At 36.4% G+C, this 72089-nt stretch overlaps 1 protein-coding gene across 1 annotated transcript; it reads right to left on the bottom strand.

Annotated features, from left to right (window-relative positions):
• Window positions 1–24184: 24184 nt before the first annotated feature.
• On the bottom strand, window positions 24185–50467 carry LOC101971980 (cytochrome P450 3A4-like). Its single transcript, XM_078023765.1, has 13 exons — window positions 50397–50467; window positions 48387–48480; window positions 47285–47337; window positions 45658–45757; window positions 43290–43403; window positions 42941–43029; window positions 42104–42252; window positions 33551–33678; window positions 31898–31964; window positions 28631–28791; window positions 27072–27298; window positions 25829–25991; window positions 24185–24405 (listed from the first exon to the last, which is right to left on the bottom strand). Exons 1-13 carry the CDS (start codon window positions 50465–50467, stop codon window positions 24310–24312), a joined length of 1512 nt encoding a protein of 503 aa, XP_077879891.1. The 3' UTR covers window positions 24185–24309.
• Window positions 50468–72089: the final 21622 nt, after the last annotated feature.

Genomic DNA, 72089 nt, shown 5'->3' with positions numbered 1-72089 from the left:
AAAAGAGGAAAATTTACAAGGGTATTTACCTACAACTCAAACTTCCAAAGACAGACTAATTAATGCACCCAGCCAAAACTTTTGATAGGCCCCCTAACTTGATCCCCAACCCAGAGAACAACAGAAAAAAATCATTGGCTTATAGAACAGCCAATCTGGGTTAGTCAGTGGCCTTTAACAGGGGAAAACTTGAAGTATCCCACATGTTAGTTCAGGAACAACTTCAGGCTGGCCACTTACAACCTATGTTCAGTCCTTAGAACATCTTTGTAATTAAGAAAAAAATCTGGAAACTGGAGATTATTACAAGATCTCAGGGCAATTAATTGTGTTACCAAGCCCACAGAGCCTTATAACCAGGGCTTCTCTCTCCTACAGCTATCCCTTTGGATTTCTTTTAATAGTAGTAGATTTAAAAGATTGTTTCTTTTGTATACCATTATGCCCAGATGACTGTGAAAGGTTTGTATTTAGTGTCCAAGCAATAAATTTTTAAAAACCAATTAAAAGATATTGCTTGAAAGTGTTGCCTCAGGGAATGTGTAACAGTCCTACCCTTTGTCAAAATTTTGTGGCATACACCACCACGCCTGTGAGGGAGAAATTTCCTGATGCTTATAGTATTTATTTTATGGATTATATACTTTGAGCTCATGTTAATTCAAATATACTCCTAAATTTCTTTGCCCAATTAGAGACCTCACTCACAGCAATGGGTTTGTGCATTGCACCTCAAAATGTACAGAGGATATCTCCTTTTCAATATCTAGTTCATGTGATTTAAAAGCATGCATTCCATCCTCAAAACATACAAATTAGAGTCAAGGAGTTGCACATTCTTAATGATTCTCAAAACTATTAGGTGATATAAATTGGATGAGTCCATCTTAAAAAGCTAACTCCTTCAGATTTAAGTCCTTTTTTTCAGATATTACAGGGAGAGCCTTCTCCAGCTTTTCATCAGCTCAGAGCAGAAGCAAGAATGGCTTTGAGGAAAGTTGAAATTGCTACTAAAATGCTCATCTTATTAGAATTAAACCACAAGGGCCTTCATATTTACTGATATTCACCATTACTTAATCTCCTACAGGTGCATATGGGAGTTATTGTATTGAGTGGATTCATTTAGGCTAGTCTTCTCAAAGGTCTTCAACTCCTTTTCATGATTTGGTTGCTCAATTAGTTATCAAGGGCAGAGTTTTACAGCTGATTGGATCAGAAATTAATATTATAATCATTCCATTTTCTGCTCAACAGAATGATTGGCTTTTTCAATCTTCTAATAATTGGCAAGTAGCTATTGCTAATTTTCCTGGTCACATAGAAAGTCATTATCCTTGTGATAAAATTATTCAATTTGCCTTTCTAACTACACTTAATTTTCCAAAGATTGTGCATGCATATTCAATAGATGGAGCACTAATGGTATTCACTGATGGCTCAAGCTCAGGGAAAGCAGGTTTTATAGTCATGCTCATACAGAGGTGATGCAAAACTTATCTTCTTCTGCCCAATGAGCAGAACTTCAAGCTCTCATTTGTGCTTTATGTCTTTTTTGTAATTGAGTCCATTAATATTTATCCTGACAGTTTATATGCAGTTTGATTTGCAAAAAATTTTGAAACTTCAACTATTGAGTATACACCATCACAAGAATTATTTAATTTGTTTTATACCCTTCAAAGGACAGTACAAATGCAAAAACACCCATGTTTTATAGGCCCCATAAGGCCCTACACTAATTTTACAGGGTCTTTAACATCATGTAATGATAAGACTGATAAATTGCTTGCTGTTTGTAAGCAAATACCTTTATATGACTGTGCACAAGCCTTGCACTCTTTGCATCATAAAAATGCTTCTAGCTTACATGAAAAAATTTAATATTACTAGAGAGCAACTTTGTCAAATTGTACATCACTGCCCCCAATGTGTTATACACACTCCATTTTTACAATCTGGGGTAAATACCCATGGACTAAAACCAAATCAGTTATGCCAAATTGATGTAACTCACATTCCTCAATTTAGTAAGCAATTTTATGTACATGTAATTGTAGATATTTATTCTAGATTTATCTTTGCCACAGCTCATGCAAAATAAAATACTTAGCATACTATTTCTCATTGCAATCTGCTTTTGAAGTATTAGGATGTTCTTTACAAATTTAAACATAATGCTCCAGCTTATGTTAACTCCTCTTTTCAACAATTTTGCCAAGAGTTTCATGCTGATCATAAAACAGGTATTCCTTACAATGCTCAAGGTCAAGTTACTGTAAATTGAGATTGTTTATCTTTTTATCTAAAATTACAAAAATAAAAAGGGGGTATAGGACTAAGCCCCCCCCCATAAAAAAAACCTCAATCATTCTCTGTTCAATTTTAATTTTTAAAACTGTGACTCAGAGTGTCACACTGCAGCTGAGTAACACATGTCTTCCACAGCAACAGGCCCTTTAGGCCAAGTTTGGTGGAAATATTTACAAACTGGTCAATGGAGAAGACCAGATCTAGTTATAATGTGGGGCAAAGGTCATGCTTGTATTTTCCCAGAAGGTGCTTTTCTTCCTATTTGTGTACTTGAATGTGCCATGAGGCATGGAAGACCTGGAACCAAGGTTCAGACGACTGAGGATTGACCCAGAAATGTCAGACCTGATTCTCCACCAAGAGAAACTCTTGAAGAAATAGTGGAAAGAAGATGGCTCAGAGAGACCCAATGGTGAAACTACCCTCATGGAAAGATCTGAGGGATCTGATGCTACAAGCTGATCAAATGATTCAGCAGCAAGGAAAAACTAAGTCTCCAACAATGATGCTTGCCACAACACTAGCTCTATTGAGCTAGGTTTCCAAGACCAGTTGAGTTTTTAACATTTATATAAATGGCATCACGTTGCATGCATCTACTGTCAATTGCTTTCTTTTGTGAACACTACAGCTTTGAGATTAATACATTTTAAGATTTTGAAATCCAATACATTTATTTTAATGGTTGGGATATGTAGTACCTCCCATGATATGAATGAACTGCAAAAAACTAAATCAATGGAAGTGTAACTGATGTGATTCTGCAAGCTGTATACCGGTTAAAAATGGGAGTTCATAACTCACTTGAATCAAAATATGAAATATGATATATCAAGAACTATGTAATGTTTTGAACAACCAACAATAAAAAAATAAAAATTAAAAAAAAGTGAAAAGATATGTATCGAACAGAACAAATATGTTACAAAGCATAATCTGAAAAGAAACTGTGTAAAGAATATAGAATAATTATTTTTCACTTAAATTATTTAAAAATTCTTTTTTCTTTTATTTTTAATTTGTTCCAATTAGTTAAACATGACAATAGAATGCATTTTGACACATTGTTCGCAAATGAAGCACAATATTTTCTTCCTCTGGTTGTACATGGCACAGACTCACACCAGTAAAATTCTTAAGCCTTAAAACAAAAAGACAAATGCTTCAGGTAATAGTGGGCAAACGACATGAATAGATATTTTTTCAAAATTGTGAATCTGAATTATCTTTCTTATGAACATAGATGAATACCTCATAGTGAATCTCCATATCATGTACACCCAAAAGCCTGGGATCCTAATTATAATAAGATATACTTTATGTTTTTATAAACATATCTTGCATAACTACAAAGAATCAATAAAAAGTGATTAACATTGCTTAGTATCAGTAGCCAACAGGAAAATACAAATAAAAACCGCATAAGATGCCATCTCACATCCACTACAATGTCTAAAATAAGAGATGGAAACATGAAGTGCTAGGAAATAAATGAAGTAATTGGAACTTTTATACATTTTTTGAAAGAATATTAAATGATACAGCTATTATGTAAAACACTGACAGAAGTACTTTGTAAGGCAGCAATTTCACTCCTGAGTATACACTCAGATAAAATTAAAATTAGGAAGAAAAATTAAAAAATTGAAAACTAGAGTTCACAAACAAGTTTCACACTAATGTTCATAATGGCATCAATCACAATAGCCAAAAAGTGTAAATAACACAAATGTCCATCAACTGATGAAAAGATAACTAAATTATATAGATATATTTATACATTGGAATATTATTTGGCCATAAACATGAAGTACAGATATATATTTCACTTGAAAATAAAATGCTAAATAATATCACTTTGCATCACAAAAGACCACATATTACATGTCTCCATTTTTATAAACCATACATCATATGCAAAGCTAAAGAGATAGAAAATAGAGTAGTGTTTGTTTAGGGTAAATGATTTTGGAAGCTGACAGTTAAAAGATAACGAGTTTTCTGAGTTTTGACAATGGCTGCATGTATCATTTAACATGCTAAAAATTATGGAATTTCACATTTTAAGGACTCAAAAGTGTGTAAATAATATCTTAATGAAGTTTTTATTTTAAAAGAAAAAAGAAATGGTAATCTACATACTAATAATAAGAAAAAAATGTTTGGAGGACATCTGAACCAGGATGTTCTTGGCTTTTTTCACAAATGGATCTTGTAGATTGTTGAGGGAATTGCCATTAACGCCAATGGATGTGCTAATGATCACATCCATGTTGTAGCTCCCCAAAATACTGAGTACAGAAAGAAATGTAAAATTTTAATCTGTATTGCTTTCCTCTCCTACTACACATGCTGGAAGAAGTGCGACCAGCACATTCACACACTGTCAGAAATATCTGTTGAACAAATGACTAGTCCATGCCCCTATCATATGCCATGAGGCAGCTGTTCCTGTGCCAGGGGAGTTAAAGACACTAGGGTAGTGAGCTCAAGGAATTCAGTCACAGAGAGACAGACACCCATAATCAGACAAATTACATCAGTGAGGGGAGTGTAGATGATAAAAGATGATTTAAGTACAGAGCTTCAACAGGACCAGGGTGTTTTAATTGACTCCCTCTAGGGAATCCAAGATAGGTGACCTTGACCTAGGTCCTGCCTAAGCCCAGTCTGTGCCCAGAGCTGATTCCTCTCCAGCACATTACATAACAGCAACATCCTGTTCTGAGAGGCAGAAACATGGTCCCCCCTTCTCTGCACCCACTGCTACTGCTCCTGAGAGGTCCTGCACTCTGGGATCTGAAGGGGACTGAAGGCAGAATCTTGCAAAAGGGAATGAGTAAGAATATCCTCAGTTAAAATATTTAAAATCTCCTCAGAACGTACTTGGATGATCTCACAACTTGGTGAAAATATTCTGTTCAGATTTTCCATTACAGTATCAGAGGTTGTGCATGTGTCAAAATAACCCATTTTATACAACAAATGATATGGTAGTTGTAATCCATATCCTTTCAGGACCCTATCTCTGTTGATATTGGAGGAAGAAGTGGTAGGAATATTTCATACTTTTCATTTTTCTGATATTCTCAGTGCAACCATGAAGAGATTTGTTGTTGCATACCCTGTATTGTATCTTTCTATCCCTGATCAATAGGTACCAGAAACTTGCCCCCAACCAACATTCCCTATGCTCTACCCCCAACTTCTGAGTGATTACATTCTTCATTGTAAAACATGTGTTTTGACTTACATAATATCCACATTGATGATGAAGCAGATAAACTAATTCTGTTTTCTATACACAGATGTCCCAGCTTCCCTGCCTTCTCCTGGGAGCCTCTCCTTCTTGGGTAACCCATTGTGGTTGTGACACCACACACTTGATTTTGTCTGGTCAGGGAGTAGCTCAACAATGGTAATTTCAGTTCCCTGGCAGGTTGATGGAAGGTCTTAAAACAGCTCAGAACCCCAGAGCTGGCCTGCTACTTACTCCTTCACAGTGACAGGCTCACCTTTCTTCACTTCCTGGCTCAGGTACTTCACCAATGCATCTCCATATTGATTAATGATGGGGAACATCTAAGCACAAACAGAACTCCACCCACAGTTAGAGGAGAATCAAGTCCTTGAGGCAGTGGTTTTCCCCGGATTATAAAGTATGAGATACTTATAATGAATCAAATAATTTCTCTTCTAGATATAAAGACAAAAGGTCATTTGAAATTTTTCATTAGTTCTTTTTATTTGTCCATAACAATAAGTTTCATTTTAACATAATTATAAACTGATGGAAAATAATTTTGCACTTCTCTAATTGCTTGGCTTGTTGTACATTTTTTCATATATTCATTGATCATTTGTATTTCTTCTTTTGAGAAGGGTCTGGTCAGTACTTTTGCCCATATATTGATTGGGTTTTTTGAGTTTTTGGTGTTAAGCTCATTGAGTTCTTTGTATATTGTGAATATTAACACCGTAAATGAAGTGCAGGGGCAAAGGTTTTATCCACTTCTGAAGGTTCTCTCTTCATGCTCTCAAGTATTTCTTCTGATGTGAAAGGATATTAGATTAAAGAAAAATATATGACAATTAAATTATTGTTGTCTATTAAATTAAATTATTAAGTTCTTACAAGTGCTTAAGATGCAAGAGACAGTATCAGTGGAGACTCAGCGCATGTTCTTTTTCCACTCAACAACATGGCCTCTATGAGCCATGCCAGTTAGGCAGGATAATGTGGCCAGCTCTGTAGATTTGACGACTTAATGAGAGAATATGAAAATAAAGGAAGAGGCAAAGCCTTCTCTCACTTCTTTGTAGCACACAAGAACTACAATAATACTTTTGGAACTGCTTCCATTAAGCATTATTAAGAACATGGCTGCTGAAATTAGCTGATTTCACCCTAGCAGATTATGAAGTACACAAGATCATGGGAACACAGTGGTTTAAAATGTATTGGAAGTCCATTCTTCAAAGTCAATTGAATGAGGTAGACAGAGAAATCCCTGTGTACACTTCTACTGAAAACTTCTAATTGACAGGGAAAAACAAGTGAAATTCCCAATATTTACACTTGCAGAGGAAGTTAAAATAAAAGAAAGCAGAGGTCAAATCATTTCCCAATCTGTTCATCTCTATCTCCTCTTTTCTTTCACATGTAGATAATAACCCCCAAATTTATATAAATGTTGCTTTTACTAAAGGGACAAACTTGAAAGGAGATTAAGCCATGTATGGTATACATTTTAGAAAAATCTGACTTAATGCCTCCTATTTTGTATTAAATGCTCCTAATAAAAAAAATGGAATAGGGAGTAGAGGCTGGGCACTGAAGAGAAAGTGAGGCCAAGAGTGTTTGTGTCATCAGATACTGAGAAAAGTCTGAAGTCTTACATTCTTGGATATAAACCTTGACACCTGGTGAAATATGGGACCCTTGGCAGGAGGAGGGACAATAAAAGCTTTATTATAATTAATTCCCAGCAATAGCTCTGGGCTGGCATTGTCCTCTTGCTCTGTAGTGTCTCATCCAACAAGTCTACCCAAGGGAAGTTTCCAAAATACTCACTCCAACATTTTCCCATACTTTTCATGACATTGGGGGTCATATTACCAAAAACCCTGGGAGAAGAAACAAGAGAATTTATATTGTTATTTTGAAAATATTGAACCCTGCTTCTAATTGAGGAACCAATGATTCCAATCCCTTGAAATCAGACTGGAATATGGTCCATCACTGGCAGTTAGAGAGAAGCTCGTATTCTAAGACATCCAAAAGCAAAGAAGAGGAAAATAAATGAGATATTTGAAAAGGAAATTTAGAGTCCATCTTGAATTTTCTTGAAATATTGTACATATTGAAGAAATTATCCTTCTTTTTTTTGAGACAAGGTATTGCCATGTTTTCTGTATTGCTCAAGCTGACCTTAAATTTGTGATTCTCCTGCCTCAGCCTCCAGAGTGATTGGGACTACAGGTGTGTGCCACTGTTTTGCCAGTTGTCCTTGAGTATGAATATGAAGCAAGCCTGGCATTCTGTATCATTTTTTCATGTGCATGGATTGTTTGTGAAATCCTGCCAACTTTGAATTATATCATCCACATGGATGTGAAAAAACCAAAGCTGAGAGAAAGTGAGTGAGTTTCCCAGGGACATTCACAAGGATATTCACTCATTTTTTCCCCCACATCTTTTTCATTTCTGTCATGAATCATCCTAGAATACTGGGGGAAATTAGGAAGTTCAAGGTACCAGTCACCTCTAAGTTAAACTATGAATACATGCATTGTTCAAGAAAATGTAGTTTCAAATATATCCATGAACACTTTTTTAAAATAAAGCTACTCATAAAATCTTGTTATGAATAGGAATGTTTGAATTTCCTTGACATCTTCTCTTTCACAGATTTTTGCTCAAATGTGCAAAAGCAAATTAAGCATCCTCTTTATGATATGTACAAGTCTGAACAACATCATGAGCATCAAATGCAGGTGTACTAGGGATCTGAGTATTTCCATTGGGGCTCTTGAAGAGTTGACAACAGAGCCCCAGGGAAACCTTGCTGTGCTCAGGATGGAGCTTTCAGAGTGTTTCAAAAAGGATGAGAGCTGGGAACTTTCTCCCAGGAAGTGAAGTTTTGACAATGACATTAAACTAGCATTTTCTTTTGTCGAAGAAAAAGAAGGAACTCAACTATACTCAACTTACAGAAGCATTCCAACAAAATGCAAAGATGTTAGCCCTGGAATTCCCAGTATCTCACATAGTACATGTGAATAGGTTCCATATCTATAAAGTGAGAGAAAAAGCCAGGTCACTGTGATTTTCATTATATAAATAAGGTTCTGACCAGTCTCTCACTCAGAAACTGGAGCAGGCAATGAGGGAGGTAACATGTAGGTGATACATAATAAAAACTCAAATGGTAAATTCTCTCATGCCCCAATTCTTAGGTTCATATGCGATACACATTCCCAGACTTGAGTGCTCTTTCAAGGTCCACCCTGGCATTCTGCCAGGGCATTTTATTTGCATGTCTCTTTGATATGTTGACCCTTTCCTTAATGTAGTATTTTCAGACTAAAAAGGGTATGTGTGTGATATTTTGATGTTACTTTTATGAAGAGATTCTGGTTAACACAATCCACTCAATCATAGAGGGTCCACTAAGAGCCTCTGGTGATATTTATTTCTTACAACTTGGTCACAAAGCTTTTGAGCTTTTCCTTCTTTCCATGCCATGCTCCTGGTTTAGCATCCAGTCCTTTTTTAAAATTGACTTTATATAGATCCTTGGAAGCAGTAATAATGTTCTTCAGTTGAATGGCAAATGTAGCATTTTGAAACAATGAGACTTCTCTCTACTTCACACAAATTTCAGCTATGTTGAGTGTCACCCAAGTCTATTGTCAGACAATCTGATTGAATTGAGACAGAGGGAAGGCTGAGTTTCCTATGTCCTCTGAGTGCTACTGCAAGAAATGAATGACTGAGGAATCATCTCCAGGACATTCTCTCTCTCATTGAGTCTGTTCTTCCAAGTGGTGATGCTCAGATGGTAGCACAGAGCCAGGCATGCTCATGTCCACCAAGGTGGCTAGTCAGAACACAGTTTGTTTATTGCCCCCATGCATCAACTCTTTTTGTATGAAAACCCACAGAGGCTGGTGCTCCTTTGGCCTGGGTGGCCAGCAACTCAGAAGTGTCATACTCACAGCCCCATGCCAGAGTGTTCTATGTCATAAAACCCCTGTCCCACCATCCCAAAACATGAAAGAAATACAGAAAGAAGAAATGGTGAACAAGAGAGTCCTGGCCTATTTTAACCATTAAACAGCTAGTTCTGCAAATGTGGCCCCACAGTGGCAGAGGAGAAAACCGTGGCATGGATAAATGGCCAACTATGCCTTGAAATTCCTTTCAACTACAAGGAGGGGGACCCTTCAAAGGTCAGGAACTATCTTTTTGACTGAGAAGAAAATATGCAATATAAAATAAGAACCTATAATTTGTTCCAGACAGTTTCAATAAGAACTTACTGGTGCTTTTTAGAGGAGAATGTTTAAGGCAGTGTATGTTTCATATATTTTGTACAAATCCTGCCATTAAATACTATGATAGTAAAAGCAAATGTAACTCCATTTTGTTTTGTGCTTCCATTCTATAAAACAACCATGCTAAGTAGAAGGTCATGACTGGGTCCAGATTTTTTTTTTCCTTTTCTTATCAAAACCTTTAAGGACACGGAACTACCTAATGGGGCATTGTTTCTGTAACTGGGGTGACTGAGGCAACTGTGATTTGTTAGGCTTTCCTACACTTGACTGCACTCTCCTGCTTCTGTAACCTGGCTTGCTTGCATTGGCTAGACCCCCAAACTCCCTTTTGTTGTTTTCAGGATTATAAGGAGCACCCTTGCTATTGTTCAGGGTTGATCAGGGGAACAGCTTTATATTCTGGTCAGTGGCCACTCGTGTACTTCAATAAAGGCTGGATTTGGTAATACAAGAGTGGTCTGGAAGTCAGTTTATGAAACCCTGGGATGAAACTTTAACTATAACATCTGGGGGCTCATCCAGGATCCATTTCTTTCTTACCCTCACAGCAAATTTGCCTCCAAATATGGGCCTTTGAAACTTGGCCCCATCCTAGGATGCTCTGAAAAGCCTCCTGCCGAACTGTCAGATATGGTGAGTCACCTCCTCTGGGGAAAAGGTCAGATTGGACACTATTGCTTACACCTTTCCCAGGACAGGATGAGATTTTGTTTCTGTCTCCCTAGAGGCCTTTCAGTGGGCCCTTACCTGTACCTGGGGGCAGGACGAGTCATGTCTCTGCCACATTGGAAGTCTCCCTGTGTGACCTCATCTGTCTGTTTCTGGGAAGAGGATGAGATGTTGTCTCTGTCCCACTGGAGGCCTCCCTGCAGGGCCTCATCTGTGTCAGGACACAGAATGAGATCTTGTCTCTATCCCACTGGAGGCCTCCCTGTGACCTCATGTGTTCCTGGGGGCAAGATGAGATGTGGTCTCTGGCCCACTAGAGGTCTCTCTGTGTGACCTTACCAATTGTTGCTTGTCCTGCATCTGTTCTGCTGTTTGTCATTTCTCCAGCGTCTGCCTTGCTATTTATCATTTGTCCAGTATCTGTTTGTTGGCCGTCTGTCTGGTGTTTATTTGTCTATGTGTTGTGCATGGGGCCTTTTCTTGTTCTCATAACTGCTCTTCTTTCATCAGGACTCATTCCCTCCATCGACATCATGGGACAAGGAAGCTCTATAGAGATCTCTACTGGTACCCCTTTAACTTATTTTCTTAAAAATTTTTCAGAACTTTTGTTTGTTGGTTTGTTTTTGTTTGTTCCCTTTGTGTTCTGTGTTATTTTTTACCTCATTTTTTTAATGTGAAAAAAACGGTTAAAATTGTTTTAACTGTGTTCAATACAGCTTGCATTAAAATGTAAAGTGCTGCCAACTGAACTAAAAGAATTGTCAAAAGTAAAAGCTAAAGGTTAAAAAAAAAAGCATTCTTGAGATTTCCTTTTTTTAGGAACTGGGCCAGGTGGTCAACTGGGTAAATCATGTCAGTTCCTATAGAGGACAGATTAAAACTAAAGTGTTTTATAAAATTATTATTCCTAAATTGTATAACTAAAAGCATAATTTTGTCTAGGAAATTTGGCTTTTGTCTCTCAGTATTTACAAGCATGAATAACTCCCAACTATTAAAAAAGTGGTCCAAAGATTTTTCAATGTTAGGCTAAAATTTGATGGTCACTCTCCAATAAACCAGAAAAACCAGTTTAGAATGGGACCTCAACCTGGGAGACTCTGTCAAGGAGACCAATGGAGCTGCATCTTTGGGAAGTTCCTTCAGGAAAAAAATAATATTTTTTCATTTGTCTACATTCACTTAACACTTTTTAGCTTTGATGAACAGGACCACCTCAGGAAAAGGTCAGAAAAACTTTTAAAATTCTATATTTGTCAATTGATAATTTTGATCCAATATGCCTCGATTAATATGTTTTTCTGATTACACTCTGCTTTATTCTAAGGCCAATTTACAAGGATTAACTCTCAATATAATAGATTTTTTAAAATAAGCTACAAAGCTTTTGTTTTTCTGTTTTCTTTGTGTAGGTGCACTGTTGTACTGTCCATCTACATTTATTGCCATGTCTACATATATTTGGTACAAAAAAATTGACATCTGAGCTCATAAATTAAAATTTAAAAAAATAGATCCAAATATCTTTGGTTAATATGATTTAAAAGGTTCAATTTAAATTGGAAAAATAAATAAAAGTACAAATATCTTTAAAGTTACTAATGCACAATTTTGTTTCTAGATGGTTAAACAGCTGTTAAAAATGTTAATGTTTATAAAGTGTTTGATATCCATTGTCTCTAGGATTTTTCTTCAACAGGAAAAAAAGATTACTAACATTATTCAATGCACTTGTATGATACTTTGTTTTTAAATAAAAGAAACATAAGTTACATCTAAACATATATAAAATTAATCATGGATGTGTTTGTTAGAGACATCTAATTGTTTTACAAAGTTAAAATGCTAACTGTGAAATATCATATCAAGTACTCTTAACTCCTTAAATTCCATAAGACAAAATACTCAAACGATGTTGGTGTTTTCATAAGTTTGTAAATTAAAAAAAATTAAAATTATTTTGTGTCAGGCTGTGGATGTGGCTCAAGTGGTAATGTGCTCACCTGACATGCACAGGGCACTGGGTTTGATCCTCAGCACCACATAAAAATAAAATAACGATGTTGTGTTCACCAAAAACTACAAAATAAATATTTAAAAATTCTCTCTCTCTTTAAAAACATTTTGTGTTATCATAAAAATAAGGTTAGTATAAATTAAAAATCCCAACAGGTATAATTCTATACACAAGGAGTAAAGAGGTTTCAATTACATTTCAATTAAAGTACCATAGATGACAAAATATTTTATATTATTAAGATAGATTAATTTATCTAAATTCAGAAATGTATAAGTGTTATTTCAAGGTACAAAGAGAAAGAAGGATGAATGGATTAAAAATTATTAAAAGATTCAAATATAAATATATATTTAGTAAAAAATGCTTCCATATAAAAAATCTTTATGTGGTAAAGTATAATTATAACATATCTAAGTAAACAACAAAAAGGTCTAATTAATTAATATATAGTTCTAAATATAAAAGATAAATATTAAAATGTTTATATGTAACTAAGGTGGTTATCTATGTAACACAAATAGTTAAAAACATTCAAGGTTGTTCCCTACAGACAAATATTAATGTACTGATATATTAATATGCTAAAATGACAAAACTTCTAAAAATATTAATTATATTGTATCTATTAATTTTATCTCCTAGAACAAGTAATCTTTGTTAAATAGCAAAGTTTATTTAAAAATATTGTCCTACATTACTGAGTCTAGATTTTTCTTTGAAAGCTAACCTTGGTTAATATAAAAACATCGATAAATGTGTGCTACATTACTCTTCTTTACACATTAAATGTGTTCATATCTTTCAGGTATACAACTCTTTAAGGTAAAAGGTTTAAAGGAACATTTTATCAAGTTGTATTCTCCAAATTAAAATTGTCTGTAATGATAATTTAAACTTATAAGGATTATAGATTTTAAGGTGAATTTATTTATATTATTTGATGTTTGTAACCAAACCTTATGTTAACTTTTACACTGGGATATAAAAAGTTAAAGGTATTTTAAAAGGTAATGAGAGCCTGATCTGTTTAAAGGTTAATATTATAAAACATTTTTCCACTTTTCCACATAAAATGAGTGCTCAGCCTTTTCTTAATTAATGTTTCAGATGTATGTCATATTGCACTAGCAAAAATTTATACAGAGTTAGAAAACAATATATGTAAACTTTATAAAATAATATCTAAAAAGAGAGACAAAGATCAGCTTTAGAACTAAAACACTTTACCTAAGATTTGTGAAGAGCCTTGCCTTACCTGAGATAAGGCTCTATCTCCCACCTTACAGAATGTCAAAATAACTTCAAAGTAGGCCAGATTTCAGTTAATTTAATGTTATATTCAAAGATGGATTTTATCAAAAAGATTACTATAATCTCAAATAAAAAATATATAACTCAGCCAAGGTTCAAAATTATGCACATGCTACATAAGTTTTTACTATTGTTAATTTCACTTTGTATTTTCATTATAACTTAAAAAAGTGACCATGACACTCAGAACAACAAAAAAAGGACTTCTATAGTGGCAGTGTCTGATTAATAGGAAAAGAGAGAGAGAGAGAGAGAGAGAGAGAGGAAAATACTAGAGGTGGGGGGGAAACAAAGGGTACCAGAGAGGGAAAGAAAGAAAGAAAGAGAATGAGAAGGAGACTGAAAGAGCAAAAGTGAGAGAAGAAAGAAAGAACAAGAGAGGGGGACCTGGCAAGAGAGAGATTTTATAGCCAAAATCTAATGGCTCTCTGGGTCTACAAGCTGCCTTGTTGGCATACAATGATTGTATCACTGTAGTTGTTAATGGTGTCATCTTATGCCTTTAGGCAGACCAGGCAGGCGTCAGATGTTGGTTTCCATTATAACAGATGGGTGAAAGTCGAGTGTTCAACCTTGAGTGGGGTTGAGTGTTCAAACTTGAGGCAAACAAGCGAAGCTAACATTTGTTCAGCCTGCTCTGCAACTAACAATAAATGATGCCTGTTAATGTTTTATAGAGGTAATACTTCATGAACACACAATCTAAGTTAATTTGAGATATTAAGCCATCATCTGTAGACAGATAATAATTAAAATGGATTAAACTAACTGTAAAGGGGCTAAAATTATGTCTCAGCAGTAGAGTGCTTGCCTTGCATGTGTGAGTCACTGGGTTAAATCCTCATTATTAAATAAGTTAATAAAATAAAAATATTGTGTTATGTAAAAAAATTCACTTTAAAGTTATAAATATTAAAGTTAAAACAGAGTATTCTCAGTTTAAGACTGATAAAATTGACTTGCTTGATGTTTAAGGTCAAACTTAAAAATTAAGGTTAAAATAAAGGGGCCAGGAAAACCAATATTTGGCTCTTGCCCTCTGAGACAGCCTGAACCCAGGACAGGAGGAAGAGCTTTGCAACTCTGAGCCATGTAACCTCCTGATTAGGGAGATTAATGAGACCACTGGAGAACAGAAAGCCAATGAGTGTGCATGCTGCAAAAGAGGAGGGTCATTAAAAGGGGGAGACATGCCTCATGTTTCCAATGGAAGCCACATGGCCAGCAAGACCTTGACCCATCCTAATGCAGATGGCACTAGCAGAGCTGAAATGTGGCTCACAAGTTCCACAAGAGTGTCCTCCAAGAAAACTCAGCTGACTCTTACCAATAGATAGGAAAAAAGGTCAGTTTGACCAGCTTGGTCTTAAACACCTAGCAAAAACAGTGAAAAACCAAAGCACAGCCATTCCTGGGCATTTAAAATAAACAACAGTTATTTTAATTTTTTTTTTTAATTTTTTATTTTTTAATTTTTTTTATTGATTGTTCAAAACATTACAGAGCTCAAGACATATCATCTTTCATACATTCGACTCAATTGGGCAACAGTTATTTTAATATAACTTAAAATGTACACTTGTGTTAACACTCCCCCCAAAATAAATGAGACTGGAGGCAACAAAAAAAAATTCTTAGGCACGAATGCCTGATAATAAAAAATTGTGAGAGCCAGTAGTTTTTAGTCAATTTAAGGCCTACATATTTTCCTAACCTCATACACAAGTAGACTTAATAAGTGTTTGCTAGTATAATTACCTAGCCCTTAGTAAAAAAGTAATCTCTACTGAATGTAGAAGTCATGCCAATAAAGATATTTTACAAAAATCAGATGACACTAACTAACCTAACTAAATGTTGTGTCTACATTCCTTATAATTTTGACAATGTTAAATATTTATATCCCTAAAAAAGGCCTTATTAGGCTTTGTTAGGCCTTGTACGGGGAAAATTTCTCAAGTCTTTCACCTCCTAGTAAAAAATTATGAATTTCTATCAATTTCATAATATTCATGAAGTGATTTCAGATACTACAACTGCCATTTTGCATTAATTTTATTTCAGTACTCATGTCTTTTTGTTTCTCTCATAGAAGTGTCCAGCCCCAGGTGAATTTTCAATCTGTTCTTCCTGAACCAGATTTTTACCATGGACTCCTTAACCTTCTCAGTTTCTACAAAGGGATGCCAAACTGCTTGCCCACTGCACATTGGCCCGACTCACCTCTAAGAAGCAAGAACGGTCATCACCCTTTTCCCTTACAGCAGTGGTAGGTCCCTAATATTAGAGAAAAAATTATGGTCTCTATAGATGTTCCCCAATATGTCTAGCTCAGGAAGATGTACCTTGGGAATTACCTCCAATATCACCTTGGGTGATCTCCCAGAGAGAGACACTTGCTTCCACAACCCAAATTATAAGTGGGACAACTCTCTCTTCACCAAAAACTGTGCTTCCAGGGTCCCACTTCAAACTTCTTGCCTAAATCTCAAAACTGTCAATAACTCGGAACTATGTAACCTACTATTTTGATGGAGAAAAAGGAAAAGAACCTGGACTTATTAAAAGGCCAGGGCCCACTGATTTATCAACATAGACAGGCTGCCCCCATTTTAGTTCCCCTCCTGGCTGGTATGGGAATAGCTGGATTGGTATACTGCTTTGGGAACTGCAGCTATTATTACAGTCTCTAAAAAATTTAAGTCCCTCAGCCATCAAATAGATATAGATTTAGGAGAACTAAAAATGTCAATATCCAAACTAGAGTTTTCACTAGACTCTCTGACAGAAATAGTATTACAAACAGATGGGGTCTAAATCATTTCTTTCTAAAACAAGAAGGACTTTGCATGGCCCTAGGAAAAAACTTGTTGTTTTTATGGAAACCATTCTTGGAAAATAAAAAAGAGTTTGGTGCTAGTGAGAAAGAAAAAAATACATAAGATGCTTCAGGCAATTAGTTCCAAAACCTATTCTCATGGTCTCCTTGGCTGACTACCATCATCTCAGCCATAGATGGGCCCCTGGTCCTTCTCTTGATTGGAACTTATATATGGCCTTGCCTATTAAACAAGACTGTAGGTGAGGTTTGACTCATGGTATTGTGAGCCTAGTATGGTCTCTTAGATGCAGAAGGATGAAAAAGAAACTGAGGCCTAATGATGTGCAAGATTGACATCAAACCTACTAAAATCAGTGGGGAATGTGATAGTAAAAGCAAATGTGACTCCATTTTGTTTTATGACTCCATTCTCTAAAATAACAATGCAAAGTAGAAGGGTCATGACTGGGTCAAGCTGTTCTTTTCCTTTTGCTATCAAAACCTTTAAGAACACAGAACTACCTAATAGGGATTTGTTTCTGTAACTAGGGTAACAGGGCTCTGTTTCTACAACTGGGGTGAATGGCATCACTGTGATTGGTTTGGCTTCCCGCGGCTCGACTGCACTCTCCTGCTTCTGTAACCTGGCTTGCTTGCATTAGTTACACCCCCAAATATTCCTTTTGAGATTTTCAGGCATATAAGAAGCACCCTTGCATTGTTCAGGGCTGATCGAGGGAACAACTTTATGTTCTGCTCAGTGGCCACTAGTGTGCTTCAATAAAGGCTTGATTTGATTATAGGAATGTGGTATGGAAGTCAGTTTATGAAATCCTGAGATGAAGCTTTAACTATAACAATATATGTGTAACCGACATGATTCTGCAATCTGCATTTGGGGTAAAATTGGGAGTTCATAACCCACTTCAATCTAATGTATGAAATATGATATGTCAAGAGCTTTGTAATGTTGTGAACAACCAATAAAAAAACAATATAATAAAATTAAATTTCATCAGTTCTAGATAGTATAGATTTATTCTTTCATGCTGGAGTGTAGAGGGAAATTTAAAAAAGCCCAATTGGTTTGGGGGTATTTGTCACCCCAAATATAGATTTTATATTGAGGATAAATAAGTCTCTTTACTGATGCTAATCTCCTAGAGGGAGGAAAGATAATACATAATAAAAGAATAAAACTTCTTAAAATTTCTGTCAGGTATTTTCTATTCTAGACACTCATTATTTAGACATTTCTGTGAATTTCAGGGTGGGAGAATGAAGTTTTTGGAGGGAAGGATGTGCTAGGTGAGGTTCACAGAAAAGAAGGAATTCTTCACTCAGCCTCTCAGGGAGTCTGAGTGGCTATGGTGCATTTTACAAATGGTTCTACTGCCAGAATGCCACAGGAATCAGTATATGAACAGGTACAGTCCTCCAGAATGTCTTTTTGCAGAAAACTCAGAAGAAGGAGAGACAAAACCCAAGGAACCTGGTGTTCCCCAGAATTCCCAAAGCTTAAAAGGGTGAGGTTCCCACTGCATGTGAAAAGAACTTACTCATTAGCTGTATATGGTGAATTCTGGTTCATCACTCTACATGCAAACCCAGAGCCAATCAGATTATCCCTGGTAACACACCTCCCCATGAATACCCAAACCCATAGTAAAATAGATATTAGGACACGGATAAGCTCAAGCAGTCTACCTAAGATCAGTAGAAAATTCTTAAGTGTTTATAGCAATTTCAATTCCATCATCTATTTTGATCTTCCTAATAGTTAAGGAAAACAGGAATCTGATTTGGCCACGCAACTCCAGGCTTCTGGAGGAGAAAAGGCTGGACAGTGACTCACAGGTAGAAAGGCATAAGGCTGATAGCCAGGAGGACCTGGGTGTCTATGGAAGAATTCAGGGTCAGATTCTTCACCACTTTCCTTCATCAGTTTTGAATTCTGTATCTTTCTTTCAGGTATATGGGTTGCCCTTTGCAGAACTGTGCCTGCAGAGTATCCCTTCTGTGACAAGCTAAGATTCAGTAAGGCCAGTTTTTGTGCTGGGAAAGGAGGTGAGGCCAGAGATGAATTCAGTGGAAAGGCCACCTTTGCATCTCCTGGAATTGGAGGGGTCAAGTGTCCTTTTTGCAGTTGGCAAAGAATCATGCACTCTCCTACTTTCACCTTTGTTTGAAAAGAGGGACTTACAGATAGTGCCTTTGGGTAAAGACAATGACTCTGGGGCCTGCAGCTGTACAATGAATAACTAAAAGCAGGATAAAGCTTGGCATTCTTCCTTCATTCAGTATCCTTTACTAACTTAATATTTGTGACTGCTCAGCTCTGCACATAGACATGTTAATAATTTAAGGAGTGCTCATATAAAAACTAGCAATAGATTACAAATCTATCTAATCTATCTTATCCCCCTTGAAGATTGAGGCAAGATTGAAGGGATATTCAACTATCAGCTTTTATAAAAATATTCTTTATAGTTGTAGATGAACAAACACCTTTGTTTAATTTATTTATTTTTGTGCAGTGCTGAGTGTCAGACCCAGTGGCTCACACATGCCAGTCAAGTGATCTACGAATGAGCCGCAACCCACCTCCTCGAGTGTCAGCTTTTACATTATCTTGTTTCAGAACCCCAGGGTGGTTCCCAGAAGTCTTTATTCATTGTTCATTTCTTTCCCATTAAGGCAGAGCCTTGTACACAGATAAACACAGGAGTTTATTCCCTCAACAGAAGAAATCATTCCATGGGACCTACACTGCCACTTTTAGGATTCCAGGTCTGATAGATAAATATCCTGAACAATAAATAAAATTTATTCCTTTCAAGTGATAAGGACTTCTCAGGAGCTACTTTACAGTGCTAGAAATGAGATAGTGATCCTTCAGACCTCATTTTAGACAAGACTGCTTAACAATGCATACCTCTTCCCCACTGTCCCAATTCTGCTTCTATTTAAAACTTTGGGTCATGCCAGCACCCAGAAGACATGACTTAAACATGGATCCCCTTGTCTTTCAGGTGTGGCTGCACTGACTAAAGTTCTTTTCTTGATTTTTGCAATTACTCTTTGGAATATCTGAGGGGTGTGTGATATGTGGCTAGACCTGTGTTTTATACCTTGCATGGGACTGCTGTAATTCTTTCAATTCTTATTTTGTGGAAAATCAAGAAATCACTGCATAATCAATAATGCCAAAGTTATGTAATATTATGAGAAACTCAAGTGAGGCCACTGGCATTAAATATCCTTATATGTTCCTGGATCCTAGCTGCTTGTCTTTTTGTTGTCGTTGTTGTTGTTGTTGTTATAAGTGGACACAATATCATTATTTAACATTTCTGTGATGCTGAAGATGAAACCCAGTGTCTCATGCATGGTAGGTTAGCATTTTACCTCTGAGCACAAACCCAGTCCCATAGCTGCTGTATTTATAAATAAATCAGAAGACCTTTGTTAACACAAGCTCCATACATATATCTTTGCCCACACAGGTTCCTCTGCCTAGAATATGTTTTTGCCTCATAAAAGACTCCTGTTAAGCCTCCAAAAGTCAGCTCTTATAGCACCTTCACTTTACTTTCAGGCCATTCTGTACTAATTCTGTTGGGAAGATGGCCTCTCAAGGAGAGATGGGACATAGACAAGATGGAGCTGATGGTCCCACCAGTGGTATTCATGATGCTGTGCAGTCCCTGAGGGAATACTGCAGTACACAGCAAGTTACCCAAATTCTTGACTAAAGAGAGGTTCCATAAATGACGTACTACATACATTGAATTTCACCTTTATGTGCATCTACAAACACTAATTTTAAAAGCTATAAATAAATAGAACACCAATAGATTAAATGAAATGGAACAGGGGAAAGAAGGAGAGGAGGGATGGTGGATGCACTGGGGACTAAAGTGAGGCAAATTATATTTTATGCTTGTATGATTACATCAAAACAACCCCAATATTATGTATAAAACACAAATAGAATCATTAAAAACTGACATCAATATAAATAGGCTAATCTGTGCTTAAGACTGATATGTAATATGTACCAGGTCTGAACCAATGCATTGGCCCATTCATTGATTGGATTATGTGTTTTTTTTGTTGTTAAGATTTTTTGAGTTCTTTATATATCCTAGAGATTAATGCTCTATCAATGTGTATGTGGTTAAAAATTTGCCCCTATTCTATAGGCTCTCCATTCACCTCATTGATAACAAGCTTTTCAATTTGAATCCATCCCATTTATTGATTCTTGATTTTATTTATTGTGCTATAAGAATCTTTTTGAGGAAGTCAGGGCCAAATCCAACATGATGAACATTTGGACTTACTTTTATTTATTAGGTGCATTGTTTCTGGTTTATTTCCTAGGTCCTTGATCCACTTTGAGTTGAGTTTTGTGCATGGTGAGAGACAGGGTTGTAATTTCATTTTGTTGCATGTGGATTTCCAATGTCCTCTGCCCCATTTTTTGAAAAGGCTATCTTTTCTCCAGAATAATTTTTGGCTCCTTTGTGTAGTATGAGATAACTATATTTATGTGGGTTTGGCTCTGCGTCCTCTATTCTGTACCATTGGTGCCAAAACCATATTGTTTTTGTTACTATTGCTCTATAGTTAATTTAAGTTCTGGTATAATTATGCCACCTGTCTCACTCTTCTTGGTAAAGTTTGCTTTACGTATTCTGGGTCTCTGATTTTTCCAGATGAGTTTCATGATTGCTTTTTTTATTTCTATGAGAAATGTCATTGGTATATTGATTGGGATTGCATGAAATCTGTATAGTGCTTTTGGCAGTATGATCATTTTGAAAATACTAATTCTGCCTATCCAGGTGTATGGGAGCATCTTCCATCTTCTGATGTTTTCTTCAACTTATTTTTCTAGTGTTCTGTAGTTTTATTTTAGAGATCTTTCATCTCTTTCATTAAATAAATACCCAAGTATTTTATTTATTTATTTATTTGAGGATATTGTAAATGGGGTGATTTTCCTCGTTTCTCTTTCAGATGATTTGTCACCAATGTAAAGAAATGCCTTTTATTTATGCATATGATTTTACATCCTTATACTTTGCTGAATTCATTTATTAGTTCTAGAATTTTTCTGGTGGAATTTTTTGGAACTTCTAGGCATACAATCATGCTGTTGGAAACAGTGATAGTTTGAGTTCTTCTTTTCTTATCCATATCCATTTAATTTCTTTCACCTATCTAATTTTTTGGCTAGATTTTAAAAAAACTGTGTTAAATAGATGTGGCAAAAGAAGGCATCCCTGTCTTCTTTCAGATTCTAGAGGGAATGCATTCAATTTTTCTCCATTTAGAATGATTTTAGCCTGTGGCTTAGCATAGATAACTTTTACAGTATTGAAAATGTTCCTATTATCCCTAGTTTTTCTAGTGTCTTGAACATAAAGGAGTGATATATTTTGTATTTTCTGCATTTATTGAGATGATCATATGATTCTTATCTTTAAGTCTATCAATGTAATGAATTACATTTTATAATGAATAAAATCTATTGATGTGATAAATTACATTTATATTTATCTTGAACCATCCTTATCCCTGAGATGAACCCTACTTTATCATAGTTCACTATCTTTCTAATATGTTTTTGTATTATATTTGCCAGAATTTTATTGAGAATTTTTGCATCTATGATTATTAGAGATAGAAATCTGAAGCTTTCTTTCTTTGATATGTCTTTGTGTGATTTTGGAATCAGAATAATATTGGCATGATAGAATGAGTTCTCATGAACTTTCTCTTTTTTATTTTATGAAGTAGTTTTAGAATTATTTGTATTAGTTCTTTAAAGGTCTTGTAGAACTCAGCTGGTATCTGTCTGCTCCTGAAATTTTCTTGGTTGGGAGGCTTCTGATGGCATCTTCTATTTCATTCCTTGAAATTTGTCTATTTAACTTGTGAATATTATCCTGATTCAGTTTGAGAAAATCATATGACCCTAGAAATTTGTCAATATCTTTGATATTTTCTATTTTAATGGAGTACAAATTTTCAAAATAGCTTCTAATTATCTTGTGTATTTCTCTCATATTCATCATGATATTTCCTTTTTCATCACAGATGTTAGTAATTTGAGTTTATTCTCTCTTCCTTATAAGCATGACCAAGGGTTTATGGATTTTATTTATTTTTTCAAAGAATCAACTTTTTATTTTGTCAATTTTTTTCAATTGTTTCTTTTGTTTCAGTTTCATTGATTTCATATCTGATTTTAATTATTTCCTGTCTTCTAATGCTTTTGGTCTTGATTTGTTCTTTTTTATTTTTTGGGGGGGGCTTGCAGATGCAATTTTAGGGCAATTATTTGTAGACTTTTCCTTCTTTTAAGAAGTGAACTCCATTCAATGAACTTTCTTCTTAGTATTGCCTTCATAGTGCCCCAGAGATTTCCATATGTTGTTTCACTGTTCTCATTTACCTCTAAGAATTTTTTAAATTATTTTAGATTTTTTGTGTAGTTGTACATGGACAACTCTGGCAAACTGTCCCTTCTGAGGACACCTTCCCAATTGTATCTCATATCTGACTTGAAGCTACCATTGTTCCCTCCACCACTACAAAGTGTGCCCTCACATTGCTGAACCACATCTAATGGCATTAGAAGTGAATTATTCAGGAAGGGAAAGGGAAGGAAGATATGGGACAGGAATAAGATGGAAAAATCCTGTGTAGCTCTAGATACCAGTTGAATAGGCTGTAAAATGATTGACTATCAATCATTTTCTAATTCAACACTCATTGTGCTTGTTATCAAGTTGGTTATTGAAGATGGACTACGAATGTGTTTCTTGCTTTCCAGAATCAATAATGGAGATAGAAGGAAATATGAAATCTAAACTAGAGGTACCATAATAACTACCTCAGTAGAGTGTTTCAAATTATGTGCTTTAAAAATTGCAGAAGGACACTATGAATATCTTTTCCAGCAATGCAAAAATTCACAGTGGGTTAACTGTATCTATCTTATTACTTAATTTGAATTTCTGAAAAAGCTCCATGTATTCAGTGATTGTGATGATAAAAATATTGAGTTTTGACTCTTACTGATTCAGTACTATATATCCCCTTAAATGGGCATAGAGGCTTCAGGATAAATTTTATAAGGATATGTTTATTGACTTTCTCATTATAAAACTTATCACAGCATATTTCAAAGAACGCATCATATATCAATGTCACTACAAAAGCCACCACAACCACCCTCATTTTCATTAAAAATTGTTGACAAATTTGGTGATAATTGTTGATTCTCTAATCAGAGTTCAGGAAGAGCTGCCAGTACTAACTGGTAGTGAGAGGAGAGAGCCCATTACACCCAAAAAGGGTGAGTCTTCACATCTGGCATAGAGGTAGGCACCTACTCTCCATCACAAAATAGATAATACTCTGCACACACCCTGAGAAGGCTCAGCAAAGTTCTCCAGCATGTCTTATCATTCACCAATTGAGGAATATAGAGTCTACCTTCATTCTGAGTTTTCTTCACAAAATAAATTTTTGTTCTTTCATGTTCTGTATCCCAGTGTCCAAGAAGAACCATGCAAAAAATTGTTAGAGAAGTTCAGGCTCCACTAATTGTCCCATCTCTGCACAAAGCCTTCAGAATAATCGGCTTTTCAGGTTGAAGAATTCCTAGCTTGCCTAATTTCATAGGAATCTGTAACATATAGCCAAGCACATGGAGAATGAGGCACAATGAATGAAGCAATAGTAACCACAGAAGCAAAGTAGAGAAGATACATTAAGCACAGTCATGCTTTACAAACATGAAAACTACTTTTACTTTCATGTATCTTGAATTCCTCCTACTCCTTCTCTAACATGTGTGATGATGGGATAGTAAAATTATTCATTTATGTGAAAAAAATATTTTATAAATATCTCTTATACTAGGCCTGAGACAAAATGAGATCGACTTATTTACTTTATTGATAAAATTGTAAATTAAAGACTGGAGTTGTGGCTTAGTGGTAGAGCATTTCCGTAGAATGTGTGAGGCACTGGGTTCGATTCTCAGCACCACATACAAATAAATAAAATAAAGGTCCATCAACTAAACAAAAAATAATTTTAAGAAACTTGTAAATTAAAAAAAAATAAGTTTCAAAAATTTAAAATAGATTCCTACACATTAAGACAAACTTTTAGAGAACTGTAGAAAGTTAATTTATTGCCTGCTGAAACTTAACAAAGAACACTGAGGAGGTTTTATACACTTCAATGTCATAAACAGTCTTCAACTTCCAGGGGTCTGTTCACTTATCCCAGTTGAACTCAATCTGTAGAATGATGGAAGTGGTCTTAATTCCTTAAGACCTTTATGCTTTGCTTTGCTCTTTGGGAATCTTCTCTTGGCTTCTAAGCACAGTGCAAATGGGGAACTTATGAGCCCTTCAGTGTTTTCACTAAATCCTCATGCCATTTCCAGAATCACTCCACAAGCCTGAGGGGATCTCTAACAGAGTACTCTTTTGCTCTCAGTAAGAAGCAATTTATTGTTTAGATTGAGAAGTACCAGCCTGGAGAAGACAGAGCTTGCAGAAAGTATCTGCCACATTCCTGGTGTGTCAGAGGACCTCTTCCTATCAGACAATTGGCCCTGAAATCATCTCTATCCTCCTCTCCCATGCAGATGGCCCACTGAGAAGGAAAAGTTGCATATTAAACCCACAAGTCCTGGAAGTGAACCACTATCAATAGGGAAGTTGTGTAAGTTCTAGTGAGGAGAGCTTCACTTAAACATCATAATCCTGTGGTCACCACACCTCATGACTGTGCACAGGGTCTCTCCAGGAGACTTAAAGCTGAACTTACACTGTGCTCAAGTTCACAGTCCACACATACACATGTTACACTAATCTGCATTGAGTCCATAGTTTTTTATACTTTGGTCTTCATAAAGCCATAGACTTAGAGCCCCCAAAGTGAAGAACTCTAAAATATCAAAGATGGTGCAAAAGAGACTCATTGAAATATAGATCTAAGAATTAAATGATGAATGAGCATATTTTTTTCTGTGACTAGGTTCCTATGTTTGGAAAAACATCTTCAAGTAAACATGTACATGAAAATCTACTGACCTGTGTTTCCTTACAAGGTTGGAAAAGGAAGTTCTGCATTACTCTGACAAGAGCAAGTTTTATGTTCATGAGAGCAAACCTCATGCCAATGCAGTTTCGGGGGCCATTTCCAAAGGGCATGTACACATAAGGATCGATGCTGTCCTTGTTCTTCTTACTGAACCTGGTTTCACAATAGATGACAGATCAACAAAACATTAAAACCACAAGAGTTACTTGTTTCAAAGTGTCCCTTAGACACCCCCAAGCAATGGTGTAAAAGAGGCTTTTGGGGGCTGATTTTTATTGAAATCCAGCTGTTGTTTTTCTGTGAGAATTTTTAAGCTATGGAATTTTTCCACCCACCCTCCTCCCTTAACCTATTAGATCTTTCAGTCATTTTTGAGATGAGATTAATGCAGTTTAAAAGGAATCATGGTAAATTGAGACAGTAAAGGAAACAACACACAAAAAAAATATAAGACATATAAAGTATAAACACATAAAATGAAATGGCATAATGGTTTTGTCAGTTATGGCACATTCTATAAAATTTGAAAACACACACACACACACACACACACACACACACACATGCATACACACATACACAGTCATGGTGCTATATCTGAGGAGAATTAGTTTCAGCACCTGGCCACTATAAATTTTTGGGTGATGATGTCTCTTATAAAAATAATGGAGAAATATTTGTATACCCTAAGCACATACTGACATATATTTTAAATCATCTCTGGATTGCATATAATAACTAATGAAATGTACATACTCTACAAACACTTATTATATTAGACATTTTATAGGAGAATGGCAAGAAAAATGTTTATATTTAGTTGAAATCACAGATGAAAACCTGTACATACAGAGTGTCATCAAGTGATAATGAAAAATTTACAGCTTATTGTTAAACATTTTTTCAAATCAAATAAATATGATACAAACTAGTTTTGCAAAAAAAGTATATTTATACAGAAATACGTTTATGAGAACATAATCACATTATAAACTTGAGATTATTTAAAGAATTTGAGATACTGGATGGATATAGCATCCTTTTTGTTTTTTGTCACAAATTTATACCATTTTGCAAGTAGATGTCATGTTTGTAACATGAAAACAGCTTAAAATAAAAAGACATACATGAAAATGATTGCACAGTTACCTGTATGTCACCTATGCTAATAGATACAAGGATATGCTTGAATCAGCCTAGCCCAGTTTGTTCCCTTTCCCCGGGTCCCTGTACCTTTCAGGGAGGAACTCCTCAGGCTCTGGCCAATACTTTGGGTCTCGATGAAGAACAAAGATTGGTATCATCACCAGTGTCCCCTTCCTAATGAATACTCCATTGATTTTAATATCTTTCTTACAGATTCTGACAAGTCTGGCACCAATTGGGTACAACCTGAGAGTTTCATTTACCACCATGTCCAGGTACTCCATCTGCATCAGGGTATTATAGGTAACAGGTGCCTGAAGGGAATATAAGAAATTTGGGGGAATTAAGGTTTGAAACTAACGTTAAACTCAATCTATGCTGTATTATTAAAGTGATAGAAGATCCCCAAATATACTCAGAATGGTGAAGGAGAGTAGTGCTTACAATTGTCTAAGTATTCTAATAACAATCATGCCCATTTGACAACAATATCCATGGCCAATTGAGAAGTGTAGGGTAATTATGTCCATAAGTGACCTTTGGGACAATCCCAAATTCAGTTTGTAATGTCCTCAACAGCATCATGTACTACTTATTATAATGTGAGGAAAAGTGACTAATGGCACCAAAAAGAGAAAATGACAATTACACTCAAGCAAAATATGTGAAAGTCACTGTCACCTTTCACTAGAAAACTCATGCATCTATTTCAAGTAAATAGAACATATAAAAAAGGAAATAACCTTTCTACATCAGTTTATAGTTGAATAATCCTGCTTTGAAGATTATATATATAAATTCATAGAGATAACACTACATCATGTAAAAATGTAGGGAGAAACTGGTAACTTCCACCCTAATACGACCAAAAGAAGGCTAAGTTTGGATGGCACCATGTCACACAATTTCAGTTTGAGAGAACATTCTAAGAAGGACAAGAGGCCACTCTCATCCCCACCCTCTGTTGCTGGACCAGTCTCCTGGTTGTTCTCCATGGCTTTATTGTGAGCTCCGAAGAAGAGGCTTTGTGCCCACTTCATTGCCAAACCAGGCATGCCAGCCCCAGAGACCAGGTGTCTTCATATCCAATAGACTCCCCGTTTAGGGAGAGGTGTGAGGACAGCAGGCACTACATGTAACTAATGCCTGTGTGTCACTGGAGAGGACACAAGGTAGAAGTAAAGAGTTTGGCTCAGGATCCAGAAAACCTGGCTCATCCCCTGGCTGCCTCTCTCTAATATATGACTAGAGTGTGAAGATGTGTGGAGCAGAGCAGAATCGGCCTGCCCACAAAGCCCAGGCTCACTCAGCAGACAGCTAGGCAGGAGCTCATGCCACAGATCAGCAGAGATAATGATCTGGACACTTGAGTGACACATGCTTACACTTCCTAGGTATCATCATGGTAACTGGTAATGGGTACAACTGAAATTTCACTCTTTTCAAAATTCCTTGTAGTTTTGGGAATAACATTTTCCCCAAAATGCTATTTTCTTCTTCATTTGTCTCTTTATATTCTTTCCAAATTAGAGCTGGTAAAAAGAATCAGTGACTATATTTTTGCCAAAGCCTCCTAGGAAGTGCAAAGGAGGTAGTCTTGTTGAGGCTCCACCTCTCTCCTCCCTCTCCAGGTACCATATTCTCACCTTATTGGGCAAAGCTGCATCAATCTCCTGCTGCAGTTTGGTCTGGACATCAGGATGGGTGGCCAGTTCATACAATATGAAGGAAAGAGCACTACTAGTGGTCTCATAGCCAGCAAAAATGAAGATAATTGATTGGGCCACAAGCTCCAGATCAGACAGGGCTAATGGAAGAGGAAACACAATTTAGGTAAATCCAGCAAATCACAACATCAGAGTTTGGATGAAGAAAAATTCCATTACAACCCAAAGATCACTAAGCAGGACCATAGAAAAACAATTCAGGTTCATTCTCAGAGTTGTTTTCACTCTCGCGTCTATCTGATAGGGGAGACAATGGAAAACTTTTTTTAATCCAGTTTTCCTGAAGTCTACACCACTCTTGGACTTGGCTACTAACTGTACCATTCTCAGTACCACCAAAGATAGGTAATTTCAAGAAACACCATTTCTATCTAAGATACACAGTATAATCAATATGTCCCTTAGATTATCATAAATCTACTTTGTGTAAGTAAAAAGAAGATGATATTCTTGTCCAGGACAATTTTAAATTATTCTAGATAACATATAGCTTGAGATACTGATTTGATTATTTGTAATACTAACATTTCAGTGTGTGGGAAACTGAAGAATCTTTCATCTAAGCATGCTGGAGGAAATGTAAGAAAATATTGGACAGCAAAGAGACTGTTGCTACTCAAAGCCTGGTCCATGGACAAGCAGCATCAACAGCATTTGGGAAATTATCAGAAACACAGAATCTCAAACCCACCCTAGAACTACCAAGTCAAAATGTGAGCTTCCATAAAATGTGATGATTTTTGTGCATATCCTCCCCTGAAAAGTAGGGCTCATGGAAGTGAGAGGTATTAGGTAATATAAGACCTGGGGTATTTGTCTTCAAAATGGATCATCTCAGAATACACAAAAACTACAGAGTAACACACAATGTTAGAAGAGTAGTGACTGACACTGATCTAATGAATGTCATTAAAGTCATAAAAGAAAACTGTCAATAGAGTGGCAGTGGGCATGACATGTGGTAAAAAAGTAGGGTCTCTTTTAGTAAAACACAACACTTATTCAGTTATGACTGAATGTCACTTTCCTTAGTACATGCCCTCTCTCTGCTCTAATTCATACACACCAAACAGCTCTTCTGATGGAAGCTGACCTCCAACTTGATTTTTTCTCTTGACAGGAGCTAAGCATAATTATGAAATTAACTACTGTATCTTGGAATGCATTAGGACGTGTAGATATCTGGGGCCCTGAAAAAAAAATTGTCCCTATGCCAAACATGCAATTCAAGATAAAAAAAATACACAAAACAAGTGTTTGAAAGGTCTACAGAGTTCAGATTTACTGATATATTTTTCTATGGTGATTTTCTATGATGCTATCATGATAACATCTAATTATAAAATCTTTTATCCCAGTGAGTTTGAACCCCATGAAATAGGACTATAAAGTCAAGGTTTGGGGCAGGTGCAGTGGCACACACACCTGTAATCCTAGTGGGAGGCTGAGGCAACAGGATCACGAGTCCAAAGCCACCCTCAGCAACAGCAAGGTGCTATACAACTCAATGAGACCTTATTTCTAAATAAAATACAAAGTAGGGCTGAAGATGTGGCCCAGTGGTTGAGTACCCCTGAGTTCAATCCCGGGTACCCCACTCCCAAATGCCAAATAATAATAATAATAATAATAATAATAATAATAATAATAATAATGTCAAGTTTTGAACCTCAGGTGTTTGCATTCATACCTACCAGACATATGTGAATGTTTAAATTTTAATTAATTGAAAGTCAGTACACTTCAGTTCCTCAGTGGCACTAGCCACATGTCAAATGGCCAGTAGGCACGTGTGTTTTGTGGTTATTATTCTGAAACAGTTAAACTATAGACTGTCTCCATCATCACAGAGAGCTGAATAGAACTGGGTAGATACATATAGCATAGATATATGTATGTATGTATGTATATGCACATGTGAAGACAAAAATATGTACACTGGGGGGGTGGACTTATGGCTCAGTGGTAGAGTGCTTGCCTCACATGTGTGAGGCCCTAGGTTCAATCCTCAGCACCACATAAAAATAAAATAAAATAAAATTTTGTGTAAACCTACAACTAAAAAAATAAAGATTTTTAAAAAATTATGTACAGTGGCAGGCTGTAATAAGCCCAACCCTCACTCTAAAATTAATTGTTCAACATTCAGGATTTTTTCATATGATTGTCAAGACACTAGGTACCCCAAATTAGAACTGCAATGGGAGTATTTGTGTCACAGAAATAAGCTCTAAATTAAGAAAATTCCTTTGAAGGAGAGAGAAAAATTGTTTATATCACTGGATGTGAGTAGATACAGAAGTATTTCTTTCCTCTGGTTCATGTAAAAGTATTTCATTTTAATAAACTTGTCTGCTGAGAGTATTTAAAAGCAAAAAATCCACAAGATAATCACAGATTTTAATTTCTAAATTCCATTAATTACTAAATAAATAAATAAATAAAACCCTAAGATTCAGGGAAAAATCACTGATTCCAAAGCTGTCTGGAGAAACAGAGCAGAAATATTCTGATTTAGAATATCTTAAATCAGAAAGCAAGAAAATACTTGGAAAATAAATGAAAAGGGCACAGAATACACTGTATGTTCCTATAATTTGGATACATGTCAGAGAATGCAAAAGACAAAGAGCAAACCCTAAGGAAGTCTGTGGAGTTTGAATGATAGAAGTGTATCAATACAGGATCCTGAACTGTGACAAATATAACTCTCTGGTGCTGGATATTAAGAGTGAAGCAGTGTATTCAATACTACATGGAGAACCTCTATGTTTTCAGCTCTACATCGTTATGGATGTATAATTTCTCAGAATAAACAGAATCTACTTTTTAAACAATCACAAGGAAAGGTGACAAGAATAATAGAGGACTCAAGAGCCTACATGAAAGGGGTTCTAGTGGACAAATAAGGGAGAAACTGAGCATCAAATAAAAATATTAAGAAAATAAGTTGAATAAAAATACCATGCTATGAAAGAAATACTTGTTTATATCATCTTCAACATTGAACATCGCTCTAGGTGTGCTTCTAAAAAATTCCTCACACTACTGTATATAATATCCAAGCATGGCCTTTCTGCAACTTGGTAGAAATGCTCTTCTTTCTGAAAAACCTGCTGAACATTTCAAGAATAAACCTTCCCACTGAGTTTCCCCATTAGTAGACCAGGTAGCAACCTTGGTTACCTTTATGAGATTTCACATCTTTGGAATTCTGAGAATTTATCATAAGCTGAAGAAAATCCACCCGATGCTAGAAACAGAGTGATTTCAAAGATAGAATGTTAATTATAAAGTCAGAAAAAAATTAAGAATGCAGAAATTATCTACCCTTCTGAGACTATGATTTCTTTAAGTGCAGAAGTTCAGCTGGAGTTTCCTAAGACATCAGGGAAGAAAAGTATCCATCTACAAACTTTGGAGAGTAGGACGGTTCCCTAAGTGAAAACTGGCTGTGGTATTCAATAGCTACAGCTCTTTGCTCTTCCTGCTTCTGAGCTGCTGTGGATTCTGAACACAACCTCCTGGCTAGAGAGTGGCTGGATTTGTGTCCTGTTACATTTGTTTTCTCAGGGAGATGTCCTGGACTGCAATATTTTGTTTTACTGCCTTAATTCTTCATCAAAGATGCCACAGATAAGTCTCCTGACATTTATAGTGCTCATCATTAGATTTTGGGCAAGCTTCTTGAAATATCCCACTATGCTTGAAGCTATGAACTTGTACTGACACCTGGAGGGCCCACACTGGCTCCCTGGCCTGAACACAACCTTGTGCTGGCCTTTGTACATGAAAAAAAAAACTTCACCTAACAAACCCATGCCTGCTCCATTAGGGGCCAGACAGTACCAGCTTCCCTGAAGATGCCTTCTATGGAGTTTGTGTAAAATGAGAGGTTTGTAAATTCAATGATTTCTTGACAATATAAAATCTGATAAAATTAAACTACCAGGAAAAAATTATGTTGAAATTTTATCTATTGAAGAGAAGGGATATGATAAAAAAAATTCCTCTATTTAAAAAAATCTTTTCAACTGATATATGAAAACATTAAGGTATACACATATTAACAATGTACCTGATTACTTTGATATATGTATATGCTATTTGATGTTTATGTCAGTTTAGACACATCTTTAATTGCATGTATCATTTCCTGATGATGGATATTTTCAAAATCTATTTAGATCAATTAATAGGAACAATTTTAAACTAGTGCAGCAATAAATATGGGTGTACATATCTCACTTTGACATTCTGATTTCACTTTCTGTGGCTAGATAACCAGTAGTGAGTTTGCTGGATCATAAGGTGGGTGTGTATTTGATTTCTGAGGGCCCTCCAGACAATTTTCCATAAAGGCTGTCCTAATTTACATTCTACTCAGCAATATACAAGAACTCCTTTTTAGAGTATTTGGGACTTTTTCAATCAGCAATATTTATGCCTTGAAAAACTAAATTCCATGCCTATTATTTAATTGTAAATGTTTTTTCTTTGGTTCACTATTTTTCCAATATTTGAAATATATAATTTTATTTATTTTAATCTTTTTATTAGTTCTTTTTAGTTATATGAGAGTAGAGTCCATTTTGACATAATTATAAAAGCTTGGAATACATCTTACTCTAATTCAGCTCCCTCTCTGATTCATTCTTGTAGCTCAGTTACAAGATGTTAAATTTTTTATTCTCCCCAAATGAAAACCCTCTACTACTCTCAACCAAGAGTTCTTCATCTACCTTTTAAAAATATACAAAGAAGTTTGGAAGTCATACACCCATAGACAAATAAGTTATCAAAAAATGGACCTCCTCTGTATCCATCACCGGATTTTACCTGTTGTTTCTCTTGAAGGCGACTTTCTTTCATTCTCTTTATAGCTTCTTTTAAAAAAAATGTGACATCCTTTGGAAACAGAGAGATATTCATTGCCTCATAAATTGGAGTAAGGAATGGAAAGATTGCTGCAGGGAAAAGAAAAAACAAAGGACACTTCAGTGAAAAATGTAAAATTTACCTGAAGCAATTACATCTTTTCTAACAATCAGAAAAGTGGAAGTCACAAGGGTTTCTAAAGAGTAACTGTTCCTGTTAGGACCACTGATTGGGCTCCAGGCCCTCGGCTGAGCAAGAGGATGTCATATATAGGGCCACCACTACACCAGTGAAATCAGTGCCCCCTTCTATCTCTATAAAGTGACCAAAGGAGCAAGATGAAAACCCTGACCCCTTTCTCCTTTGTGTACTGAAATAGCATTTTTTTGGATAAAACTAGGCTTTAGTCTGATGCTGCAGTTAATCATGCTCTTCAAGTAAGAGCATACAGGATGGGCCCAATAGAGCATGTGTTCTTCAAGTACCATGGGAGAAATCCAGAAGGCATTTTTTAGAAAGAAAATTGGGAAACTCAAAGTATGGGAAAATTAATCAATATTCACCTAAATAAACACTGGATGAAAGAAGAAATATAAAGGGAAAACAGATAAAGTATTAAAAGAAAAAAAAAGAAGGCATAATACATTACACTTGTGGAATGAAGAAAAAGCCATTATTGTGTAGCAGAAAATTGTTATCTATTAAATAAAAACAAAGATCACAAATGAACAATCTAACTTCACACAATAAATCATGAAAAAAAAGAACAAATTAAACCTAAAGAAAGCAGAAGGAAGAAAATATTGAGAACCAAAGTGTAATCTAATTAAATAGAAAAATAATGTCAATAGAAGAAATTAATAAAAACACATGTGATTATTTGAAAAATATCATCAATGTTGCCAAAATAATAGCTAGACTGACCGAGAAATAGAAAGACAACAGTTACTAGCATTCAAAATGAAAAATGGGAAATACTGACATTATAAACATAGAAAGAAATATAAAGATATTGTAACAATCAGATTATCACAACAATTACATAAGTTAAATGAAATGGACAAATTCCTAGGAAAACACAGACAATAGAAACTGACACAAAAAGTAATAGACAATATACATAGACATACATCGCATGATGAGATTAAAATAGAAATTAAGAACTTTTCTACAAAGAGAAGCTCAGGTCCAGATATTCCATGGACAATTCCACCAAACATTCAAAGAACTAATACCAATTCTCTACTTCTTCACAAATATTCATAGAAATATCTAGTATTTTCTAATACAGAATACAGTGAACACTTGTAAAAGATCCTAAAATGCCCGAGTTAAAGTAATCATAAGACTTAACACAAAGATAACACAGGGCAATTACAAACTGATATATCTTATAATTATGGATGCAAAATACCAACTAGTATTAGCAAATTAAAACCAACATCATAAAAAAAATTATATACAAGAAAATTCAGATTTGGAGATCAGGAAAAAATGGTGTCTCACCAGAACTTATAACATCCCAGCAGTCCCTGGAGATTGAATTAAAACAACAGTTCTGTGGGGAGATGGAAAGACTGTGGGGAAATGATAGCAAGCAACCCAGAAAACCAGCAATCAGGCAAAATCCAAAAATATCAACTTATAGAATATCAAGAGAATTAATTCATGGGATAGATAGCAGCAGTTCTGGGTGTGCATTGGTTCCACTTGGGAAGAGGAAGCTCCTCCCCAATGGGCCCAAATTACTCCCAGTTTAAGATGAATGGTGCTGCTGTTCAACAAAATCATCATCTGAGAAGAAAATAAGCTCATCAGAGCTAGCTCAACAGAAAGACCAGGCACTCTCCAGCAGAGAGTAAAAGTGGGGAAGGGGCATCAGCTAAAAACATTCTCTGTTAGTACTTCCTGGGAGGGAGACTAGGAATCCCTGCAATTTACCCTTGCTTTTCATGTTTCACTCATTTTCACTTTTTCTCCTTTTTGTATTGTTTCTGGTATATTTTCTTTTTAAATTCCAAGAAAAATGGCCACCTAATCCTTACCTTTTACCGTATTGGCAGGTGTACACATCATGCATCAATCTTGACACAGGAGTGGGACTACAACACAGAAAAGGAGAAGCTTTGTGGGGCAAGCTGCAGCTGTCTGACAGTCTGCAGAGTGAAGAGTGAAGGACACTTTCATTTGAAATTGGCAGTCTGACCATGGCTGGCAGGAGATGGAAATAGGACAGATCAGGGTCAGTTTGAAAACCCTGGGCCTGTGAAAGCATCCCACAGCACCTGTGCCACCTCCCCAAGATCCAGAGGGTCTGAGGGATGGAGGGAAACATTCTACACACACAACCCAACACAGGGACTCAGGCTTTCTGAAGGAGGGGTGTCAGACACCCAGATCCTATATTGATGTCTTTGTTTTCTAGAAGTTGCCCAACAACCCTACCACACTCACATTCCCACCCCAGTCACAAGAACAAAGTCATTTTTAAAGTGAAGTCTGCTCTGAATCAGACAATACTCCCACAGCAGATGCTTGCCAGGCAAGGGGTTCAGAGCTCAGCACACAAACTCCTCCAGCAAGTTTGGCCAGCTTGGGCCAGAGCTGAAAACAGACAAAGAGCATGACATTGGTATCACACAAAATTTTTCATAGGTGGGAGATTCTAAATCAAAACCCAACAAATCAATGTCTGCAAATTTAAAGATTCAACAGGAAGAAAAGTGAAGCTCTATGTGTGGTCTTGCATTCACTATTGGAGATAAACTCCCAGTGTCTTCTCTGTATGTATTTTTTAGAATTCATATAATTTACTTTTTGAATGAAATGAATCCCATGTGAATTCTGCTTCTCTTTCACCTCCATTCCATTCTCCTCAGCTTCATTGTTTTTTTTTCTCTTTTCTCTGTCTCACATTTTATTTATTTTACTTTTTATTTTCTTTATGCTCTATCCTTCCTAATACAGTTTGTCATACTATATTGTTAATGCTAAATCTTTTCCACCTACTCTATGTTAATTCTCACTTACTTTTCTCTTTGGTTAATAGAGTTGCAGAGCTCATTAGTAATAAATACTACAGTATATGTTGATATAAGATTTGATATTGAGTTATTACTGTTACTGGCACTTATTCTCTGAAAGTCGTACATGTTCTTGAGCCCAAGACTGATTACATTGATTAGATGTGTTAAAGCTAAGATATGTCTTCATATCAGAGCTTAAAATGATGAAATAAATATTCATTAAATGCCCCCACATACGTGAGAAGAAGGAATCCATCTCAACATATACACAAATACAGAATGTCAGCAAACATGTGGAGACAGGATGACAGCCTGTCTCCAAACCTTATTATCCTCCAATACTAAATTCACAAATATTGCAGTTGATGAAATCCCAAGCGAATTATTTAGAAAGTTGATTGTTAACATTATCAATAACAAAAAACATGATCTAAGGAATGAACTCTGTTTGAGAACACAGGATGTGAAAGATATTCTAAAAAGACCAAACAAATCCTAGAAATAAAAATCTCAATAAATCAAATAAAAATTTAGCTGAATTCTTGTAAATATATTAGATCACCTGGAAGATAAAACTTCACAGTTGAAACAAGATATATAAACCTCAGTCAGCAATAAAAGAGAAAAAAAGAAACCTTGATGAGATTTTCCAATAGCTCTGGGATGACATAAAGGGGGCATATAATTCACCATACTGAATTTCATCTTTTTGCATATCCATAATGCATTGATTAAAAAGAATGATAAATGAATAGAATAAAGACCAGTAGACTAAAGGAAAAGGAACAGGTTAGAGGGAGAGGCGAGGAACAGGGGAAGTACTAGAGACTGAAATAGAGCAAATTATATTCCATGCTTGTATAATTGTGTCAGAATGAAGCTCAATATTATGTGTAATTATAATGCACTGATCAAAAATTAAAAACACTGAAGTAGCAAAGGATAGAAGAAAATTACTTCAACATCATAAATGTTATACATGAAAATCCCAAACAGCATATGGACAAGAAAAATCTAAAAGCATTTTGTTTAAATTAAGGAATAAGACATAGATGTCCACTGTCACCACTTTTAGTCAATATATCAATTGAAATCTTTGAGCAATGAGGCCAAAGAATGAAATAAAAGGAATAGGAAAAAGAGAATTTAAATTATTATTCTTTACAAATATTGTGATCTTAAAATTCAAAGACAAAAAAACTGAAAGATGAATTGTAGTGTTGATGAGAAATAATCCCACATGTCTATCGTTCAAAGAATTTTTGAGAAAGGTGCTATGAAAGTAAAATATGAAAAAACCATTCTTTTCAATAAATGCTGTTGGTTCATCTGGACAGAGACATACAAAAGATTAAAGTTAGGCCCTGGATTCATATGGTAAAAACATCCAACTAAAAATGGACCAAAGATGTAAACATAAAATTAAACCAACTCTTAGGAAAAAAGCAAGAAAGTAAAGCTTTACAATTTTATATCTGGAGTCTAAGATTGTGAAGCCAAAGAAAGGAAATAAAAACAAAAATTATATATTATAAATATAAAAAGATGGTACTTCCAAATATACAATCAAAAAGGCAAACCAGACCTGTAGATGAGGAGAAAAATATGGCAAAACACAGAACATCAGGAATCTGTATCCAGAATATAGAAATTATACAACTCACCTACAAACAGAAATACAATTGTGACTTGAAAATACCTTTATAGAAAGTAGACATAAAAATAGCTCAACTTGTTCAACATATTAGTTTATAGAAATTAAAATCAAACCCACAATGAGATGCCACAATACAACTGAGAGAATGGCTAGAAACAAAACAATGGGAAAAACTAAGTTTTGGACAGGAAAGAGAGAAACAGCAGCCCTTGTGCATTCCAGGTGGGAACTTGAGATGGTTGTGGCTTTTCTGGAAAACATACTGACCCTTACTTTATGAGGTAAACATTAAATTGATATACAAGGCAGAAATCCCTAGTAAATACATACACCCACAAACAATGGAGCATCTACATTTATCAAACTCTTCTCAATTTCAAGAGTAAAATAGACCACAATCAATAATACTGGATGACTTTAACCAGTATAGATCTAATAGATCTTCCAAACAAAGGCTAAATAAAGAAACTATAGAACTCAATAATATAATCAATAACTTGGACTTAATAGACATATAGAGAATATTTCACCCATTAATGAGTAAATACACTTTCTTCTCAAGAGGACATGGATTCTTCTCTAAAATATACCATATATTATGCCACAAATCAAATCTTAGCAAATACAAACAAACAGAAAGAGTACCCTGCATTCTATCAGACAATGGAGTAAAATTAGAAATCAATGATAAAATGAAAAATAGAAGGTACTCCAATGCCTGGAGGCTAAAAAACTAATGCTATTGAATGAGCAAGAGATAGAGGAAGATATCAGAGAGGAGATTTAAAAATTCTTAAAGGTAAAGGAGAACACTGATACAACACTGATACAAACCATATAGAAATCTCTGAGACACTATGAAAGCAGTACTAAGAGGAAAATTTATTACATGGAGTTCATTACTTAAAATAAGTAAAGTCAACAAATAATTGACCTAATATTACATCTCAAAGCCCCCCCAGAACAAGAGCAAATCAAAACCCAAAGTATTAGAATACAGAAAATAATTAAAATTGAATATGAAATCAATGAAATTGAAACAAAAGAAACAACTGAAAAAATTTACAGAATAAAACATTGGTTCTTTGAAAAATATAAATAAAATTAATAAACGCTTAGCCACACTAACAAAGAGAAAAAGAGAAAGAGAGAGAGAGAGAGAGAGAGAGAGAGAGAGAGAGAGAGAGAGAGAGAAATCATAAATTACTAAAATCTGTGATGAAAAAGTAAATATCATGACGGACACTTCTGAAATACAGAACATAATTAGAAGCTATTTTGAAAATTTATACTCATATTAAATAGAAAATATAAGCCATCAATAAATTCCTAGAGTCGTGATCTACCCAAACTGAATCAGGATTATATACACAAGTCAAAAAGATCAATTTCAAGCAAGGAAATAAAAGACACCATCAAAAGCCTACATAAAAAGAAGAGCCCCAGCCATCCAGATTCTTACAAGACCTTCAAAGCAGACCTAATACCAATACTCCTCAAATTATTTCATAAAATAGCAAAAAAGGGAACATTTCCAAACTCATTCTATAAGGTCAGTATCACCCTGATTCCAAAACAGCCAAAGACACATCAACAAAAGAAAATTTCAGACCATTACAAAAGAAAATTTCAGACCATTATCTCTAATGAACATAGATGTAAAAATTTTCAATTAAATTCTAGCAAATCCAATACTACCAGAAGTGTTTTACACATTTAATGCAATCCCTATTAAAATCCCAGTGACACTCTTTATAGAAATAGAAAAATCAATTGTAAAATGTGTTTCAAAAAATAAGAGACCCAGAATATCTAAAGGAAACCTTAGCAAGGAAAGTGAAGCAGGAGGCATCACAATACCAGACCTTAAACTATACTACAGAGCTATAGTAATAAAAAGGCATGGTATCTGCACCAAAATAGACTTGTATACCAATGGTACAAAATAGCGGACACAGAGACAAACCCACATGAATATGGTTATATCATACCAGATAAAGGTGACAAAAGTATTCACTGGAGAAAAGAGCCTATTCAATAAATGGTACTGGCAAAACTGGAAATCCATATTGGCACCAAAACAGATTCGCAGAACAATGGTACAGAACAAAAGATATAGAGACAAACCTACACGAATACAGTTATTTCATACTAGACAAAGGTGCCAAAAACATTCATTGGAATAAAAGATGGTCACTTCAACAAATGATGCAAGGAAAACTGGAAATCCATATGTAGCAAAATGAAATTAAGCCCCTTTCTCTCATCATGCACAAAACTTAACTGATTATGAATGAAGCACCTAGAAATTAGGCCAGAGACCCTGAACTTAATAGAAGAAAAAGTAGGCCAAATTTTTCATTATCTTGGATTAGATTCTGACTTCCTTAACAAGATACCTAAAGTGCAATAAATAAAATCAAGAGTCAAATAGATTGAAACTAAAAAGAAACAATAAGGTGAAGAGAGAGCCTAAAGAATTGGAGAAAATTTTTACAGCATAAACATCATATAGAGCACTAATCTCCAGGATATATAAGAACTCAAAAAATTAACACCAAGGAAACAAATAACCCAATCAATAAATAGGATATGTAACTGAACAGACACTTCTCAGAAGAAGCTATACAATTGGTCAATAAATATATGAAGAAAGGTTTAACTTCTCTAGTAAATACAGAAATGCAAAACAAAACTCCTCTTAAGATTTTATCTCACTTCTCTCAGAATGGTATTTTTGAAGAATATAAGCAAAAATGTATGTTGGTGAGTATGTGGGAGAAAAGTCATACTCTTACATTGCTCGTGGGAATGCAAATTGATGCAATCAATATGGAAATCAGTTTGGAGATTCCTCAGAAAAGTTGGAATGAAACCAATATTTGACCGAGCTATCCCACTCTTCAGTTTATATCTAAAGGACTTAAAATCAGCATACTACAGAGACATAGCCACATCAATGTTTATAGCAGCTGAATTCACAATAGATATCCTATGGAACCAATCTGGATTCCCTTCAGTAGATAAATGAATAAAGAAACTATGGTGAATAAACACAATGGCATATTATTCAGCATTAAAACAGAATAAAATCATGAAATTTTCAGATAAATGGATGGATTTGGAGAATACAATGCTCAGTGAAGTAACCCATTCCCAAAAAAACCTAAGGCGAAATATTTTCTCTCATATTTGGATGCTGATCCATATTGGGGGGGGTGCTTATTGGAGGAATGGAGGAACTTCGGATAGGGCAAAGGAAAGAAAAGGGAAGGGAAGGGTTATAAGTATAGGACTGATGATGCAATAAGATGGACATCATTACCCTAGGTACATGTATGATGACACAAATGGTGTGAATCTACTTTAAGTACAAGTACAGAAATGGAAACTTGCACTCCATTTGTGTATTATATAGTGAAATGCATTCTGCTGTCATGCATAACTAATTAGAACAAATAAATTAAATTAAAAAAAAGGAATGAAGTACTCCCACATGCTGTAGGATACAAGAATTTGAAAAAACAATGATAAATGAAAGAAGTCAGACATGACTTTTAGGATTCCATTAGTAGAAAATTCACAGTATCAGCAAATCTATAGAGTCAGAAAATAGATTCATGGTTGCTTAGACCTGGAAAATAGAGAGTTAATAATGAAATTATAGCCTGCTTCTGAGTTGATAAATGGTCACTAGTGATGGCTCCATATATCTTTGTACTGAAAACCATTTAATTGTATAAGTGGGGGTAATACAAAGGTATATTAATTATGTATCAATAACCCTCTTATTTAAAAGAGAATGAATGAATAACATGGTAGTTCACATACTTATTGAGAAGAACAAAGAGTCAAAGAAATCACATCTTAAGAGCTTCTTGACTTTCTCCACAAAGGGATCTTGTGGGTTGTTGAGGGAATCAATATTCACTCCAAATGATGTAGCAGTGATCACATCCATGCTGTAGGCCCCAAAGATGCTAAATAAAGAATGACATGGAAAGTTAAAACCAGTGCCTCTTCCCAATCCTTCCACTACACATGCAGCAAGAAGTAGTAGTAAGTTCATGTGCCCAAGGAAGACAAACAGAGAGCCCCACATTGTCAACAGTTATCTGCTAGACCATCAGATAAGTCTATGATCCTTTCACACTGACCATGAGTTCTTTGAGTTTAAAATGAGGTACTACCGTTGTTCCAGAATTGATAGGAACAGTGAGGTGAAGTAGACTCCCCTCTGAACTCAAGAATTTCACCCACACAGGTATAAGATTCATAATCAGAATACTACAGTAGCACAAATAAAATGTAGATGATGACAATTGTGTGCAAACTGAGCTTCAGCAGGACAAGGGTGGAATAACTGAATCTTCCTAGAGGGCTCAAAAAGGTGACCTTGACCTTGACAGTATTTTGTCTTCTAGTATATCCAAAGTCATAAACAGTATCCAAACAAACCTTGGTGGATACAGGAGAGAAACTTTCTCCCCCAGCTGCTCTGTCTCCCTCTGGGAGCAGCCCTTTCTTGGATGAAAAGTTGGAGTTGTGACTCCAAACTTGCTTTTGTCTGCTAATTATATTAGCTCAAAATTAGGATTCAGTTCTGTGGCAGGCAGTTGAAGGGGCTCCTGCTGGAGCTTGGAATGCCAGAGCTGCCCTGCTACTTACTCTTTCAAGTTGATAAACTTGCCCTTCTCTGATTCCAGTCTCATGTTTTTCACCAGCACATCTCCATACTGGTTAATGATGGGGAACATCTACACACAAAACACAAGATCACCCATAGTTAACTGAGAAACTCAGTCCCCAAGGCTATGGTTTACCCAGGATGAAGAAGTATGGGACATTTATAATGAATCTTACTACATCTCTTCTAAAACATAAAAGAACACTTTTAGGAAGTTCAAATTCAGAGAACCATCCCTTTAAAAGGCCTTTAAAAGGGACTACTATCTACCTCATTTTCTACACATCCCCAGATTTACTCCCTATGTTTTTAATGAAAATCCCTCCTTACCTCCTTGAGTTTTCCACTGGTGAAGGTTGGAGACAGGAGTGTTCTCAGTCTCTTCCACTCTTCATCCTCTGACAAGGAGATAGCTTTTTTCATAAATCCCACTGGACCACGAACCTAGAGCCCAGAGAAAAGAGATTTTGTCCTACATAAATGTGAAGGTCTCCACAGTTGCAAAAGTTGTTAAATAAGTATCATTTATTTTAAAAAAATGCTTAATGACTACATACTAGGTATCAGGGCCTATTTCAGACACTCAATAATATCTATTTCAAGAGCCTAACCTCCTGAGAGTTTGGAAGAGACACCCAGGGACCTCACATTGTTTTTAGATTTTTATATTCCAACCTTTATTTAGATGCAAAATTTCTACTTGGTTGGAAACTTTTTCCAGGGGAATAGATGGAAAGAAGACCTAAGAGGACCTAGTACAACCTCCAGGGCTATGCAGAGCAGAAATCAATTGGTGACAGATACTAGATGTTCTTTGTCAACTGTATGTTACCTATGATCAGTTCTGTCTTTACATGCATTTATACCATAAGCATCTTGATAAAGGGGTCCCTAGGAATGATAATTTTAAAAATAATAATATTGAAACAAAAAATTTAAAATACAAGTGTAAAAAAGGAAAAAAAAACACAAGTTTTTAATGGAAGTTCTTTCAATATTTTCTAAAAGGGCAGAGAATAAAAGAAAGATAATTCTATTTTTCACCTGGGTGCTAGACTACCAAAGTAAAACCCTTGAAATTTAGTTCCATTATCTAAAATATACTTTTGTGTTAAAATGTATGCTTCCATCCAGGCACAGTGGTGCATGCCTGTAATCCCAGTAGCTCAGGAGTCTGAGACAGGAGGATCACAAGTTCAAAGCCAGCCTCAGCAATGGTGAGGTACTAAACAACTCAGTGAGACCCTGTCTCTAAATAAAGTACAACATAGGACCAGGATATTGGCTCAGTGATCTAGTGACCCTGAGTTCAATCTCCAGTACCCCACCACCTCCAAAAATTGTATGCTTCCAGCTCTTATTCACTGTAAACATTTAGGGGATTAGGAGCAGAGGGAAGCTTCTTCAACTTGACAGAGATTCTACAAAAAAACATTTTTAGCTAGCAGTATACTTACTGGTGGCAAACTGAATGCTTTCTCACAAGCAACAGGAATAATTCAACAATGTCTGCACAGTCATATACAGAAAGACAAGAAAAAAACATTCATCTGAGTGTATATTAGTGATTTCTACATGCTGGGAAGGGGTATGTAGAAGGCAAGTAAATAGAGGCTGGATTTGAGCAGTGTGCAATATATGCATGTATTGAAGATCACAGAAAATCCGAATATCATGCACAATAATCATACATTAAGCAAAGTTTTTAAATTTTGCATTGAAACCCAGGCCCTGTGCCTGTGAGGCAAGCATTCTACCAACTGAGCTATATCCCTAGCCTCCAAAGTTTTTAAAAAGTGAAGATAGAGATTGTATGGGAATACAAACACACACACACACACACACACACACACACACACACACACACACACACATTAGACTCATCTAAAATTGGGGTAAACTTTGGAAGATTAAAGTCTATATCCTTCAAATGTTCACTCTCCTGGCTCTTATTCAACTTCACACTGGAACTCCCAGCTGATGTCAGAGGAAAAGAAAAACAAATAGGTAAAAGGAATACAGATAGAATTTTCCCTATTTATAAGTGCAATCTTTGTCCAATGTGGTCACCACACAAGAAGTCAGGCACATTTCTAAGGATAATAAAGAATTGGTGAAAACAGATTAAAAACATAATCTAAATCTACACAAATGAAGGCATGTGATTCATTTGGACAGAGCTGCACACTCATTCATATAGGCACAAAAAAATAGGAAAATGAAAATAAAAAGCCTAGATTGTATAGATTCCTGTTACTATAGGAACAAGAACTCAATAAATTTATAGTCATGTAAGAAATTATCATTGGTTAAAGAAGAATAAATTCTACATGAAAGTTTCTGGTAATTTTTTGGCAAGAAATGTCCTCTGAATTTGTAAATATCTCAGAATAAAAATTGAGTTAATAAATTAAATAAATAAATGTTACTTTGGATTAGACAAAGGGGAACAAAAGAAAGGATGATGGGATGGGAATAGAAAATACTGTAGAATTAATCAGACATAACTTTCCTATGTTCATATATGAATACACAACTAGTGAAAGTCCACATTTTGAACAAAAACAAGGATGGAAGTTGTACTTTATGTATGTATAATATGTCAAATACATTCTAGAGTCATGTATAACTGAAAAGAACAAATAAAAACTTAAAAATAACTAAATAAATATTATAATATTGAAAAGTGAGTACTTACCCGCCGGTTGGTGAAGACAGAATAACATTCTTTGATGAGCACTGTTTTGATAATGCTGGGCTCTGTAGTAGCCAAAACAGGTTGTGAACCATCAAACAGGCTGTGATGGGAAAGCAAGGCTGATTAAATCTAAGAGGCCTGATTCTGTAGCAGGAATCCAGACTTTGATCCTGATGTTATCTATTCTACCTGGCTACTCCTACAATACATAGGAACATGAAGTTCTGGTTGGGGATTCTACCACAGAAACCACTGAAGTCTTCATAGCATAAAGGGTAATGTAGGTAAAATAGGGGTAGGAAAAGAAACTTAGAGACAAAATACACCTTCTAAGAGATCATAATTAGAAATAGCATTGGAACACTTGTTAAATCTAGATGGTGAATACAATAGTATTGCTTATACTACTTTCCATAACTTATTTATTTATTTGTTTATTTACTTATTTACTTATTTTTGTAATTACAGGTGGACAGAAGCCTTTATTTGTTTATTTTTATGTGGTGATAAGGATCAAACCCAGTGCTTCACATGTGCTAGTCAAGCACTCTACCACTGAACTACAGCCTTAGCCCAAGTCTCCAAAACTTTTTACATGTAAAGATATAGGTTTGTGAAAAATCGAAGGCACATAATTGACTAACTCCTCACAATTAATAAGTTTTGCAAGTGGTAGCTGAAATGGGGGCTTTGGAGATCCAGTGGGGCATGTTGTGTCCTTGGATCACATGGTGTCTATGGGCCATGTCAACTGAGCAGAACACTCTGGGCCAGCCCTGTGGCTTTCTGTGGATTGATGAGAGAAGAAGAGTCAATGTCTTCGACCACTATTTTTACTGTAGAGCAAAATGATTACACCTCATCTATGCCTCCCACCAAACACCCACCAGCTCTGAAAGGGAATAGTTTCTACAGTTAGCTGAGGCCACTCTCCAATATAAACCCCATAAATCCACCAGGGAACTCACTGGTGGAACTACATTCTATTTCTGGTCTTAATATCAAATAGATGAAGGAGAGAAAGAAATGCTTCATTGAAAAGTCAACACTGAAAACTTAAAAATGGCATATGAGCAACAATGATTGTGACAATTAAAAAGAATAAAGAAAGTAAAGGAAATGAAAAGCTGAGCAGAAATGGTTTTCCATCTGCTTTAGAGTACCTCCCAGCCTTTTGTTCAAAAGCATACATTGAATCTGAAATTTAAGTAAGGGAATTTTGTCTTTAAAAGGAAATCAGTGGAGGAAAGAGATGATGCTTTAGATTTATAAGCCCATGATTTTTTTGAAAGAATAAGTTCTCAAATAATACATTTTATTCCTATAAAGGTGTCAAAAAGAAAGAAAATGGGGAAGATAGGAATAGCCAGACATTGGACACAAAGTAAGGCTGGAGACTCTGGGTAATCAAAAGCAAGAGAAAAGCCAAAACATGCAACATTCTCAACCTAAGTCAGACTGTAGACCCAGACTCCTAGTGACATGCAGAACCTTTGACAGGAAAACCCTCCAAGGATTTTGCAGCACAGAAGGTTGAATCCCAAATGTTCTGGGCTGAGGTTGTTCTCACGCAATGGGGAACCACATCATATCAAGTCTATCAAAGAGAAATTTCCAGAATACTCACCCCCACGTTTTTCCATACTTTTTATAACATTCTGTGTCAAAATAAGACAAACCCTAGGAAGAAGAACAAAATGAAATTACATTATTGTTGCAAATGTACTGACATTCCATCAAATGACCCAAATCCCATGAAATCAGGCTTGCTGTTCCTCATAGGTGGTTAGAGAGAAGCTCTTATTCAGAGGCTTCTGAGAAGAAAAGAGAAAATATGCAATATTTGAAATAAAATATGTAAAGTTACTTGAATTTTCTATAACTATTATACATAATCAACAATTCCCCTTGTTTATGAATACAACATGCTTCTCTTCTGCAGTATTACTTTGTCTGCTTGTGTTTTCTCAGAAATACTGGGGCCTTCTGAATTATCACCTCCATAGGCACACGAGGAAATCCAGAGTGAGAGAAAATGAGTGTTTCCCAGGGCCATGCATGATCTTTTATCTCCTCATCAAGTATCATTTTAATTTATCTCATGTTTTGTGGTAGAATTCTGTTAAAATTAGGGAGTAAAGACACAAGAAACCTCTTCTAGCCTAGGAAATTTATATTGTCACAATCATGTTGTTGAGTAAGTAAGTGACATAGTGAGCAAATAAAAGTGGACTTGCCTTCCTGTGCTGGAGCTCAACTTAGAAAAAGTGAGATGCTACCTCTCTGCACATAAGACACAGATAGTTAGACACTGGCTGTGGGTTTTCATCATAAAAGCTAAGCAATTAATCTTCCTCATACTAAGTTTCATTTGTAATATTTTAACTGTGCAAATAAAGCATTCCAGAGATATGAGTGTACCTTCCCAGAATCTGCACTGAGAAAAACAGAAAAACTCTGTGAGAATGATCATAGTCTGAACATAAAGTCCACAGCTTACATAGTTGATGTGCCAGAGTCCTGAGCTCATCAACAGAAGTGCCTGAAATTATGAGGAGTTGTAAACAGAGCCTCAGAGTAAACCTGACTGTGCTTTGGATGGGGCCCTCACACAGTTTCTGAAGCTTAAAATCTCAAAACTTCTCTCACAGAGCTAAATTTCTACTGATGTAACTAAGCAGGTGTTTGCAACCAAAAGAGGCAAAACAGGGAGCTCAAATGACACTCACCCGGCGATAATTAAGAAGAGTTCCCAAAAAAGGCAGAGGTGTTGGCCCTGGAATTCCCAGCTTCTTAAAATATCTATGTGAATAGGTCCCATATCTATAAAGTGGAAGAGAAATCCAGGTCAAGGGATTGTAACTGTGTGTATATAGTGGCTCACGAGTCACTGATCAAGAATAGGAACAGTGAAGCCAGGCAGGTAACAGGTAGGCCCTAAATAATAAAAACAAAAACAAAAAACAAAACAAACTCCAATGGCTCTAATAACATATGCTCATCATCTCCTCTCTCACATTCCCTGAGAGACCACAAAAGTCATAATAGTTAGCTCAAAGCAGCTGATTATTGTTGAGTTCCATCATTAGGCTCCCAATGCTATAGTGAATATCTGATATAAGTCCCCAAACATGAGTTTGAAAATTCCTGAGCCATTCAGACTAGATTTCTTCCAGGTCACTTCACTCACTGCTGTCAATTTATAAAGTTGACTTGATGCCATCATGTTTGCCCCTCTAGTGGCCTCCAGTGGCGGCCATCCCCACTCTGGGACTTCTTAACTAATCAAACAGGAGTATTCTCCCACTTTTTTGTAACTCCTATATGGATGCCTTTTATTGCATCCCTGGTCCACATTCTCTGTTACTCATCTGCTGTAAGAGATTAAGAACACTGGTATATGGGAAACTGTTGAGTAAGAATAACCTGCTGGGCAGCTATATTTAAAGACATGTGCAATCTACGTCATGGTCGTATGTATTAGATTAATATTCCTTCAATTGTTGAAAAAAATGAGGCCATTTTTAAACAGGTTGTTTTTCACAAATACAAAATCCAAGGGTCCTATTTTGACCTTCAGAATGAACATGAAGAAATTACCTCAAAGAAATTGTAATGTTGAACAGAATAAATTTAAAACATTTTCATTAATTTTACAATGCCACTGGAGGGAAAATAGATGCAACAAAAGCCTGAATATTACCCTTTACTTCAATTGTTACAACCAGGTTTATATTTTCTATTTTCATATCATTATGAATACCTACTCTTGTAAAAGGGGATTTAAGATAGAAGTCAAAGGTCTCCTTGGGGCAATGTCTTCTACCCTCAATCAGAAATAACTGCTCTCTTCCCATGCTCCATTAAACCAGGAATCCCTCCATTTTTAAAAATATTTTTATAGTTGTAGGTGGACACAATACCTTTATTTATTTATTTATTTTTATCTGGTGTTGAGGATTGAACCCAGTGCCTCACACATGCCAGATGAGCTCTCTACCACTGAGCCATAACCACAGCCCAGGAATTCCACTATTTAAAGGAATTCTTCTACTAGATGGTTTTATTCATGCTCCTGTACTGGAATTTCATAAGCAAATATTTAAAATACAAAAAGGGCTTGGAAACTTGTGTCTCTTGATACTGTATTTAGATTTCAAATCAAGGGAGAAACAAATCTCTACACTGATGCTAACTTAAGGAATAAAAGTTCCAAATTTCTCCCAGGTCTTTGCTCAATATTTTAATCATTCAGCAGTAGTTGCATATTGCAGTGTGGAGCATTTGAGGTTTTGGAGGAGGGCTATTCTAGAGAAAGGGAAGATAACAGAGGGAAGTACTAGTCTGAGCCTGTCTTAGCACCTGAGCTGCACTTCATGCATTTTACAAATGGTGCTGGGATGTGGGAGGAGGAGCAAGAACCACCTGTTCCACAGGAGACAAGCCTCCTATATGTCTCTTCTAGTGCACATAGAACACAAAAGATAAACAATGACAGAGAAAGTTGTGAAGACCCCTCTTTACCCCCAGAATTCTGAAAGTTTACAAAGGGTGCATCACTTTTCCAAAGGTGTCCAATTGTTTGTAATCTGTATCTACTGAACTCTTCTGGTTGATTAATCTAGGTTCAAACTGAGACTCACTCTGAAGTTCACCCTCCAGCTCAAATCATATCACTAAACCTCCTAGTCACAGAAATTGGAGGTTTCAATAGGAGAAAAACCGGGACAGTTACTCACAGATAGAGGAGCACCAGGATGATTCCCAAGAGAACCCAGGTTTCCATGGAATAGTTTGGGATCTGGTCCATCACTACTGTCCTTCCAGATATGTGATCTATAAGTGCCAAGCTTGCCTTCTGTGAGCAGCTGTGATTCAATGACGTTAAACTGGCATATTTACATGCTGGGAAAGGAGGTGGGTCTGGGTGTTCAACCAATAGAAAAAACTATCTGTGCTACACCCATTATTGCAGAAGCCAGGTGCCCCCTCCACCTTGGCAGTTGGAAGTATGATATAGAGACATGCCTATTTTAATCTTTGAGCTCAGATTTTATAAAAAATTATCTATAAAAACTTCGATGGGGCTGGGGTTGTGGCTCAGTGATAGATTGCTCACCTAGCATATGTGAAGCACTGGGTTCAAACTTTAGGACCATATAAAAATGAAATAAAGATATTATGTCCACCTACAATTATAAAATAAATATTTTTTAAAACTTCAATCAATGTAATCATTATGCCCAAAGGTAATTGCTTCTTATCAGAAACTCAAGTGAAACATTAGAATTAAATGTCCTCTACTCAGTTTTTGTCTCCATGAGTGTTTTCATTACAAAATCTTTGAATTCCACCCAAAAAATTATATCTAAATAACTACTCATGAACTTTCCTCTTCTTTCAATGCCCTCATGCCCCATAGAAGACTTTTTAAAAAAATATTTTTTAGTTGTTGATGGCATTTATTTATTTATTTCTATGCAGTGCTGAGAATCAAACCCAGGGTCTCACACATGCTAGGCAAGCACTGTACCACTCAGCTCCAGCCCCAGCCCAGAAGACTCTTAATCATCCTTCAAAACCCACCTCAGTCAAAATTTCTTCTGGTAAAGGCTTTCAACACCACCTTTTCACACGGAGCCACATCCTCCCCTGGACAACTTCTAGTATACCTGGAACACATTTCTCTTGTTGTTGTTCTCTTAAATGTCCTACAGCATAATTGGATTTCACTTTTGTTTAACTTTCCAGAATGTGAACTTCTCTGAAGCAGGATCTGTGTACTATCCACTATTATGCCCCTAGTCCCTAGCAGAGTTCTTTACAAAGAGCTGGTATCTGGGACATTTGGTCATTGAGTCAGGTAATATTGCTGAGTCTCTGCAAGTTCTTTCCCTGGGAGTTTCTGGTGACCATTTCATCTTCCTGGTTTATTAATACAGAAAGATGATTTGGCTTGTTTGGGCCACAGCCAACTTTCCAGCACATTCAGGCTGTATGCCAGTACCGTGATGGCTAGAAGTCCATTAAAAAAACTGGGATGAACAACATGACACTGATGGATGCAATGACTAATGTCAATCCATGCTACTTCCTGTGAAGCCAGTAAGAGATCCCTGAAATAGCCAGCATGTAGATTTTTGAGCAAAAAATAGCCTCTGTCTCTGGAAATAATGCATGTTCCTGACCAATGGGTGTGAAAGGAAGAAGAAAACAGCATCCTGCATGGCCAAATGAACCACAAATCTCTACCCACCAATCTCATTGCAGATATCACTACACAGAGCACATAAAGCACCCAGAACTCCAAAAAGATGATCCCAGATTTTTTATTAGGCCAAGAGGTGTCTGAACAGGTGGCTTCCTGCTTTTTGGTAAATGGGTGGTTGTGGGTGGAGAGCAGACCTTGGGAGCTGGGAAGAGGAGGCTTGTAAGAACAATTGTCACTTGTGAGATTCTCAACATATTCCTGATTCGAGTGATGCCATGTCTGAGTGTTTGGAAATTATACCAGTTCATTATCTCAAGACTGAGTCAAATTCTTTGTCTGATTAGCCTGAGAAATGAAGGATTAGGTAACAAAGTCTCCAAGTTCTTAAAACATAACAGAATGAGAAGACATTCAAGTCTTGTGTGCTTCCTTCTCTCTTTCTTCTTACTCTGCACCAACCGATACTCACCCTTCACCAAACCCTTCCAACATCTCTGGCATGCATTCAAACAAGGAGAGATTACAGTGTCATTTGATAAATATTGACAATTAACAGGCTTCAAACAGACTGAATTTGGAGGCACCCCATCTGAAATTGGGAATGACTTCCTCATGCTGAGAGTAGGAGTTGGAGGGCCATGGAGCGTCCACCACCCACCCTGACAGTCACCAAAGAAAATGGAAATGAAAATTTCCTTCTTTCTGGGACAACACAGACTAACTAAATCTGCATCTGTGTATTTCCTTCTTTTTTTTCCAGATTGCTCCCTCTTCACATCAACCAAATATACACATGTCTATCACCTGGCTTTTGTTTCTGTAAATTATAATTGTGTCTGTGGGATAGGTAAAGAGAAGAAATCTAACTGCTTCCTCTTGGGCTGATCGAACTGCATCAAGTTTAATACACATTTTTCCATCTTTTCTCTATTTATCATGTGGGAAAACAGCTAAATCCAGTCAGCAAGGATCAAGGTAGCTCCCAGGGTTAGGCTGTCAGTAACAATTTTACCATAACACAAAATCTTTTTTATATTTTCTGTATATAAAACCTCTATGGAACTAATATAATTTCATCTTCCTTCAAATAATCTATTTGGCTATTATGATGAAATAACCAGGGCTATTGTGATTTTCCCCCTGTCTTTCATAGCTATGATCCTGGTTGGACTGGTTGGGATTTGTAGCAACAAGAATGGGTTAGTCATTCCTTGAGATGAAAAACGCATCCAGTGCTGGGCCCCAACCTATGCAAAGGTTCTTGTTATGCAAAGAGCAAGGCAGGGTGGCAGACATCTGTAGTCCCAGCTTTTCAAGGATTCTTTGAGCCCTGAATTCAAGGAAAGCCAGGCAACATAGGGAAAAGTCATCAGAAAGAGAGAGAGAGAGAGAGAGAGAGAGAGAGATAAGAAAGAGAGAGAGAGGTCTTCACTTGCCAGATATAAATATATACCCAAACCATGCCCCCAATGAATCACTTCCTCCAGTCCCACTCCACATTCCTACAGTTCCCACTCAGTTAATCCAACCAGGGACTAATTCACTGATTAGGTTAAGACTATGCTATATAACCCAATCATTTATCCTCCATACCTTCTTACATTATCTCACACCTCAACCTTTGGGGAACACTACACACCCAAACCATAACAGAGAACATCATACTAAGTAAGATAAGCCAGATTCTGAAAGTGAAGGGTTTTATGTATTTTATAATATGTGGAAGCTAGAGAGAAACAAGGAAAAAAGGGGAACTCAGGTAAACAGAAGAGGGACCAGTAGAGAAATGGAAATTGTGGGGGAAAAGGGAGAGCAAAGGGAGGGATTTGAGAATAAAATAGACAATGTATGCTATGTGTGTATATGAATATAACACAACAAAAATCACTCATCTATCTAATTATAATGCACAAATAAAAATTTAAAGCCACAAGAGAAAAAAACTGAGAAATATTAAATAAAGACGGGAAGATATATTTGGACTCACAGTTTAAGAGATTTCAGTCCATAATCACTTGGATCCATTGATTCTGGGCTGTGGTGAGGCAAGTTGCCATGGCACAAGTGCACCATGACACAAAGTTGCTTCCCTCATGATGACTGGGAAGCATAAGGAGGGCAAGGTAGGGGCCAGGGATTTGATAAGCTCTTCCAGGATATGCACCCAGTGACCTAACTCCAACTAGGCCCTTGGCACTGTCCACTCTACCACCTTCTGATAATGCCATAAAATTGTGAATCCATCTATGGATCATTCACGGATGAGATTAGGGAAGCTCATGATCAAATCACCTACCCAAAATCTCCACTTCTGCACATTGCTGCATTGGGAACCAAACTGTTAACCCTTGAGCCTTTGGGAACATTCCAGAGTCAAACCATATCATGATATTTCCTTTATCCCTTAACTCCCTCTCACTTTGTAAGTTATGAAAGCAGAATACACAGGACTTGAGGGGTTGGTTGTGTGAGAACTTGTGTATGCTAAGCTCTAATTACTCATCTGACTGTAGAAGGGGCTCAGTAAATATCCTTCAAAACACAGGACCCCAAGGATCACCTGCCTCTCCTTACTTCTATGATTCTCTTGTATTTTCATAAACATGCCACCTCCACATTATTCTCTTTATCTTGCATATCACTGAGAGTCCCCCAGAGCCTCCAGTCCAGCCAGCAACCAAGAACTACTGAGGAAAGGATGAAACACAAAGACAACAGAATAGACTTGACCTTGAAAAAGACATCTGCCAAGGATGTCCTAGCTTTAAAATTCTAAACTGGTTTCTCAATTAGGAGTACAGGGTAAAGGGCATCATACACATGCACACAAACACATATTTGCCCACAAACACAAATGCATGCGTGTATACACACACACACACACACACACACACACACACCAATTTTGGGGTTTTTTTTACTAGCAGTGATTGAACCTAATGTTGATTAAGCATCCAGCCACATCTCCAGCACATTTTATTTTTTTTTATTTTGAGACAAGCTCTCACTATGTTCCTTACAGCCTTGCTAAATTGCTGAATCTGCATTTAAACCTTCAAACACATTATCCTCCTGCCTTATCCTCCAGAGCCCCTGGGATTACACGTGTGCATCACTGTGCCCAACACACACACAGAATGTACCTCAAGCAATAATAGTGTTACTGAAAGCTCAGTCTTGTCCCTGGTGTCAATTCAATAAAAGGAATGGTTTTGAGAAAAGGAGAAAGTTTTATTATTCTACTGGGGAAGGAGAAGCACAGGGGACTCCTGTCCCAGAGGCTGTGATTCTGCCCATCAGGTAGAACAGAGGGTTTGGCGGGTTTTTTGTTTGTTTGCTTTTGGTTTTTGTTTTGTGTAGTGGTAGATGGACAGAATGTCTTTATTTTATGTGTTTATTTTTATGTGGTGGTAATAACTGAATGCAGTGCCTCATAAATGCTAGGCAAGTGCTCTGACTCAACCCAACAACAGAGGGTTTTTAAAGACATAATACACTCCAGGTGTTCCCTGTGAGAGGTTTGATTCACCTGTTAATTTGGGAGATAGCCATTCTTATGGCACCAGTCCTGAAGTCCGAATTACTTTGTTCCTATGGTGGGTGTGTGCTCAAAGACAGATGGATTACTCAGCCTAGGATGGGAAAAGATAATCTTGTTCCCCACCCTCAAGTTATGAAGAGACAGAGGGAGATGAGGAAAATAAAATCCTGTCCATTTTAAAATAAACCTCAGTGGCAAAGCAGCCAAAGACTGTATTCAAAGCATGAGGTGGATGACTGATACAATAGGTGAAATTTTTGTCTAAAAAATTCTAACTTTTTTCTATTTCCTGAAATAAATTGAAGAGTATTGGTATTAGTTCTTTTTAAAAGGTCTTGTAAAACTCAGCTGTGTATCCTTCTGGTCCTGTGCTTTTCTTGGTTGATAAACTTCTGATGGCTTCTTCTATTTTTTTATTGATGTGTTTAAATTGTGTATATCTTCCCAATTCAATTGGGCAAATCGTATGACTTAAGAAATTTATTAGAATTGGGGTTGTAGCTCAGTGGTAGAGTGCTTGCCTAGTGTGCCTGAAGCACAGGGTTTGATTCTCAGCACCACATACAAATAAATAAAAACATACATTGACAACTAAAAACAATTTTTAAAAACAGGAATTTATCAATGCCTTCAATATCTTTTATTTTAATGGAGTATAAGTTTTCAAAATAATTTCTAATTATCCTCTGTATTTCTGTAGTGTCTGTTGTGGTATTATCTTTTTCATCATGAATGCTGGTAATTTGAATTTTCTCTCTACTTCTCTTCATTTGCATAGCTAAGGACCTGTCAATTTTTTTTATTTTTTCAAAGAACATCTTTATGTTTGTCAATTTTTTTCAATTGTTTCTTTCATTTTGATTTCATTAATTTCAACTCTAATTTTAATTATTTCTTGCCTTCTACTGCTTTTGCTGCTGATTTGCTCCTGTTTTTCTAGGGATTTGAGATGTAATGTGAGGTCATTTATTGTTAGCTTTTTCTTCTTCTATGGAATGAACTTTATGTAATGAACCTTCCTCTTAGTACTGCTTTCATAGTGTCCTGGATTTTGATGTTTTGTCTATGTTCTCATTTACCTCTAAAAATATTTTAATCTCCTCCTTGATGTATTCTGCAACCCATTGTTCATTCAGTAGCATATTGTTTAGTCTCAAAGTGATGGAAAATTTTTCATTTTTTATTTTGTTGTTGACTTTCAATTTCATTTCATTATGATATGATAAGATGCATGATTATATCTCTACTTATTTGTATTTGCTAAGAGTTGCTTTGTGACATATTACATGGTCTATTTTGGAGAAGGATCCATGTGTTGCTGAGAAGAAAGTGTACCTGTTTGATGCAGGGTGAAATATTCTATTTATGTCAGTTAAATCTGTTATTGATTATATTATTGAGTTCTAGAGTTTCCTTATTCAGTTTTTGTTTGGAAGATATATCCAGTGCTGAGAGAGGTGTGATAAAATCCCCCAAAATTATTGTGTTGTGTTCAATTTGAACTTGAGAAGAGTTTGTTTGATGAACATAGATGCACCATTGTTTGGGGCATATATATTTATGATTGTTATGTCTTGTTGGTGTATGGTTCCCTTCAGCAGAAGGTAATGTCAATCTTTATCCCTTTTGATTAACTTTGGCTTGAAGTCTACTTTATTTAATATGAGGATGCACACCCCTGCTTGCTTCTGCAGCCCATGTGAGTGGTATGATTTTTCCCAACCTTTCACCTTCAGTCTGTGTATGTTGTTTCCTATCAGATGAGTCTCCTGTAGGCAGCATATTGTTCTTTTTTTTAAATACAGTGTCCTAGCCTATGTCTTTTGATTGGTGAGTTTAAGCCATTAAAATTCAGGGTTACTATTGAGACATAGTATTCCCAGCCATATTTGTTTATTTTGGTTATTTAAGTTGACTTGATTTTCTTTAGGGTACTACCTCCCTCTGCTGATTTTCATTGTTGTTTTAAATTTCCTCTTCATGGAATATTTTGCCAAGGATGTTTTGCAGAGCCAATTTTCTAGCTATAAATTCTTTTAAATTTTGTTTATCATGGAAAGGTTTTTACTTCATCTTCAAATCTAAAGTTTAATTGTGCTGGATACAAGATTTTTGATTGGCACGCATTTTTTTCCAGAACTTGATATATGTTGTTCCAGAATCTTCTCTCTGTATTTGTGGCATTGGTGTCTCAGGTGGCTGAAAGCCACAGCCTAGACTCCAGAGAATATCTCTCTGGGCCTCCAAATGTTAAGGAACTATTTCAAAATCCCAAATAAAATTCTGTGTCTTTTTGAAGCAAATAAAAAAAAAATTTATTCTGGCCAGGGCCAAGAGAGCACAAAGCCACCAGTTCTGTAGTCCAAGATATTGAATGCTGGTGGGGGAAGCTTAAAAACACAAAAAAAGCACAAAGAAGGGAGGCAGGAGAGGCAAGTACAATCATAAGTACTATCGTTTTATAAAGTGGAAAGGACCAAGTTCTAAAAATTGGCACCTTTTTGTGCATAGTCAAGATGGAAGCTTGCAGTAGTTCTACAGTTAAGGACATTGTTGTCACGGAGCAAGTTGGTAAGGGTGGCAATTTCAGCTTCTATGTGAATGGGCTCATGCAGAAATGGGGGCCAATTCTGCCCAGGGTGAATTGTCTGAAAAAATTTGGGTCAGACTGACTTAATTTTCAAATCATCCCATAAGGAATTCATTCATAATTTTTTTCATTAATGTACTGGGAAAACATGAGATGCTGGGACCCACTGTGCCACATCCATGCAAGCATATTCCATGTTCAGTGACATTGATTCCACTCTTCTTCCCTTTTTCTTTCCCTTCGTTTTCCTCCTCAGACCCCTCCATCTACTCTACTGATTTTTTCTCTATTTTGATAAAATTATCTCTACCTTCTTCTGTTCCCTCTCTCTTGTTCTTCTTGTATTTATTTTTCTCCATGTCACCTGCCTTATATTGGACTACCTTTCGCTTAGTAGAGAAAACCTTTGAAGTTTAATGTCTTGGGACTGGATTATTTCACTTAACATGACTTATCTTCATTTTAACCTTTAGCATTAATAACCTGTAACAAAAAAGGAGCAAAGATCTACCAACAAAAATAACTATTTTATAGATTTTTTAGTGTTGTTTATATACTTACTTTTACCAAAATTCTGGATATTTTTATATGGTTTCATGTTAATATGTAGCAAAAAAATAGTATCTGTTTCATTATAGTAGTCACAGGAGGCTATGCAGCCCTTCTTTCTGGTAAAGTATCTGAAACTTTCTGACTTTGTTGTTGCTAAAATAATTCATCACCATTGGGTTTTATTGATTAAACACCCTAGAAAATTTAATGGGTGTGAACCATTTATAATTCTGCATAGTTACACGGTGTTCTCCATGGCAAATAAGATTTGAGTTCCAAATGTTCTTTATGACAAGTGGAATCTGGGCCCAAACTGGTGTGTTGTAAGGTGACCAGTTAATCAGTCTGCTGATTTCACAATCTCAATGGGCCTGATTAGGGTGATTAAAATATGAACTTCCTAAGTTTTATGTGTAAGTTGAAGTTGTTAGATGACAGTCAACCAGGATTATATCTACAAGGTAGAAAAACATTAGATACATGTCATGATTGGTGGCAGTCAAGGTCTGCCTTTCAGAACTCACTTTGATATATATCATCTGTGACAAATTGTTAATGAAATCTTGACTTGTAGTGACTGGCTCTAAAGCAATGCCTAACAGCATGTTCATGGGTGACACAAATTCCCATTCTTACCCTACCTGAACTGGTTATTGTCTACACTTTCTGAGGTTTTTGTGGTCACCTGAGATTGTTGTTTAATATTCAACCAGAATTTTGCTAGTGAGATAGTGTTGCAAAAAGCTATTGGATACATGTCATCCTTGCTGACATTGTTGGAATTGTGACATCTTCCAGCTGGCTGCCAGTCTCAGTCACCTCACTTACTTTCTCTGACTAAGAACATGTAGTTGAAAGATTTAGACTTAGAAGAATATAGATTTATTCCCATGGTCAGGTGTGTGAGTGATAGATTTGTGTCTATGGTGTCTGGATTCCTGAAATGAGTTCCCCTCGATACTGTTACTCTTTCCTCCTCTTTTTTCTAAAATTCCATGTATGTTTTTAATCTGGCTGTTTCCCAACTCTCCCAACCTATGGGCATTTTGCAATTCTAAAAATGCTTCCACTTTTTCAGCTTAGTTACAGTAATGACCATATGCCTCACTACCAATTTCTCTATAAATCTGTATTTTATTACTAAAATGAAGAATTTGAGGCAGGATATTTTGTAAAGAAATGATGCCATTCAGTCACATGTATGCTGTCCCAAATGATAGAAATTCATCATTTGTAAGGCTGAATAGTGTTATCTCTTATATACATTCCACCTTTCCTTTTATCCATTTATTAATTCATGGACACTAAAGTTGATTTTTATACTTGGTTATCATGAATAATATTGCAATAACCATGGGAGTACACATGCCTCTATGACACATATTTCATCTAGATAAATATCCAGAAGTGGGATGCTGAATCATATAGTAGTTCTATTTCTAATTCAATATCTGTTGTGTGCTTGTAGGATTAGCATCTTATTCCTGTTACATGTTAAACTCCAAGAGAGCAATAATTCTGACCTTTATGTGCAGTGCTGTTGCATGTCCCAAACACAGCAGGCATGCAGCCGAGCCAATTCATAGTGCCACTGAGGTAAGAAACACACCTCCTCCAATGCCAAGAGAGAATGCCATGGGACCTGCCACTTTCCCTACAACATCCAACCATGAGGCCTACGAGAGTTGGTTGTTCCCCTTCTTCAGCAATCAAAGCTAGATGCCACCTTGTTTCCCAAATAGACCTCATCAAGTGTGCCCCTACTGAGAAGTGTAGGCTCTTGAGAACAGAGTTAGAAAAAAATCTTGTTTGCATTTAAAAAACCACTCTCTTTTTTCACAGTCAAGATTAGAAATTGTGAAAATTGAATGTAACACTCAAATCATTTCAGCACAACACTGCCTCCTTGCAATGAGAGCAAATACTTAAACAATGGAAATCAGGACAGGTTTCCCATTAGAGGAGAAACTTGGGCTAACAATGTAAGGTATAATATCAGATTCATGGAGATACTTACAATACTCTGAATCCAGTGATGGGATCTGAGCCTAATGCCCTGTGAATATTATTTGAGACTCCACATTGATAGTATATGAAGAACACTGAGACAGAAACTCAAATATTCAATGTTGACAAAGACATTTATTATACTTGGATGGTTCCTGTGGTTATCTTTTTGTCATTATTTTTGGCCAGAACACCTGAATCTTAGTCATCTTTGTAATCTCAGCACTTAGAGCAGACCTCTAAAAGTACATGCAGATGCTTCAATACAACAAAGAGTAGATGGGAGACGAGGGGTGGTTTGGGTGCTTCCTATATATGTTCAAATAAATTGTCACTTTGCAAACTTTTTATGTTAGAAAACATTGCTTCTGGGGAATCAAATGGCACAAAGGACATGTCTCTTATTATTATCCCCTGTAGAGTAAGACCATTTGCATCAGTTGGGAAATAGTTCTGACTACATTTCATTCCCTAGTAGTGATAGCTATTGCTTTTTAAAAAACACATCAGAAATTTATTATTTGCTCAAAACATTACATTGATCTTGACATATCATATATCATATGTCTCTTATTTTTATCCCCTGTAGAGTAAGACCATTTGCATCAGTTGGGAAATAGTTCTGATTACATTTCATTACCAAGTAATGATAGCTATTGATTTTTAAAAAATCAGAAATTTATTAGTTGCTCAAAACATTACATAGATCTTAACATATCATATATCATACATTTGATTCAAATGGGGTATGAATTCTTATTATTCCCACATTTACAGATTGCAGGATTACATTGGTTACACAGCCACATTTATACATACTGCCATACTACTGTTTGTTGTATTCTGCTGCCCTTCTTATCCCCTTTCTATCCCTCCTCCCCTCCCCTCCCCTCACCTCACCTCTCTCTACCCCCTCTACCATAACTCATTTTTCTATCTTTTTTTCCCTTCGCTTCATATCCTCTTATATGTATTTGTGTATAACAATGTGGGTATCCTTCCATCTTCCATGTAATTTTCCTCTTCTCTCCCATTTTCTCCCACCTCTCATCCCTATTTGATGGTGATCTTCTTCTCATGCTCTTCCTCCCTGCTCTGTTTTGAGTCGCCCCTTTTATATCAGAGAAGACATTTGGTATTTGATTTTTAGGGATTGGCTAAATTCACTTAGCATAATCTGAACTAATGCCATCCATTTCCTTGCAAATGCCATGATTTTGTTATTTTCTAGTGCTGAGTAATATTCCATTGTATGTGAAGTCTAAGCACCCTGGTTAGGGCCTAAGATGACAAGGGCAGAGGAACTGTCACATTGGACTTGGTAATGGCACAGTATTTGTAATTATATGCTTTGGAGGAAAATGAAAACATATGAATTTCCACAGGGAATTTATTTCCAAAAAGAGTAAGGAAGGCATTGGGATTAAGTTGCCAGTGGTTATAAGATGACACTCTGCCCTTGTTTGAATGCATTCTGTGGACCCCTGTGATGGGATCATAGAGGACAGTCCTACTCATCAATACCTTCAGTATCTCCCTGATTTTCCTCCCTCTTTATCCCTGCTGAGGGAGGGAGGGAAGAAACGAGGGGGGGGGAGAGAGAGAGAGAGAGAGAGGGAGAGAGAGAGAAAGCGGGGAGAGATGTTCTTACTTCTGAAAATGACACAGGGGAGCTGCTGAAGGAATAACTATGGGATAGGAACCGAATCTCAACTGATTAGCTGTTGCCATCATGGATCTGGCTATGTCTGATGTTGACCCTGTCAGGGAATGGCAAGTACTGAGAAATGACAAGCGGAAGACTTTTCAAACTCCATTCTCGTTAGCTCTATCTATCCTATTTTGTGTGATCCACAGCTGTTGTGAAGCCATTTGCAGTCACTGAGCCTCAGTTTTAACCTCTGTGAACCAGGGTTCACTCTATGAAACAGAGTGCATTAAAGTCAAGGAGAGAAGTCAGGCATATGTAAGAATTTCCTGGGCTATCAATCCCACCATGCCTGGTGATTGCCTCCCAGCTTTCCTTTCCTGTCCTTTTCCTTGTCTGTAAGTGTCTCTGCCACATATATCCTTAATCACATCTCTGCAGAGTGTCTTTTTTTTAGACATTCCACGGGAATACCACAGGCATGGCTCTATCTGAGCCCATTTATGTGTCTTCTGCTCACATAAAGCTTTTCCTGGGTAAGGAGACTGTGTGCCAGGAGATTCTACCTGGTACAACACCTCCCCTTGGCCTTGAATCAATGCCTGGATAAATAGATGTATTTCCTTACTGCATTTTAAATGAGGAGCTGTAGTGTCTGTCTAGTGTCTCCTGAAGAAATCTTTCACTCAAAAGTGAGGAAACTATGATCGTCAACATTCCGTGCTGCTTGATAAGCTCCAAAGCAAAGAAAGGAGGTTGCCTATATTTAGTATTGAGATGTCCACCTACACAGGCCACTGTTCAGCAGCCCATATGCTTAAACCCAGAATAATGGAGTGAAATGGAAGTGGTTATCTGTAACCACTGAACTTACCAAAAACACTGATTGTGGTGCTTATTGACTTCCCACAGAATAAGCACTAAAAGGAGGTCAGACTGAATGTGTACATTTCTTTTCCAATTACCAATGTGGGGAGGGAACTTCGGTTCTCTAATTATAGGTCATGAATAACCTATAGTTATAGTTACAGTAAGAGAACTGCTTATTGTTTTTACATAGAACATGCATTCAGGGGAAGTCAGAGTAGGGGTGTTTATGACCCTTTTCCAACTGCCATATTTAGTGAAGCACTCACCACATACTTTAAAGATATGTTGTATATATTTAAGTATTTAGATGTTTAATTTCCAGTTATTATTCTGGTTGCAGATAGTGATAGCAAAAAATAAGGACATAGTACAAATAAGGATGGTTCAGCCACATAAAATTAATCATACAAGTATGAGACACATGCAGGCCTTATCAATATGAACGGTTTATCTTCTTTCTCATTTTCATATGCAACAGATAAAAGTCCAATCTCAGATTACATTCAGGAAAGCATCAGGCTGATATAAGTGTAAATGAACAGGTGATCTACAAACTTACTGATGTAAGGATCCCAATCAACCAAAAATCTTTTTTATATTTTCTGTATAAAAAACCTCTATAGAACTAATATAATTTCATCTTCCTTCAAATCATGTATTTGACTACTATAATGAAATAGCCAGGGCTATTATTATTTTTCCCGTCTTTCATAGCTCTGAACCTGGTTGGACTGGTTGGGATTTGTACCAACAAGGATGGGTTAGACATTCCTTGAGATGAAAAACGCATCCAGTGCTGGACCCCAATCTATGCAAAAGTTCTTCTTCTGCAACGGGCAATCAAAGAAGCCAAGCTCTAGCCAGGCAGGGTGGCAAACATCTGTAGTCCTAGTTGTCCAAGAGGATGAGGCTAGAGAATCACTTGAGCCCAGGAGTTCAAGGTCAGATAACACAGGGAGAAGTCATATCACACACACACACACACACACACACACACACACACACACACACACACACAGAAAGAGAGAGAGAGAGGGGGAGGGAGAGAGAGAGAGAGAGAGAGAGAGAGAGAGAGAGAGAGAGAGGCATGTTCCTCATGAACTTAATTTCATAGAAGGTAATATCATCAAACACAAAGATATTTGCATACTAAATTTTTGCTGTGCATGTCCAGGAAAGCATTATGTGCCAGAAGACTGCCCTCATGACTCTGGCATCTCCTCTACATATTTAGTGAAGCACTCACCACATACTATAAAGATATGTTCCATATATTTAAGTATTCAGATGTTTAATTCCCAGTTATTATTCTGGTTGCAGATAGTGATAGCAAAAAAAAGGACAGTATAAATAAGGATGGTTCAGCCACATAAAATTAATCATACAAGTATGAGAAACATATAGTCCTTATCAATATGAACGGTTTATCTTCTTTCTTGTTTCCATATGCAACAGATAAAAGTCCAATTTCAGATTACATTCAGGAAAACATCAGGCTGATATAAGTGTAAATGAACAGGTGATCCACAAACTTAGTGATGTAAGGGTCCCAATCATTATGATATTTTCATCCTTTCATAATGGTAGCCCATGGAAAGCCTGTCTTGACTGGAATTGTCTGACTAAATTTCTCCTGGTGTAGAGAGACACAGAAGTGCTCTGGAATGATTTGTGTATAAGGTTCAAATTCCACAATTTATAATTACAATTATGAAAAAATGCAAGCACGATTATTTATCTAACTTAGTGAAGTGCCCATTCTTCTCAGTCAGGTAAAACTTGATCTTGCTAATTTGGGGAATCAGGTGGTATCTAAGCTTTGGTGGCTAGAAGAGGAAATAACCAACTCTTCTGAGCTAATGGATGGGAAGGTTGAGGATCATGTCAGGTGAAAGAGACAGTTCCTCTCGTTATTGGACCCTTCCAATGTGTGCCTAACATCAGTATCACTGTAGATTGGCAGGACTGTCTGGCTAGTGTGTTCAGGACTTGTGCCAAATTTTACCTATAAGCCAGTCAGAATCCTTGCCCTTGTAAAATTTAACCTTAAGGGAGAGCAATGCTAATCAAACAAATACACAAATAATATTAAATTACAAATTTTATTACAAAATAAAAGAGAACTTGTTGAACTTCCCAGCAGTGTTTGACATAGGTGGTTGATGTGACAAGAGATGAGAAATTAAATCAATATATGACCCAGCTATATCATCCCCCATATTTATCCAACAGAATTAATCAACATACTATGCATATCCATGTTTTTGGTAGCATACTTCACAATAACTAATTTATAAAAGTAATCTAGGTGTCCATCAACTGGATAAAGAAAATATGGTATATGTACTCAATCGAGATTTACTCAGCCATAAACACAAACAGAGTTATGCCATTTGCAAAAAAAAAATAGAAACAGAAAATAATTTGGTCAGCTTTTTTTCTTCTGTGACTAAAGGACACAGCTAGCACAATTGTATGGGGAGGAAAAGTTTATCTAAAGGCTCATTATTTTAGATGTCTTATTTCATAGAAGGCCAGCTCCATTCCATGGGGGCTGAAGGTGAGGCAGAACATCATGGTGTAAAATTGTGGCAGAGGGAACCAGCTCACATGATGATCAGAAGAGAGAGAGAGAGGGAGAAAGAGAGAGAGAGAGAGAGAGAGAGAGAGAGAGAGAGAGAGAGAGAGAGAGAGGAAGAGAGAGGGAGGGAGAGAGAGAGAGAGAGAGAGAGAGAGAGAGAGAGAGAGAGAGAGAGAGGTCTTCACTTGCCAGATACAAATATATACCCCAAAGCCATGCCCCAATGAATCACTTCCTCCAGTCCCACTCCACCTGCCTACAGTTCCCATTCAGTTAATTCAATCAGGGACTAATTCACTGATTTGGTTAAGACTATGCTATATAACTCAATCATTTCTTCTCTATACCTTCGTGCATTGTCTCACACCTCAACCTTTGGGGAACACTACACACCCAAATCATAACAGAGAACATCATACTAAGTAATATAAGCCAGATTCAGAAAGTCAACGGTTCTTTGTTTTTTATCATATGTGGAAGCTAGACAGATATAAACAAAAGAAAGGGAACTCAGGTAAACAGAAAAGGGACCAGTAGAGAAATGGAATCAGTGGATGGAAAAGGGGGAGCAAAGGGAGGGATCTGAGAATGAAATAGACAGTGTATGCTATGTGCATATATGAATATATCACAATGAAAATCACTCATATATCTAACCATAATGCACAAAATTAAAAAATTTTTAAAAATTTTAAAACCATAAGAGAAAAAATAACTGAAACATATTAAATAAAGAAGAAAAGATATATTTGGACTCACAGTTTAAGAGATTTCAGCCCATAATCACTTGGATCCATTGATTCTGGGCTGTGGTGAGGCAGATTGCCATGAAAGAAGTGCACCATGGAGCAAAGTTCCTCCCCTCATGGTGATTGGGAAGCATAAGGAGGGCAACATAGGGGCTAGGGATTTGATAAGCCCTTCTAGGATCTGCACCTGGTGACCTAACTCCAACTCAGCCCTATGCTCCGTCCTCTCTACCACCTTCTGATAATTCCATACAAGTGTGAATCCATCTATGGATCATTCACAGACGAGATTAGGGAAGCTCATGATCAAATCACCTCCCCAAAATCTCCACCTCCGCACATTGCTGCACTGGAAACAAAGCTGTAAACCCTTGAGCCTTTGGGAACATTCCAGAGTCAAAACATATCATGATTTTTCCTTTACCCCTTAACTCTCTCCTACTTAGTAAGTTATGAAAGCAGAATCCAAAGGACTTGTGGGGTTGGTTGTGTGAGAACTTGGGTATGCTTAGCGCTAATTCCTCATCTGACTGTAGAAGAGGCTCAGTAAATATCTTTCAAATCACAGCACTTCAAGGATCACCTGCCTCTCTCTCTCTCTCTACCTCTATGATTCTCTTGTATTTAAAAAAATGCCACCTCCACATTATTCTCTTTATCTTGCATATCATGAGAGACCCCCCAGGTCCTCCAGTTCAGCCAGAAATGAAGCACTCCTGAGGACAGGATGAAGCACAAAGACAGTGGAATAGACTGGACCTTGAAGAAGACTTGTGCCAAGGAGGTCCTAGCTTTAAAATTCTAAAGTGGTTTCTCAACTAGGAGTACAGATAAAAGGGCATCATACACATGCACACAAACACATGTTTGCCCCCCCACACACACACACACTAATTTTGGGGTTTTTTAGTAGCAGTAATTGAACCTAAGGTTGCTTAAACATCCAGCCACCTCCCCAGCACACTTTTTTTTTTTTATTTTAAGACAGGATCTTACTGTGTTGCTTACAGCCTTGCTGAATCTGCCTTCAAACCCTCAAACACATGATCCTCCTCCAGATCCCCTGGGATTACAGATGTGCATCACTGTACCCAACACACACACACATAATGTACCTCAAGCAACAATAGTGTTACTGAAAGCTCAGTCTTGTCCCTGATGTCAATTCAATAAAAAGGACAGTTTTGAGAAAAAGAAAAAGTTTTATTGTTTACTGAGGAAGGAGAAGCACAGAGGACTCCTTTCCCAGAGGCTGTGATTCTGCCCATCAGGGAGAACAGAGGATTCCTTTTTTGTTTGTTTGTTTGATTTTTTTTTTGTATTGGTAGATGGACAGAATGTCTTTATTTCATTTATTAATTTTTATGTGGTGCCAAGAACTGAATGCAGTGTCTCATATATGCTAGGTAAGTGCTCTGACTCAACCCAAGAACTGATGGTTTTTAAAGATATAATCCATTCCAGGTGTTCCCTGTGAGAGGTTTGATTCACCTATTAATTTGGGAGATAACCATTCTTATGGCACCAGTCCTGAAGTCTGACTTACTTTGTTCCTGTGGTGGGTGTATGCTCAAAGACAGATGGATAACTCAGCCTAGGATGGGAAAAGATAATCTTGTTCCCAACCCCCAGGTTATGAAGAGAGGAAGAAGAGGAAAATAAAATCCTGTCCATATTCAAATAAGCCTCAGTGGCGAAGCAGCCAAAGTCTATATTCAAAGCATGAAGTGGATGACTGATAAAATAAGTGAAATTTTTGTCTAAAACATTTGATTTTTTTCCTATTTCCTGAAATAAATTGAAGAGTATTGGTATTAGTTCTTCCTTAAAGGTCTTGTAGAACTTGGCTGTGTACCCATCTGGTCCTGGGCTTTTCTTGGTTGGTAAGCTTCTGATGGCATCTTCCATTTCATCACTTGATATTGGTCTGTTTAAAATTGTGTATATCTTCCTGATTCAAATGGGAAAATCGTATGACTTAAGACATTTATCGGGATTAGGGTTGTAGCTCAGTGGTAGAGCTCTTGCCTAGCATGCCTGAAGCAAGGGTTCGATTCTCAGCACCACATACAAATAAATAAAAAGATCCATTCACAACTAAAAGAAAAATTTTAAAGAAATTTATCAATGCCTTCAATGTCTTCTATTTTATTGGAGTATAAGTCTTCAAAATAATTTCTAATTATCCTCTGTATTTCGGTCTCTTCATTAGCATAGCTAAGGGCCTGTCAATTTTATTTATTTTTTTCGAAGAACCAACTTTTTGTTTTGTCAATTTTTTCAATTGTTTCTTTTGTTTTGATTTCATTGGTTTGAGCTCTAATTTTAATTATTTCTTGCTTTCTACTGCTTTTGCTGCTGATTTTTTCCTCTTTTTCTAGGATTTGAGATGTAATATGAGGTCATTTAATTATTAGCTTTTTCTTCTTTTAAGGAATGAACTCCATGCAATGAACCTTCCTCTTAGTACTGCTTTCATAGTGTCCCAGATTCCCTCCCACCTCTTTTCCTTGTTTCGTGGTAATCTTCTTCTCATGCTCTCCCTTCCTACTCTGTTTTGAGTCACCTCCCTTATATAAGAAAAGACATTCAGCATTTGTTTTTTAGGAATTGGCTAACTTCGCTTAGCATAATCTGCTCTAGTGCCATCCATTTCCCTGCAAATGGCACCCATTTATTCAGAGCTTGATATATGTGGTTCCAGGATCCTCTCTCTGTGTTTGTGGCATTGGGGTCTCAGGTGGCTAAGAGGCACAGCCTAGACTCCATAGAATATCTCTCTGGGGCTTCCAAATGTTAAGGCACTATTCCAAAATCCCAAATAAAACTCTGTGTCATTTTGAAGTAAAAATAAAGAATTTATTCTTGCCAGGGCCAAGAGAACACAAAGCCACCAGATCTGCAGCCCAAGAATTGAATGCTGATGGGGGAAAGCTTAAAAACACAAATAAAAACACAAATAAGGGAGGCAGGGGAGGCAAGTACAATCATAAGACATATTTCATAAAGTGGAAAGAACCAAGTTCTCAGAATTGGCACCTTTTTGTGCATAGTCAAAAAGCAAGCTTGCATTAGTTCTACAGTTATGGACATTGTTTTCAGGAATCAAGTTGGTAAGGGTGGCAATTTTAGCTTCCATGTGAATGGGCTCATGCAGAAATGGGGGCCAATTCTGCCCAGGGTGAATTATCTGAACAGAATTGGGTCAGACTGACTTAATTTTCAAATCATCCCAAAACAAATCCATTTACAATTTTTTTATTAATGTCCTATGGAAACATGTGATGCTGGGACCCACTGTGCCACACCCATGCATGCACATTCCATGTTCAGTGAGATTCATTCCACTCTTCTTCCCTTTTTATGTTCCTTCTTCTTCCTCCTCAACCACTCCACCTACTCTACTGAACTTTCCTCTATTTTTTATTAGTTGTTCAAAACATTACAAAGCTCTTGACATATCATATTTCATACATTTTATTCAAGCAGATTATGAACTCAAATTTTTTGATGAAATTACCTCTCCCTTCTTTTGTTCCCTCTCTCTTTTTCTTGTATTTTTTTTATCTCCTCCTTATTTGCCTTACTTTGTATTAGATTCCCCTTGGTAAAGAAAACCTTTGAAGTTTAATGTCTTGGGACTGGATTATTTCACTTAACATGACTTATCTTCATTTTAACCTTTAGCATTAATAACCTGTAACAAAAAAGGAGCAAAGATCTACCAACAAAAATAACTATTTTATAGATTTTTTAGTGTTGTTTATATACTTACTTTTACCAAAATTCTGGATATTTTTATATGGTTTCATGTTAATATGTAGCAAAAAAATAGTATCTGTTTCATTATAGTAGTCACAGGAGGCTATGCAGCCCTTCTTTCTGGTAAAGTATCTGAAACTTTCTGACTTTGTTGTTGCTAAAATAATTCATCACCATTGGGTTTTATTGATTAAACACCCTAGAAAATTTAATGGGTGTGAACCATTTATAATTCTGCATAGTTACACGGTGTTCTCCATGGCAAATAAGATTTGAGTTCCAAATGTTCTTTATAACAAGTGGAATCTGGGCCCAAACTGGTGTGTTGTAAGGTGACCAGTTAATCAGTCTGCTGATTTCACAATCTCAATGGGCCTGATTAGGGTGATTAAAATATGAACTTCCTAAGTTTTATGTGTAAGTTGAAGTTGTTAGATGACAGTCAACCAGGATTATATCTACAAGGTAGAAAAACATTAGATACATGTCATGATTGGTGGCAGTCAAGGTCTGCCTTTCAGAACTCACTTTGATATATATCATCTGTGACAAATTGTTAATGAAATCTTGACTTGTAGTGACTGGCTCTAAAGCAATGCCTAACAGCATGTTCATGGGTGACACAAATTCCCATTCTTACCCTACCTGAACTGGTTATTGTCTACACTTTCTGAGGTTTTTGTGGTCACCTGAGATTGTTGTTTAATATTCAACCAGAATTTTGCTAGTGAGATAGTGTTGCAAAAAGCTATTGGATACATGTCATCCTTGCTGACATTGTTGGAATTGTGACATCTTCCAGCTGGCTGCCAGTCTCAGTCACCTCACTTACTTTCTCTGACTAAGAACATGTAGTTGAAAGATTTAGACTTAGAAGAATATAGATTTATTCCCATGGTCAGGTGTGTGAGTGATAGATTTGTGTCTATGGTGTCTGGATTCCTGAAATGAGTTCCCCTCGATACTGTTACTCTTTCCTCCTCTTTTTTCTAAAATTCCATGTATGTTTTTAATCTGGCTGTTTCCCAACTCTCCCAACCTATGGGCATTTTGCAATTCTAAAAATGCTTCCACTTTTTCAGCTTAGTTACAGTAATGACCATATGCCTCACTACCAATTTCTCTATAAATCTGTATTTTATTACTAAAATGAAGAATTTGAGGCAGGATATTTTGTAAAGAAATGATGCCATTCAGTCACATGTATGCTGTCCCAAATGATAGAAATTCATCATTTGTAAGGCTGAATAGTGTTATCTCTTGTATACATTCCACCTTTCCTTTTATCCATTTATTAATTCATGGACACTTAAGTTGATTTTTATTCTTGGTTATCATGAATAATATTGCAATAAACATGGGAGTACACATGCCTTTATGACACATTATATTTCATCTAGATAAATATCCAGAAGTGGGTTGCTGAATCATACATAATAGTTCTATTTCTAATTCAATATTTGTTTGTGCTTCTAGGATTAGCATCTTTTTCCTGTTTCATGTTACCTCCATGAGAGCAATAATTCTGACCTTTATATGCACTGCTGATGCATGTCCCAAACACAGCAGGCATGCAGCTGAGACAATTCACAGTGACACTGAGGTAAGAAACACACTTCCTCCAATGCCAGGAGAGAATGTCATGGGACCTGCCACTTTCCCTACAACATCCAACCATGAGGCCCACAAGAGTTGGTTGCTCCCCTCCTTCAGCAATCAAACTAGATACCAGATAGTTTCTCAAATAGGCCTAATCAAGTTTGCCCCTACTGAGAAATATATGCTCTTGAGAACAGAGTTAGAAAAAAAATCTAGTTTGCATTTAAAAAATTACTTTCTTTATCTGCACAGTCAAGTTTAGAAATTGTGAAATGGAATCTAACACTCAAATCATTTCAGCACAACACTGCCTCCCTGCAAT

The sequence above is a fragment of the Ictidomys tridecemlineatus genome, chromosome 10 (assembly GCF_052094955.1).
Source record: "Ictidomys tridecemlineatus isolate mIctTri1 chromosome 10, mIctTri1.hap1, whole genome shotgun sequence".
NCBI classification, from domain to species: Eukaryota; Metazoa; Chordata; class Mammalia; order Rodentia; family Sciuridae; genus Ictidomys; species Ictidomys tridecemlineatus.
Note: the sequence above shows the minus strand (reverse complement) of the source record. Positions and strands in the feature narration are given on the sequence as shown.

Excerpts from the sequence above, each read along its gene's own strand:
- LOC101971980 (XM_078023765.1), bottom strand. The coding sequence starts at position 50,467 with ATGGACCAGATCCCAAACTATTCCATGGAAACCTGGGTTCTCTTGGGA. Across the intron at positions 43,030-43,289 it reads CCAGTGGAAAACTCAAGGAG|ATGTTCCCCATCATTAACCA; the intron begins GTAAGGAGGGAT and ends TTTTGTGTGTAG. Across the intron at positions 42,253-42,940 it reads AAGTTTATCAACTTGAAAGA|CATCTTTGGGGCCTACAGCA; the intron begins GTAAGTAGCAGG and ends TTCTTTATTTAG.